This window comes from Haliotis cracherodii, unplaced genomic scaffold, assembly GCF_022045235.1.
Source record: "Haliotis cracherodii isolate W230 unplaced genomic scaffold, xgHalCrac1.p SCAF_15, whole genome shotgun sequence".
Taxonomy (NCBI): Eukaryota; Metazoa; Mollusca; class Gastropoda; order Lepetellida; family Haliotidae; genus Haliotis; species Haliotis cracherodii.
In genome coordinates, this window is record NW_027266270.1 from 29,974,097 (window position 1) to 30,046,185 (window position 72,089).

The 72,089-nt window shown below is 41.7% G+C and overlaps 1 protein-coding gene across 1 annotated transcript; it reads right to left on the reverse strand.

Annotated features, from left to right (window-relative positions):
• Positions 1–25,257: 25,257 nt before the first annotated feature.
• LOC139462499 (uncharacterized) lies at positions 25,258–38,175 on the reverse strand. The gene is made up of 3 exons (XM_071244258.1): positions 38,069–38,175; positions 36,653–37,233; positions 25,258–27,459 (listed from the first exon to the last, which is right to left on the reverse strand). The coding sequence occupies exons 2-3, from the start codon at positions 37,224–37,226 to the stop codon at positions 27,158–27,160; spliced, it is 876 nt and encodes a 291-aa protein (XP_071100359.1). The 5' UTR covers positions 37,227–37,233; positions 38,069–38,175; the 3' UTR covers positions 25,258–27,157.
• Positions 38,176–72,089: the final 33,914 nt, after the last annotated feature.

Here is a 72,089-nt window from a genome sequence, read left to right on the forward strand (position 1 = left end):
TTCAGGTCGACGAACTTTTGTTTTAAATAAAACAACATTTCTCCGGAAGTTATACAGAAAGCGATGGTGGTACTCAATTATACCCGCCGTTCTTCTGATCCAACCAATAACAGTCCGGCGGTACCATCTAAGAATTATTACCTTATTATATTCTATCTTATTTGGTTTACCTTTCAATTTCGCCATTCAGGCGTTTTATTGAAAATCAGATTAATGGGTAAGTTTTATAATGTATCCATTCCACCATATAAACTAGCACTTGTTTGAAAACCACCACCCTTGATTCAACCAAATCAGTCTCTCGTCGAAAAAAATGAGAAATTGTGTATGCGATTTGCTGACTTTGCGCCATTGTTCCCCAAATCCCCAAACCACATGCTGCCGAGGTCAGTGAAAGGCGACAGTACGAAAGATTAAATCCCCATTAAACGCAAATCCAATCAAGAGAATTACAAGCCTGGATTACTAGGCTCAACCGCGTCTTAATTCCTATACAAGTGACCTCTGAACCAAGGGGGGTTAATCCACTTGCTCTAATGACCCGTGCTTGAGCACATGGGTAGCAGGATTTGAATTGTGGGCGGGTTCGAGTCTGGGGTATTGTCCAATGGGGTGGAAATCGCCACCTCGGATGACCACAAAACAAGGTATTGTGTCCTCATCTCAAGTGGTCATTGCTACAAGGGGCTGGACGGGGCGAGAGGGGACATGCAGGGGTCACAGATTCGCAATTTAAAAGAAACTGGTTCAGCTAAGAGAGGTTTTTCAACTGCTGAACTCCAAAGTGATTTGGGTTTAGAAAGTCACCTCTTTATATTTCATGAACTTTTTTTTCTTGAACATATGTGCTGAAGTGTTCCTGTGGTATTCGTTCAGTTCCGGCCTTTTGTGGAGAGTTTTTCAAGTTCAAACAAAATCGAATACTTTCAACACATTTGATTTGAATTTCATTTTTGAAAAGGTAGGAGTTATATTTATTTTCTATGTTTTTATATCATTTTCTTGATAACATTTCTATTTTTATCTTGATCCTTTTTTGGTATAGCTTCGAAATAAACGTGCAGTAATATTTGTCTTCTTAAATACCAATCTATCAGAGACCCGGATTTGAATAGCTCCACTTATAAAAGGCAACTAGGGCATGGAACGTTGCTCAAACTATCAATCATCGGTTTGTCTGAACCAGACTCAGTTATATACGGTGCACAGTGAATTAGCTAACTTCGGCGTAAAAATCTAAATAAACAAAAAATATATTTTAATCCTTTGCAGTACCATGACACAAGACCTTGAAGTCTGATCACGTAATCTACCTGGGTGCCGTGGTACAAAGCGATCTCAGCGCTAAAGTGATCGTGACTCCTATACCTGAACATAGATTTACGACAGTCGTAGCGCTGAGGTTGGTTTGTACAACGACACCCTGTTCTGTCACCGTGAAGATCCGGGTTGGAATTGGTCTTCAGCAACCCATGCTTGTCGTAACAGGCGATTGTTACGGGATTGGGTGGTCAGCCCGCTGACCAATTGCGTGGATCGATGCTCATGGTGTCTGTCACTGGATTGTCTTGTCCAGACTCGATTATTTACAGACCGCCGTCATTCAGCTGGAATATTTCTGATGGCGTTGTTAACAAACAAACTAACTAATATGTTTTGTAAGTTCTGCAAGATATACCGTATAAAGAGGTTATATTTCTCTCCTATGCCAGGATGTGTCGGGTATAACATAAACATCATGTCACTTTTGAAGTTAACACCCAAGCCTGGCTACAGCTGTTTTAAAAAAAGAGGGTTGGATTTTGTGACCACAAGTCTGGCAGTCCTGTTGGTGGTAGGAATTATGTCAAGAGATGCGATTGTGTGTTGTAATTAATTATCTTTACACATAACTACAAGAGCGACTATACAATGTCCAAATGTACAAGTATGGTGCAAAAACGGGGGTGCGCACCATTGCAAACAAACAAACACACACACACACACACACACACATACACACACACACACACACACACACACACACACACTGGTTTGCATGGGGTGTTTTTTTAATACATTATACCTTTTGTACAATTTATGCTTATGTAAATTTGTGTCTCTTGAAACATAAGTAGATAATGTTTTGTTTATTCCATCAAAAATTAAAGAATGAAGTTTTAGTGCCAAATTTAATATTAATATTAATTTTATACAATTTAAATCACTGCAAGAACTGGCTGCATTCCATATGCACGTGGGAATTAAACTAGGGTCCTTAGCTTCATTTACAACTATACATGCCCAGCACTACACCATCTGTGCAAATTAGAACAATATAATAAAAGGGACATGTATCAATATTGGCCGTGACATGAAATGAAGATGTTTTTAACACTAGAATTTACATTCATGATGCACACACACACACATTCAACACCACCCCACCTCCACACAACCCTCACCACTACCACCACTATCACCGCCTCCCCCTCCTGTTCTGGGCATGGCATCTGGCATTTTAACAACAATCAAGTTCAAACAGAGAACTTCCCCCTAAACAACACATTAGAAGTGTGAGATGACACTATGGCAATATCGTCCTTACTGTGGTATACAGTTCTAATAACGACTGGCACTAATCTAACTAACCGCCCAACAATAGATACAATTAACCCAGACAAATTTCATCTCAACATCTACAAAGACCCCAATACAATAAATACCAAGCGTTTATTTATCAACTTAACCATCTACCGCTCCTTAAGAACACATGAACATGATATTGGCCATACCCGTCAATATGGCGAGTTTGACACGAACGTGATACGGCTATTCAGACTGACCATCAAGAGCTTGGTTTTTATGGAGTTGTACTCTGTGGCTTGCGATGCTAACACCCGATATGTGTGTATGAACACCCGTTTAATTCACCCTGTCATGTGTCCATTGAAACAAACCCTGTACGCTACCCCGGGTGGTTGTTGTCCGTGATGTCCAGTCTACAGACACACGTCCATCAAATATGTACTCCAGAAGCGGGTAGCGTCCTCAATATGGTTAAACATATTGCGGGCGTAATGGACCCGGTGCGCTACCTGGTCCTGGATTAACATAGGTCAATTCAGTATGTATCTGTTCTTATCTTCAACGGAATCTATTTTATCCGGTTTGATTTGATGACAATCGTTTCCGGAAATGTTTGAAACTAATACAGAATTTTTATTTTAACTGTTGAAGTTGCTTAGCGCGATCCAAAGAGATTTAAAGCAGTCATTCAAGATTTTAAAATTACAATAAACGTTGAGTGAATGAGTGTATGGTTTTACGCCGCTCTTGTTCCAGCAATATCACGGCGGGGGACACCAGAAATGGGCTTCACACATTGTACCCATGTGAGGAATCGAACCCGGGTCTTCGGCGTGACGAGTGAACGCTTTGACCACTAGGCTACCCGACCGCCCGAAGTTTTAATCTAACATAAGGACATTTTACAGATTACCTTATCTCCATTTACGTCAGGACCACCTCCGTGGTCTAGTTGTTGAGCGATCGCCCAGAGAGCGGAAGGCCTGGGGTTCGATCCCCGGCCGCGTCATACCAAAAGACGTTAAAAGATGGTACTTGTTGTTACCCTGTCTGGCGCTCGGCATTAAGAGGCTAAAACAAGGACTGGTCGGCTCGGAGTCAGTATACTGTGTCTGAGTGGGGTATTCATGTTAAACTGCGGCATGGTATCTCAGTGAACTAGCACTATAAATCGGCATCAATCCGGACTAGTACAAGCAGCCACACACACATAAACGTACATGCACGTCGCTATATAAGTGCAATAATCTTGGGCGCGACGTTAAACCCCATTTCACCTCACCTCACCATTTACGTCAGCCCTAACGACAAGTATAAGATACTGGGGACTATTCCCCATACAACTCACGCACCCCCTTTCCCCACCCCAAACACCCAACACAGCACCGACATGCAACAAAGCGGGCCTTCAACAAAACGACATTCAACGGAGCGCCTGACTTTTAACAGACTACTTATTGGTAAACATCAAGACAATTCGTTTTCTTTAGTGTGTCATTAAGTGTTTGCCACTGTCACAAGACAAGTCATGTATCATGGCGATATATGAGGTCACGTTCCGTCAGTGAAAGTAGAGAGACATAAATTTGCGGATGGGGAATTCTATTCAAGGGCGCCGTTCCACAAAGTGATCGGAGCGCTACGACAAATACATCCAATAAAGCCCATGCAAGTCTAGATTACTGCAATATCGGAAATTCTGAAAATGGAGAGAGGCTCTGAGCTCCTTTTCATTATATTTTTATTAAGATAATGTATAAACCGTTTTTTTTCTGTAAGATATGTTCATTTCAGAGACTAGATGTTAAACTGCTTCCAATCTTTGACACAGACGTACGGCGGTCGTAGCGCTTTGTGGCACAGGACCAAGGTTCTTTGCCAACAGACACTTTGTAAATATTTTTGTCGTAAAACGGAAAATAACGTAAGACGTATGATGACGAAGTGTGAAAAAAGAACAGGTCCGGGAATATTCACTCTGAATGATCTCTCGTTTCCCCAACCTTGCTCTAAAATGCCCGAAACTTTGACCATGGGGTTTGGTTACTGTGGGGGACAGGCAATGAATGGCCCGGGGTGGGGCATGGCATGGGATGATGGCAGGGACAATGTCTTCGGGGTAGGATAATTCCTGGGTTTGGTATCCCGAGGCTATGTGGCACTGGGGTAGGGGATCACTGACCATTATCCAGCGCCTCGTGTACCAGGGGTCAGGTAACGCCAGGAGTGTGGGCAGGGGTTACTGGACGGCTGTGGGGCATCCAGGGCTACAAATGATTCCTGGGTAGTATATCCCCAGGGTACAGGCCACGAGGGGATTACCACTGGCCTTTGTCAGGGGGTTGGCCAAACGGCGGGTCACCCTGCTGAGGGGGACACCCGATCCCCCGACGCTGTTCCTGGGGTAGGGGGAGATTGATGAACTGTCAGTCGGGTGTTTTCAGGGATTAATGTGACAAGTGTTAGAATGACTGAAAAATACGCTAATCTACCCAGAGATGTAATTATAATGAAATTATCGGTGATTTTGAAAATTACAGGTTCTAAATTTTGAAATGAGTTGAAATCAGTTTATTTTGTTGCCCGAAGCAAATGACATGGAACTTCATTAAAGTGTGGATCAGGGAGGGCTGGGTGTGTTGTTATACAGATGGTGGGGGCTCGGAGCTGTGACCTCAGCCTCTGTCTGTGGGGGCTCGGAGCCTTGACCTCAGCCTCTGTCTGTGGAGGCTCCGGGTCGGAAAGGTCATCAGTACCCGGTGTTGAGGAGCCAAGATCGGGGATCAGGTGGTTACTCATATAGACGATGGGTTATCAGCTGACATTTTAGCATAAAAAATATTTTTATAATTTCAGAGACTAAATGTTGTCCAATTCACCGTTAACGCGCGTCTATGTTTGATATTATTGATCCTGTCTATAGTTGTCGGGGAAAAAATCAATTTACTTTGATCCACAATGTCTTATTTCAAACATTCGTCATGAGTGAGTGAGTATGGTTTTACGCCTATTTTAGCAATATTCCAGCAATATCACGGCGGGGTACACTTGAAATGGGCTTCACACATTGTTCCCATGTCGGGAATCGAACCCGGGTCTTCGGCGTGGCGAGCGTACGCTTTAACCACTAGGCTACCCGACCGCCCCTCGTCATGAGTGAATACCGATATGGTTGTAAAACACAAGTAATCCATTTAATCGAGACTGTTTCCAATGACATTCGGGGTCACGGGTGGCCCAGTCGGCTAAGGCTCCGCAAATGATTGTGCAGAGTTGCGTCCCTTGGACACGCCAGAAACCTATGATCGTGGGTTCGAAACCCGATTATGTTTCTAGGTTTGTCAGCATCATACCTATGCTGGTGTGGCACACCAAAGTGGTAAACGTCTAGAACCTGACTAGGATCCTGTCTACAGTTGTCTGTCAAATCGAAGCATTTCCATCCACAATGTCTCTCAATCAAGAGTAAACAAGGATGTAATTAAAATACACAAAGAACCCCGTTAATTAAGACTTTACTGTTTCCAATGACATTCTTTTAAACGAATCGTCCGGAAAGTTGTTTTCCAGACTCACGGCTCCCAGACTAATGTTGTTTTCATGTGTTGTTTTAGCAATATTCATGCAATATCACGACTTGGACACGTGAAATGGGCTTTGCGCATGGTAGCAATGAGGGGAATTAAACCAGGGACTTCGCAATGATGAGCGAACGTTTAACCACTAGGCTACCCCGCCGCTCCCATGGGCCCCTTGAGGGTGTTCCAAACGTATATTTAGTAGCATCACACAATACATGTACGACATGACTGCAATATATGCAATGAAAGAATCGGGGTTTTTTCCTCCAATTTCATTATAATTGTGCATACAAATGTGAGAAACATGCTATTTGTAAACAAAATCTATTTTTATAGGCTTTTGTTAAACAATTCAAGGTTAGATTTACCTTTCTTTGGATTTGTTTTAGTGAGTGAGTGAGTGAGTATGGTTTTACGACGCTTTTAGCAATATTCCAGCAATATCACGGCGGGGGACACCAGAAATGGGCTTCACACATTGTACCCATGTCGGGAATCGAACCCGGGTCTTCGGCGTGACGAGCGAACGCTTTAACCACTAGGCTACCCGACCGCCCTGGATTTGTTATAACTGGAGAGGACCTGAATACCCGCTCCATATGTACAAGTGTACTCATTTATCTTATTTCCGAACCACTTAGTACGTGCATCCCAATGGTCGGACCATACACGGGCTCTAGGGTTTCACAAAGTGAGTGAGTGAGTGAGTGAGTGAGTTGGGTTTAACGCCGCTTTTAACAGTATTCGAGTCATATCACGGCGTGTCAGCTTAATGTGGGATGAAAGCCCCAAGTGACGTTTACCACTTCGGTGAAAGCCACGAGAACGGGTATGGTACTGACAAACCAAGAAACATAATCGGGTGAACCGGGATTCGAACCCACAATCATAGGTTTCTGGCGTGCCCAAGGGACGCAACTGTGCACAGCGAATTGCGGCGCCTTAGCCGACCGGGCCACCGGGCCATCCGTGCCCCCTGGTTTCACAATGTCCCTCGCCATTATGTAACTGAAATACTGTTCAACGCTGTGTTAAACCCAGCCCACTCACTCACACAAGTATCAGAAAAGATGTAGAAGCAGCCTCTTCGCTCAAATCGGAATGAAGTTATTTAATAAATTTTGATTAAGAGTTACACTGCTATTGCGTATAATTTCAATACCTAGTGAAGAATTAAATCGGCGTCAAACTCAATTCGTTCTCACACACTCACACACACACATTCCCACCGTCCTCACACTCGTAAACACACACACACACGCACGCACGCACGCACGCACGCACGCACGCACACACACACACACACACGCACGCACGCACACACACACACACACACACACACGCTCTCGCTCTTCCATACAGAATCCTAGACGATGATATTTCAGGGTCCGGGGCAGCAAGTACTATGACCTTGTCGAGGGTTACAATCCACCCCGAACAACAAATAAATCCGTTATTAAAGGGATCTAACTTGACAAGAAGGGATAATAACAGATGTAAAGGGACACCGGTTGATTGTGTGAACGCCAGGTAGACAGTGCCAGGTAGACAGCCCAGGGAGGCACAGCCTAGGTAGACAGAGCACAACGGTTAACAGAGCCCTGATCTCCGTCCCATAGCCAACCCGCCGGATATGTCACACAGCACATTAATTGTCCCTTAATACCGTCCCCTTGATGCTAGGGGTACACGCGATCCCAAATATAGGGGAATTCACCACCGTAAGTTGAAACCTCTTGCTCCCCATACATCCAGGTGACCTAACTCTCAAGGCGTAGCAACCCTTTGAAGTATTTATGCAACCAGGTGAGACTTTTAACGCTCGGGTATGAGTCTCGTCTCTGTGATCAGGTGAAACTTATATATGACAGGCCACTTTTATTTCGTTGTGCATCCTGTGTGAAAATTTAAACCATGAATTTTAAATAAGGACAGACATAGGAGTCGGGTAACTGGAGTCCATAGACAATTTGTTGCTCTTTACGGGGTATTATTGCGAGATTTGTTTATTAATGACTGATAGATTTAGTCCTTAAAAAGGGATTGCCTCTTTCAAATTACTTGTTCACGTTCTGGGACAGGTGTGAAATAAAACTTCCAACGTAATTGTAAGAGTTGTAAATTATCATCACTGTTTCCAATCCCTAACCAAATGGGATATCGCCAGTTCAGAACAGTGAGTGAGTTGGGTTTAACGTCTCTTTTAACAGTATTCCAGTTATATCGCGGCGTGTCAGCTTAATGTGGGATGAAAGCCCGAAGTGATGCAGGTCTCAGAAGTTGGCCACTTCGGTGAAATCCACGAGCACGGGTATGGTGCTGACAAACCTGGAAACATAATCGGGGCGAACCGGGATCCGAACCCACAATCATAGATTTCTGGCGTGCCCAAGGTCCACCCGTACTAACAGGGTCATTTGGGGATGTTGGGGAATATTAGGGAATATCAGGGAGTACGAGAGAAACTGAGGGAATAAGATGGAATGTGGGGAAATGGCTGGGGATACTGAGTAATAATTGGGGAATAATGATGAAAATGGGAGAAGATGAGGGAATAAGGGATATTGGTAAATTGGAATATGTGAGGGAATCTAGGGGAATAAAGGGGTCATTGGGAGGACGTGGGACCCAGCACTGAGGAGGGTGACGAGGCGATGTCGAGCACTAGTCGGTACAACATCCTCATGGCGTGTAGCACTAAGGATAGTGCAACGCATAGCCTCAAATGCACCATGTTCTTAGCATAGAAGAGTTTATCACTTGCTTTTTCCAAACTATTCTTTGCAAAAGTTGAAAATCATTTGGACCAAGAGTGTGTGAGTGAGTGAGTGAGTGAGTTTTACGCTGATTTTAACAAAATTCTATCAATATCATGGCTGAAATGAACCGGAAGTGAACTTCACACAGTGTATACCAATGTGGGAAATCGAACCCAGAACTTCGTCGTGATGTGCGAACACTTTAACCAAAAGACTATCTCACCGCCACGCCGAGTCTGGTCAGTAAACACAAATACCATTCATTTGAAACCAGTCAACAATTTCCACTCATACACCACACACAAAATAAACATTTTATTTCGAACGATAAATTTAAAAGTTGATGTTAATATGTTTCTATTGATCAATATTTCATTCTCTCTTGACCGAGGGTCAAGCGCCATGATGCCAAGAGCAGATAATCCGGTCTACTTCTTGACACCCGCTAAGTAGAACATGATTATTAATGTCAGTATATTCAGCTTAAAGCTGGAAGCGTGTCGCGACATTGTTTGTGGTGTGTCACGGAGTGATCTATGACTGCTTATTTTGTCTCAGTGTTTACTTTGACCTGTTTGTTAATCAATAAATGAGCGCTGTGCGAGCGTACACAGACATCTCAGTAAACCTCAGGAAAGTGTCTACTTGATATTTTTGTATGCTAAGCTGTTAATATTCTGTAATGGTGTCCCCTCATTAAATTTGGTCGGTTTATGGCTTTATAAGCAAACACACATTGGAAGGGGACAAGATGTTTATAAACAATTCCATATTTACGACAAGGAAGTTCTTGTTGAGGATTAAAATACGTTGATTGTTTCTGTATCTCCGAAATACCAGTTAGTGAGTTAGTGAATGAGTGAGTGAGTGAGCGAGTCGTGGCCAAGGTTTCAGCAATAATCACACAACGGGTAGTTTTCGCATATTATTCCAATGTTGGGGATCAAACAGTTGCCTTCGGCGTTAGGAGCCAACACTTCTACCACTGGGCTACCCAACCGCTCCCAGAACAATTATTAGTCAAGTTTGGGCAACCAGTGGTCGATAGTGTGAACACATTACATGAGTACGATGTCACACTGACACAACCAGATGACTATTAACTAGTTAACTATTTTATTAACCGAACCTCGCTTTCAACGACACGTTTTAAGCACTTAACGTACAGAACTAGTACCTAGGCTGGGACTTCTCACTTGCAAGGTTATATATACACACGGGAGTCCACGGGAAACGTGACTGTGACGAATCTCTGACTGGCATTCGTGACCACTCGTGTCATCTTGGACAAGCCGAATGTCGAGAAGGGCTCCTCTGAACGACCCACATTCACCTATATTCTCTCTTTATTCCCTAATAGTCCCTTATTGTTTTCGAATTACCCGATATCCCCCAATATCCCCGAGTATTCCTAAATAGTCCCTCATATTCATCAAAGTTCCTGCATCTTCATCAATATTTCATCATTTCCATCAAAATGTTCTGATATAAAATACGTTTATTAAAAAATTATTCATTGCCAGGTTTATCTCTCTACGGCCAGTCTCAACCAACAGCGGTACGTCACGTACAGTCTGCGCTACGTCCAGTCTTAACCAACAGCGATGCGTCACGTAGTCTGCGCTACGTCCAGTCTTAACCAACAGCGATACGTTACGTACATTTTGCGGTACCTCCAGTCTCAACCAAAAGCGATGTGTCACGTACACTCTTTGCTACGTTCAGTCACAGCCAACAGCGGTACGTCACGTACAGTCTTTAGTACGTTCAGTCACAGCCAACAGCGATACGTCAAGTACTGTTTTTGCTACGTTCAGTCACAGCCAACAGCGATACCTCACGTACAGCCTTGCTACGTTAAGTCACATCCAACAGCGATACGTCAAGTACAGTCTTTGCTACGTTCACTCACAACCAACAGCGATACGTCAAGTACTGTTTTTGCTACGTTCACTCACAACCAACAGTGATACGTCACGTACAGCCTTGCTACGTTAAGTCACAACCAACAGTGACACGTCACGTACAGTCTGTGCTACTTCCAGTCTCAACCAACAGCAATGCGTCACGTACACAGCCTTGCTGCGTTCAGTCACAACCCACAGTGATGCGTCACGTACAGTCTGTGCTACGTCCAGTCAATCAACCACGATTGTGACTGAACAAGGTAGACAAAAGGTTAATGGATAACAACTTCTTTATTATAATGTAATAACGACGTTTGGGTATAGATCTTTACATTGTTGTCAGTGAAGACTGATGATCGGCGTGACATAACAATAACACATAGACGCATATATATATAAATACACACAGAGTTTAAAACCAAACAAATTCAACTCAATTCAACAATTCGCTTTTAAAACCTCGCCTAATCATCTTAAACGTGACCTCATACATAACAGGACCGATACCTACTGCAATCTGCGATCGCCCATTCCAACAGCGAAACCAGTTAAAATCCCATAAAGCATTTGTTTGAGCGCCATCTACAACCTCGCTCTGACATTCTTTGCGGGTTCCACTACTTGTACGAGAACCCATCAAAGTTTATCAGATGTCGATCTACCCCCATATATCAAACACATAAACCCCGGGGTAATCCCCGTCTGTCTCCGACCCCCTTCCACACAACCCCGCAAAGGACGCGCGTGCCTTCTGCATGAAACCCCCATCGACCCGGTAGATAAATCCCCATCGTCATGGCGTAATAACCAATAACATACCATTTTCTCCGTATCCCCTTAAGTCTATTGCTTTGGTATCAAAGCATTATCATGTTTTATAGCGGAGGCTGTTTACATAGTATGGATGTCTGTGTTAGGTCGACGGCGCTGATAGGAAATAGGTAAACATGCAGCCGAGTTTAACAATCATAGGTTTGTGGAAGCACCTGTGATCATTATTTGTCTGGTAATCTTAAATCCGTTTCCTTTGTTTGTATATGTGAAATATTTGTTTATTTTAAGATCAAAGCTACTATGAAATACAGTTTGTAGGAAGCTCATTTTACTGTTACTGATAACGGGGTAACTCAGAAAACAGGCCATAGAAGCCGCAGGAGTTATGCTAGTATTAGTGAGTGAGTGAGGTTTTACACCGCTTTTAGCTCTATTCCCGCAATATCACGACGGGAGTCACCAGAAATGGGCTTCGAACATTGCACCTATGTGGGGAATCGAACCCGGACCTTCGGCTTAACAAGCGAACGCTTTATCATAAGGCTATCCCAATGCCGCTGTTAGTTTAAAGTTGTTAGGGTAACTGTTTTAAAGCCTAGAAATATTTTGCAACAAAACATGATTGATTATAATGATTTTGTGTATGAGATTTTGGCTAAAAAGACAAAAGGAATAGGCTTCCTTGTTTGTTTTGTTGTTGTTTAATTATATTTAGTCGAAAAAAGTGTCAACGTTGACAGACAATTGCCTCATAAAGAAATAATTAATGTTGTTTGTTTGTTTGTTTATAACGCCGCAGTCAGCAATATTCCAGCTATATTGCGGCGGCCTGGGGTCTGGAGGATATAAGCAAGTAGCTGTGTTAACCGTATTTCCGTGCTGCTCCCTATAAATGATTTTGATATTGGCTTGTATACAGAGCTACAGACTGTTCCATCGTGTTAGATCCCCGAACCAAATCTGCATCGCACGACACATGCTTCAGTAATGTACATGGTTTGTGATCTAACGACAAATACGACATGATTCACGCCCAAAGACACATGCCTTTAAACGAGAACATATATTTTAGATCGTGCAATAATATAAACTTATCGAGACCGGGAAAGTTTTTTTTCCAATTTTGCATTCAAAAAATCCGTACCCTCTCAATGATTCAAATCGGTAAGTACACAGAAATTTGCATGATCGAAATAAAAGCACACATATTTGAAGGCAAGTGTTTCAGGAAGCGAGTCGTGTTGCAGTTTTCATGGAATTCCGATTCATGTGCATTATGGCAGTGTGTTCAGTGAGTGAGTTGGATTTAACGCCGCTATTCACAGTATTCCAGTTATGTGACTCGGTTTCAGTTTAACGTGGGAGGAAAGCCCGAAGTGATGTAGATCTCAAACGTGCCAACTTCGGTAAAACCCACGAGCATGGGTGTGGTGCTGACAAACCTAGAAACATAATCGGGGCGAACCGGGATTTGAACCCACAATCATAAGTTTCTGGCGTGCCCAAGGGACGCAACTCTGCACAGCGAATCGCGGAAATTCTATGGGAGAGTCCGCACCTCTGTTAAGCCATCAGTGAACATGAACATCGTAACAGGGAGCAGCACAGGGGCGCTGTTGCCGCAGCTAACAAAGCTGTGATTGATATTATGTGAAACGCTATCATGCTGTCGGGGTAAAATATCACACAATCAACCAAGTCATCGATCCCCCGACGTTTCGTTTACCACTTTAAGTGGCCAAACAGCAAGGTTTTTCAATCAAGGTGTCTAACGGGATCGGGTGTTCAGGCTCACTGACTTGGTTGATGCATGTCATCGTATTCCAATTGCGTGGGTCGATGCTCCTGATGTCAGTCACGTGATTGTCTGGTCCAGAATATATAGCTTTAATATTGCTGAGTGCGGCGTTAAACAACAAACAAACTAGCTGAACTGAACTACAATCAATGTGGCCAGTATTTTCATCATGTCAGCTGTCTGTAGCAGGGAAGCCCAACGCTTTGACAGTCTTGGAAGTTCACCACCTTCGTGAACCCACAAGAAGCATATGGGGCAGACAAACCAGTGATCATAATCAGGTAGAACCTGGGATTCGAACCCACGACCAACAATTCATAGCATGAATTACGGACGCAACTCTGTAGAGCGATTTGTGCCTCTTACCATTGGGCCACCTGTTCCAGTCAAGGATTTTTTTGTGTCCAGGGTTTTAAGGAACTGGAGGAAGCGGTAATTCTGACACATGTTCAGCTACACAAGGAAATGTATAAGTTCAACACAGTCTTCAATCAACATATTGTTTGGTTTCGTCACTTCATTTATTCTCAGAAAATAAACACCGACAGTAAATGTCTCGTCCTTATCCGGAACAACAAATGAGGAACACCGCCTTTACCACATCCCCTGGGAGCAAGAATGTCATTTGCAGACAGATTTGAAACTTGGTTTCGTGTTGAAATGCGCAACCAGCACACTTCCATAGGTATCTGTAGACGGGAGCACAGTCCGGCATTCTCGCACATACTCCTGTAGGTTGGTGGCTTATCGTTAAATACCTGCGTTAATCCCCACGCGCAACGCCGTCGCGCGGGCTTGTATACACTGCCATAATCATGTTAATCTCGCCAGGATAAACTGATAAATCACACTGTTTACCTGTCGTTTGTATTTGTATTGCAGCGTCTCTTCGATTAGGGTTATTTGTGTAAAGAAATTTACTTTTTAACATTGTGTATTCTATAAAGAATGTGTTTGTGGTATGCTTAGTGTATCCACTGCTACATTCACAGAAAGTTTGTCTTCCTTTTTTTATATTTACTTTACTATTTGTCTTTTTTTCTTCCATACGTTCAAATTTGATATTTGGCGTGGTAGAAACACCTACACCTACACCTTCACCTACACCTACACCTACACCTACACCTACACCTACACCTACACCTACACCTTCGTTCGTTCGTTCGTTCGTTCATTCATTCATTCGCAGACAAGACTGTTGTGTGGTCGATGTTAGTGTCTCACATAACTCCGTACAGATGTGCCCATACATTATACAACAAGAAAAGACGAAATAAGTACAGGACGAAAAAAGGAGCGGAATCAGTAATGTAAAAATTACATCGTATACAAACTCCTTCATTCATGACATGATAATATGCGCATGCTTATAACAAACAAACAAAAGCCTAAAGCGGAACTACAAATAATGCGTAAACGAAAACAACCATTTTATGACATCATTTATTTTCCAAAGGAACAATGTTCCTTTGTGACAATATGTTCTTTTATACCACTGTCAAATCTCATGATAAATGTATGCAATATCTGGTCGCAATCCTCAGATTAAACCTCGAACCACGCGCACGCCGGACATGATGCATCTCCTAACGCCATATGTGTCTTATTTGTCCCATATGTCAACATTCCGTCAATCTTGACATGATGTATAAACCTTATGGCATCCTCCGCAATAGACAATAGATGCCACCTCTGTAACAACCCCGTAACGAGCTCACGTGCCACTGACAGCCAAATCTCGTCACGTACAAATGAGAGATTGCGAGATTTTGCGTAATTGACCACGTGATCTTGCTGTGTTAATGGCGGCCTTTGCCAACGTTAGCTAAGCGTGGGCGTGATTTGTTAGATAGATTGTTGTGAATGTAAGCGTCTAATAGTTCCGAGTGTGATTGTAGCTGGATGGGGGTGTTGTACTGACTGTTTCCAGCTGTGACGTCAGGAGTTGTATACTTTCACAGATGTTGTATGTCGAGCATCTGTTACCATTGTATCTAGATTAGACACGGAAAATCTTAATTTTGTTATTAACATAAATAAACATATAAATAATTAGGATAATGCTTTAAACAATCAAACGCACAAAGCACAGCAAGATATTTGTTTAATTGTTATTTCAGTGTTTTTTAATATAATCTGAATACGCCAGTGACAAGAAGTTGCATGTAACTGGGACATAAAAATTCTTTTCATTAATTTATTTTGGAAGCCAGTACATTTTGTGATTAATCCCCTGAGCAGCCTAGCCGGAATTCAGCGTTTTATATAAACCGATCATCATCGTCGTCGTCGACTTTCATTGAAAGCGCTCGTAAATCAAGGAATAGAATCGATTTTCGTAAATATTTTTCAACATCCTTTACTAATTTTAGATATTTGATATTTTTTGGCATTATTTCCAGCAACGTGAATTAAGCATTGTGGTACAAATCGCACACATATTCGTTTCATTTTGACAAGTAACAGCAGATAAATTGTGATTTTTCAGTACATGTATACCGTCCTAGCGAATATGTCCCGAGCAACCAATGATGGGGGCAATAACCGGACAGATGGATCGGATGGTCACGCCCGGTGACTTGGTTGATTGCGTGATTGATTTTACCCTAACGACGTGAGACGTTGTTCAAACCACCAATCACTGGTTTGTCTGCCCCGGCTCTGTTACACATAGGCTCCCTACATAGATCTTGAATATTACTGGGTCAGGCGTTCAGCAACAGCAATATAGAGTAAAACACGCGTTATTAAGTGATAAATAACCACACCCGGTGTTCCGTGAAATCTTGCTGCGATATCGAGGAAACGACGTGTAGGGCGGGCTTATATATCTGTACATACAGAGAATAAGGTTAAGGTAGGAAGTAGGAATTATCTGTCCTCAGTTAAATGCTTTGTAAGGTTCCAGATTTGACAGATAATCCGTACTTCCGAGTTGCGAGGAGGTTATTCTTTTTAGTGAACTCAGCATTTTTTCTCAGAAAATGTCGACAGCTCCTGCTCTCACGCTGAGACAGCGGCTTAGCTGGCTAGTTGTTGAACGACGTCACTGAACATGATTTTGCCTCATCTAACTAACATCTAGTCTCTGAAATGCAGAAAGAAACAGTTGTTCAGTTATCTTAATAAAAATATAATAAAAGGGAACCCAGTGTCTCTCTTCATTTTCAGATACTGATACTGCAGTAATCTAGACTTGCCAAACATTATAGACTTGCATGAGCTGTATTTGATATATATTTGTATCAGGGTTTGTAAAACAGACTACCTCTATCCGTGCTCCTATGGATAATATAAAGCAATAATACCTGACATAACTGTGGTCCAGGTAATGTTATTATTTTACATACGACATCAGGATCTACGGAGTGGTTTCCCACTTTACACAAGGAGGGAACTCAGCCGCTCCCATATCTGTGGTCATCCCTACAGTCAGTACCAATCCCACTATGTCGACGGTGGTGGTACATTCTTAAGGGTTGAAAGTTTCCGATGTAAATCGAAAGTTGACAATAGACCTTACAAAACAGTGAATGCGTGATATTGCCTTGGTATAGGTAACCGAGACGCGTCTCTGTTTGAGATGGTCGGAAGAGAGTCCAGCGTTGTCTTCCCACACTCCTCGCACCCGCCAGATATGGATGACATTCCTGTATCCACCCCCTCGTACAACTCCTCTCCTTTAATTCCTCCCCACCCTACCCAACCCGTACATCACCCACCCTACCCGAATTCCCCCCTTCTGCCTCCCTGGTATAACAACCCCTTCCTGAATCCCTTCCCTCGTAGTACAACCCCTTCCCCTCACTACAACCCCCCCCCCCCCTCCCCCTCCACTCTCCCGTACACCCCCTCCTTGAATCTCTTCCAGCATAGGACAACCCCACCTTGAACCTCACCGCCACCGCCCCCGCACCCTCCCCAAAAGCTCAACGCCTACCCTGGTACAACAACTCCTCACAGAATCCCCTCCCTTGTACGACATCCCAACCTTGATCCCACCCCACCCCTCTCCATCACAACATCCCCAACTGTTCTCCAACCCAGCCAGTATAATGAAGCACGACAAGCGTCAACTCCCTGGGTTTTAATCAAGTGTGATTCGATGCCAAACACATGTGTAGCCCGAACCTACGGATCTGTTGACATAACTTGAATACTGTTCAAGGCGGCGTTAAACCCAACTCACTCACTCACTTACTATAGCTGATATAATATTCAAAGCGATTTACCCATTTTTAAAATATTATTATAAGTGTTTTCTGAGGCCACCTCAAAACAATCCTTTGAGTAACAGAATATCAGCGAGTAAATAATAAATTGGCTCATAATTGACGTAAATATATAGCGGCGTCAATCGTTGTTCGTAATATCACTCACTGGACTTACAAACAAAAAATAGTTTTTTGGACCAACAAATATCCATTTAAAAAGCGTGGGAGAATCGGTTTTCATATTATACCTGAGAAATATTTCCCACCAAGAACACCATAGACCTATTTTCTGTTACATGCTTTTATCAAATGTATACTATTTATTGCAGAGCTAGGCGGCCCGAAGATATGTGCTATGCTATTGGTGGGCGGATGGAGCGAGCGGGAGTGGGTGGGATAGGCAAGGAGTCCAGACATCTTCATCCGACTTGTGTTTTAATCGCCACTGTATCAAGACCTGCAAATGTGTTATCTGCACAATCAAAATAAACAGACCCTTTTGAAAGTTTCTTTTGAGGAAAAAACTATTTTTGTCCCTCAGCACCCATTCTTAGAGTTGTGCGCCAAGTCTTTGGGAAGCGTGTAACGTGGGACTTGTTTCTTATCACTCAGTCACCTGTTTTTAAACACTGAGGTAGGCAGAGCGTTTTCAATATAACAAAACATTGTGTATTATTTGTGTCTATACCATACGGTATCGACATTCTGTCTTTCCCCTACCGCTAAATGTATATAATTTCGCATGGGAACACACTAAGAACTATGAAAAATGATATTTGAAACAATATAATCATGCAAGCAGTATATGTACAATGGACGAGGAATGATAAGGGCTATTTTCAGTAAACGTTTTACCAATTCTCAAACGTTTGAAAAATATGAAATTTACAGAAAGTGTTCACATGGCTGATAAATGGCATCTTGTCGTTTATATAGTTGAAAATTTGGTCATTTAGACTTACAACAGCATCATAGAACAGTAAATATTCTACTGTAGGGGAGGGGGAGCGTTATTTTGCGGCATCTTTCTTCAAAGAGTGAGTGACGCGCAACACCATTGTCAGAAATATTCCAGCTACATCACGGCTCCCTGTCACTGACCAAGTCGGAACCAGGCGAACTAGTGAGTAATAACGTGAGCATCCACGCTACCGAGGTACGATGACACGCAATCCTCCTTCTCAGTGCGTGACCACACAATCCACCGTAGTCGCTTCTTGCGACCAACAACCTTCTGTGACCCGTGACCCAAGATAAAGAAATTTCACCAAAACCTTCACTCACTCAATGACTTTACAATTGCTATAAACATAAACAAAAATGAATAATGGAGAGAAAAATATTTTCGAATATATTTTGTCATCAGTTTCAAAATGTGCATTTGAGGGTCTAAGTTTTAGATTCGGTCGATGATGAGATTCTGAGAGACATATAGGAATCCTGTGTTTGACCTTCCAGTAAATGTGCTGGTTTTCAAGCACTTCATCACACAGAACAATAAACCTTTCATCTCGAATTCTGATCCCCTAAAAACAATAGTAGTTAAATGTGAATTGAATATTCAAAAATACTTTTTTGGGCTTTGTTGAATTATGAATGCTCCAGCGTTTATAATTATTTCATTGCACGTCCTCCCTTAGTCTGTCTTACATACCCTGATACAAATATATATATCAAATACAGCCCATGCAAGTCTATAATGTTTGGTAAGTCTAGATTACTGCAGTATCATGAAAATGAAGAGAGTCACTGGGCTCCCTTTTATCATATTTTGTTTATAACTGAACGACTGCTTTTTTCTGTACGATATGTTCATTTCAGAGACTAGATGTTAGTCTAGTCCTCCCTCCTCTGTGGAGCCAGTGAATCATTTTCTGTAGCGATTCCTGATGAAGTATTGCCATTGGCTTTCAAGCCCATTATTTGTTGTTGCTGTTACATTAATCTTCCCTTACGTGTGTGTTCGTTGTTCCGCAAGCTTAACCACGTCTAATAACATATTACCCATACTCCACCACGTCACCGCTTTGTTCATTATGTCACACTGCGCATGTCACACCATATATCATAGCCTTGCTCCAATTAATTAAGGCTGCACCGAAAGATATGTCCATGGATGGGTAGTAATGGATAATAGGCAAGTCTAGATATGTGGACAGTAAGGACTCCAGTCTCTTATAGGGGCAGCTTGTTCTTATCATTTACATAATCTAGAAATTATGATTTAAACTAATAATAATTCTCTTAGAGACTTGAGAAAGTCTACATGTATCACTACGTAGTGATTTACATTTATACATTCATCATTTTTCATAATGAATCAGGACCGGTGAGAGAGTGAGTTTTGTTTTATGCCGCTTTTATATATTCAAGACATACAGCGGATAGAACCAGGAATGGCGTTAATAATTGTAGTGGTTACGGGTGGCCCAGTCGTCTAAGGAATAAAATTCGCTGTTCGTTTGTTCAGTGTAGTGAGGTCTGCATCACTTCAGGTTTTCCTTCCACATCAAACAGAAACTCCGTGATTATTATGTCTCTGAACCACATGCAGCACATGTGGTGTCTCCTTAGGCAAGTGACTGCCTCTGTTCACCCAGCAGTGAACGGGTACCCGGTAGGATGAAATGGTAATTTGGCTGTCAACCTTCTAGCGCCTCACAGGCAGCTTGCGTTGTATACTCCCTAGGGAGCTGAGAATGAAAATCGAGTGCCCATTGATTTATTGACAGGGGTAATAATGTAGCGCTTTGAGCATGCTTTAGGGCGTGGATTTGTCGCATTATACATATGGATATTATAATCATCAACATCATCATCACTATCATCATCATTATTGTTAAGTTATTTTATATTTTGTATATTCAAAAATCCTTTTCATAAAATTAATAAACCTTCGACAATATTATTCTCGACAAAGACATTTTTCTATTCTCTGTAATAATCATGAACTCATTATTTCTACGAACACAAACAGACCAATTGTATTGAAAATGTTCTTAGACTTTAATTTAATGCAATAGTTATACTTCGAAGATCGACCTAAAAATGTCACGATGACCTCACATAAATTGTCGACTAGACAGAAATACAAAGATGGTAGATATCTTTTTCCAGAACGTCACTTTAATGTGCGCTAAAACAACTTATAGGGACATTTGCTGGCGTGACAGAATTTCTACAAAAACATTTTTTGCCGAGTTTGTCATGTTTAGAAGGCGTATCCATGGTAACTCAATATTATCTGCATATGCAATGTTTAACCGAACACACATCTCGGAACCGCCGGGGTCGAGAATGTCACCCTCAAATGCCTGCGCTTTTCTTTTAAATGTCATCCCCCTGTCGTACATTTATTCCCATTTTTTGTTCCTGAGAGTTTGGAATAAAAGGATAAACCACAATGTCTGAGACTAAGGAATGTCCCTCCATGCACAGTGAACAAACATAATCGTAAATGTCAAGAAAACGCACGCCACATTTCTTGAAAACTAACATAAACTGACATGTATCTTTAAAACAAACATTCTTTGACAGTGAAGAACAAAAATAGCGGCATGTCAGGGTGCATTAGTGAAAATATTTAATAAAAAAGTACACAAAACTGAGAAATCAACATGCTTTATCTTACTTATTCCCCCACTGAACTCCCGTGGTGAGATTTAGTTACTGTATGTATAACGTACTGTGATTGCAAGCAAAGACGTTAGTTTCTAATTTTGAAGATAATAACTGTTTGGAAACGTTATCTGTCAAATTAATACTGTGTGAAAATGCATAAAACCGCGTGTGTTTGCAATACACGATTACAAATGGGTGTCTGTTAGCTATAGGAGTAGGCAGGTGACCATGCAAGTACCATGAATGTATAATGAGAGAGGTGTGTGTGTGTGTGTGTGGGCGGGGGGGGGGGGGGTCGAGAGAGAGCGAGACATGAAAGAGAGAGTGAGAAAAAAAAGAGAAAATGTGTGAGAGAGCATGAGAGAAAGAGAGAGTGGAGATAAAGGGAGAAAGCGTGAAAGCGAGAGAAAGAAAGAGACTGAGCGAGGGAGAGAGAGGGAGAGGGAGAAAAAGAGAGAAAGAGAGCGAGAGAAAATGAGAGAAAGTGAGAGGAAGAGAGAGAAAAGTGCGATTGTCATACAAAACAGTGTGTATTATGCAAATAAAACCCAACCTTTGTTAAAGTACACAATTCTGTATGCTACCTATCGTCCTTAACATCAATGTTATGCAATAGGTAATTTCTTACGCGGGATTTTCAAGCCTTACCGGAATTTCTGCCGACTTTAACCGACGTCACCTGCCCCCCCTTCAAAATGGGACTCAAATTAGATTAAATGTCACCTTGTATTTAAAGATTGGAAAACACTTGGTATGAAACTGTTCTGTCTCATACATACAGCTGTAAAGACATACTGACCTACCCGTCCACCTGTTTAACTATGCAATCCGCCATTATTGAATAGCATGCATGGCTTATTAGTAAGGTAGAACAACGCACGCATGGTTTACATCGATATTCCAGAGGGTGCTGCTTATTTGAAATAATATATCCTGTATGTATTTGCATATTCCGCACGATCTCGACTTCGTCAATACAATGAAAGAATTATTATACGTAACATCTGTCTTAGTTTGAAGGAAATTAACGTTAGCCACGAGACATTAATATGAGATAGTCCGACATCGTGTGACGTCATGCACGCTGCAGGCAGTTTAGAACGCCGTTGTGTGTTTATTCGCCCATCATATTTCATAGACGTTATGAATTATCTTGACAGTAAGACGCTCGTCTATTGATATCTCATGAAAAAACGGAATACATTTTGTTTGTTTGTTTGTTGTTTAACGCAATTGCGTGGATGCTCATGATGTCAATCACTGGATTTTCTGGTCCAGACTCGATAATGTACAAACCGCAGTCATATAGCTGGAAGATTGCTGAGTGCGGCGTTAAACAACATTCAAACAAAGAAACACATCAAATGGACACGACGTGATAGAAATTAAACTAATTTCATTCACTCACTCCTTTCACAGACAAAATGTGTTTTGAAGCCGACATATTCTGTCTCTTACACAAAAACACAGATTTTATTTAAATTTTGTAGATACATATTTTTAAATAAGATAACTTTATTTCCGGGACTTAATGTTAGTCTACGTTTGAATGGACTGTACTCATTATGTTTACAAATCGTGTAACGTTGTGAGGTGAGGTGAGGTTTAACGTCGCGTTCAAGATTATTACACTTATATAGCGACATACATCACGCGCGCCTGCGTGCGTGCGTGTGCGCGTGTTTGTGTGTGTGGCTGATTGTACTAGTCCGGACTAAAGCTGACTTTATAGTGCTAGCCCACTGAGATTCCATGCCACAATTTAACATGAATGCCCCAGTCAGACGTAGTATACTGACTCCGAGCCGACCAGTCCTTGTTTTAACCTTTTTTAGTACCATCTTTTAACGTCTTTTGGCATGACGCTCTATCCACTGGACCACGTAGGCGTTCTTGTAATGTTGTGACGAAGACTTAACAGAAAGTCTACACGTTTTACACTCTCTGACGCTCCTATAATATCTCAACTTGTTTCTCTCTATACTGATGCTGTAGAGTGGCTCAGTGGATAAAGCGAGTTCGATTCCCAACAAGATACATTGTGTGCCAATTCTTGGCATTTCTTCACGCTTTTAGCAATTTCAATCACGGCAGGGGACACCAGAAATGGACTTCACACAGTACATCAATGTGGGAATCTAACCCAGACCTTTAGTGTTGCGAGCGAACGGTTTAACGACTTGACTACCCACAGTCCCCAAACATATAAGTAGACTATACTTTGTTCCATCGTTTCGTAATCCTTCAGACTGTTAGTTGTTGATACCACATTTTGAATACACTTTATTCAATGCTACAGATATTTTCGGATATAACGAACTTCACTGTACCCTTAAGATAAAAATATAAAATAAATAAATAAAAGCGATATAATGCCTTTTCCATTTATAAGCATAATAAATCTCTGTTATATTGTAACATTGTACGATTCTGACTATAATGAGCATGTGTTTTATGCATCCGAGTCAGACAAACACGCAGATCCGGGTGGGAATAGGCATTCAGCAACCCGTAAAAGGAGACTAACCGAATCGGGTGATCAGGCTCGCTGACTTGGTTGATGCATGTCATCATATCCTAATTGCGTAGATCGATGCGCATGATGTAAAATCACTGGATTGCCTGGTCCAGACTCGATTGTTTACAGACAGGTACCATATAGCTGGAACATTGCTGAGTACGGCGTTAAACAACAAATAAACAAACAAACACAGTAACACTATTAAATTGTGATGATGCCATGCTTTACCTATTCAATATAGCTATGTGTTCAATGCTGTGGATGTAGCTGGCTCAACGTGTTCAATTTAAAACATAAAACAATGGCAGGGTTGACATTGTACCGGATCACTGAGTTCAGTCATGGACAACAGCTTCGTTTGTAGCCATGGAGGCTCCGCCTGTGACGTGACAGTGCTTGTGATGGAACACCCCGCTTTGTCTCGCGTGACAGGGGGAGTGTCCCATCCAAAGTCTGCATAAAGACCCCCGGGCGGGCCAGCCAGGGGAGGCAGGGGCGGCACACAACTGGGGCGTCGCGGTTCGTCACGAACACATATTTCATACACCTTTCGTATGTGGGGTTAAGTCTCATTAAGTAATCTTCATCGTGATGCATTCCTGTGCCGCAATGTTGTGCAGTGGTTCGGCTTGTCGGGTGAAATTCAAATTTCGATTTAATTTTTAGGTGAGCTTAAATGGGGTTTAACGTTGCGGCTCAGATTATTGCACTTATATAACGACATGCATGCAGGTGCGTGTGTGGCTGTTTGTACTAGCTCGGAGTAATGCCGGTTTTATAGTGCTAGCCCACCGAGATACCATGCTGTCGTTTAACATAGATCTCACACTCAGATACAGTACACATGACTCCGAGCCGACTAGTCCTTGTCCGAGCGCCATGCATGGTAACTACAAGTACCATATTTTAACGTCCCCGGACAGACGCTCTTTCCACTAGAGGCTGACAACAGGTTAAGCTGTAACACATACATATATGTTGGAAACATTAATGGGAAGTTTCCAGTAAGTGGATGGGTGTTGGTTTTAAGAGTCGAACATTGTGCAGATATACTATGACAGCCTCTCATGGAACGAGTCTTAATGGACAAACCAGCGTTTATAAGAGTGAACACTTGTTGCATACATTGTGACCATACGATCCCCAATAAAGTTGACTCTACCGGAAAACTTGAATCAATTGTCCTTCCGGGGTGGGGGATTCACATACTGTGAAACCTTGTTAACCAATCCAGGGGATTTCTATTGGGGTGAGTGAGTATGGTTTTACGCCGCTTTTAGCAATATTCCAGCAATATCACGGCGGGGGACACCAGAAATGGGCTTCACACATTGTACCCATGTCGGGAATCGATCCCGGGTCTTCGGCGTGACGAGCGAACGCTTTAACCACTAGGCAACCTGACCGCCCCTGACTTCTATTGGGAACGTATTACTGCGATGTTATTAGGTATCCCGGACACACACCATTGTTGTTTAAACAGCAACAGATAAAGAAGCACAAACAAAATCAAATACTTTTTGAATTTTTAATTCAAATTCGTCATTTTTACACCTTTTGTACAAAATATATAATCAACATATATACAATCTTGAACAACCTTGAGAAGGAAACCTCCATTCAGCTTCCGGTTTTCCCGGATCTGACGTCATAATGGTACCATGCATACGTCACTCTCGCTCTAGCCTCAACACGCACTCAATGGTGCTTGTACCACCATCTCTTATCAACAAAACATCGTACAGATAAAGCAATAGAAAAATAGGCTTTGTTTTGGCAGTGAAGGCACCGTTTTCTGGCAAAAACGTTCATGCTGCCGATCCCTTCAGCAGAAAATGCATAGTTTAAATATTCAAACAATAATGCATGTTTGAAATCGTCTTTGAGACGAGAACAACCGGAGTTCAGTTTGCAGCACAGATTAAAGTGACAGCGAGAGAGTCTTGATCTGAGATCAGGTGACCGAAAGAGGGGTGAGTATTTGCCAAGACTTCTAAATATTGACGTTATGGGTTGCTGGTTTGTCGCTTTGGTGAAAAGCACTGCAAGCAGGCCTTCACCATGACCTTTGACACTGGATGTCCACAACACTGTGGGCACCCAATCGTAATACATGAGATACGTGTATTATATAGACATGTTAATATTCAAAGTTTCCAAATGGAGAAAAAAGGCTTCAGCAAAATAAATCAAGTTACAATTTAAGTAATTTGGACAACAAAGTATGCCTTACTAATATGCAAAAAGTAATCTGAAATGTGTGATAAATTAGGGAAAAAAACTTGAAATGGGCTGGTTTCGGTCTAATATTTCCGTCTGCCATCAGAAACTGTTGTGTAGTCAACTAAGATGTTGGCTCCACACGAGACGGGGACAAACAACTTCCCCAATCTAACGCCGCGTCCCCCAGACAGGAAGCCCTGTGCTGTAACTGTGGGAACCAGCTACAAGCGCAGGCCGACTCCAACACTGGGCCCATTCACACACGGAGAGATTATCCCCAGTAATATCTAAATACACTCTAAGCTCAATTTTGTCTGAGTTTCAACAATGGCTTTTTCTGTAATTCCCGGCCGTGTTTGCAATGAGAGACATCTAGCCTTTGTCCCTTATCGGCGTTATGGAAATTAATATTTATTGATGATGATTATCCGGATTTTTTGTTTACAGTAGAGGCTATAACGTAAATTAAATTCGGATTTTGGTGTCTTTTTAGATGACTTTCTGAAAAGAGGGCGGATTTGATATGAAAAGGAGACACATCAAAAAGAAATATTGAATCAAACAAACACGAGTCTCTATGCCAAACAACTGAAGAACAAGGACCTGATTTTGGAAACAGGCCGAGACGCCCTTCATCCCATTGTTCAAATTTGGAGGATCTGTATTTTGAACATTCCATGTTCAGACGGAACAGTACGGTCAAGCGAGTGAATGTTGCTTGATGCTGCGTCAGCATTGTTGCATCTGTTTGCAGCGAATGAGGGGCCAAGAGAGGTTTAGGTCAAATATTCTTTTATTGGACGGGCTCAGGTCAATAACTGAGATATCTTGGCAAATAGCAACTTATCGGACTGAGATTTCACACAGGACATTGAGAACACAAGGGTAGCATGTGCAGCACATGAGTCTTCAAGAGACTTCAGACACGAGAAAATGTTATTTAAGTACGCCCTGCAAGTTAAATAAATTATGCTAATTTATGCAAATGATTCCATGAGCAAGAATGATGATGTATGGCCTTCGCAGCCAACCAGCACTGGGTGAGCCCCATATACCAGATGAGCACACTAATATCACAAATAGTTCACTTACACACTCAAGCACTGTATGCACGTGCTCTTGCATCAATCACGTGACTCGGAATCATGTCAGTCACTCTACAGTCTGAATAATGTCTGGAATAATTGAAGCTCACGGCTCCCCGTTTGCATTTTGGGGGCTGTTGAAATAAACATAGTCTGATGATTTTGTTGTTGTAATTGTTTGTCCGCTGTTGTCTGCATCGTAATCATCAACGATTGGTCCAATAATAAGTTGCCCTAGCAACTGGCTTGATGGCGGATGTGGGTTTCCACAACTGTCGTCACTTCCGGAATCATACGCGTTTTGCTGGAACTCGCGAACAGCCCGGATATTGCTCTTCGACTTTAGGCGATCACGTGCTGGTTCATACGGCTGCACTTGAACATATGCACTTTCACATTCCATCATTTCTGAAAAATGAAGAACAATTGATTAGTTTTTGGCAATTTCACAAACTAACAACATTAGAATGAAGCAAGATTTGCACCAAACAATTGTTCACAATTACACGAATCTAAACACGTCCGATTTATGTAAAATCTGTTTCTATATTGGTCACAGTCTAAGACGGAACACGTGAAGATAAAAGATCTAATTATTCCAAAAATTACGTGACTTATCGCATTATTTATTACCCCTCCTTGCGACAAATTACACATTAAACCAACTACCAGCGGCACCGGTCCCTGTAATCCTCAATAATGAGGTAACCCTTATCGTTGAATTACGGACAACTAGTCATCTTCTCGAGACTTAATTTGAGAGGACCTGTTAACCAAACAAGTGATCACAGAGTTGGCAAGAGGTAAGTACAGAGGTCAACTGGACAGGTATGGTTTGTAAGTGGGTGTTAGATAGCCGGGGGATATGATCTGGACGAAGGAGGCCGTCCACTCCGCCTTGTCTCATCAACATGATGTAACCTTGTATAGCTGACCTATGGTAAGTGACTTGGATAAACCGATGTGTGTTATTATCTCAACCCGCGATGAATGAGAGCTGGTTTGGTTATGTGTAATTTTGTCTTTAACGATTATAATAGTACTACAATTTAACGAGAGGTTAAAAATGTGACATGGCCGTTAACAAAAATCCGAAATTCAAGAATTATTAGGTTTGTCCGTTAGACACTGTTATCAAATTTATCGAATGCCAAATATTGCCCAAATGCAATTATTTACTAAAGAACTACTTGTATTGAATAGTTCAGTGGTTATAACTGTGGGAAAAACTACAAAATTCAACGAATGATTTTTTGCACGCGATCAAGGCAACCAGGGGTAGCTCACAAAGCAGACCACCTGTACTTGAACTGTGTACTCGGTAACCTTAGCAATTAGGTGGCAAACAGTGAAGGGGGGAATAAGGGTATCTGCTCTTCACCCTCTGTCCACACTCAACGTGCATATGGATACGCTCTACCCGCTAATGACGTCTGCTTCCGTGGACATGGAAGCCATTTTGGTTTTTTTATTTAGACTCATTAAACATTCAATTTGTTCATCATTTGATTTTTTTACGGAGAGGTTTGCTGAGCTAAAGGGCACAAATATAATTTGTTTTTCAAGTTTCGTTTAAAAGTAAAAAGCAAATATATTCAATTTTCTGTCGATAGTGAAATGTTTACGTCGGCATGTAAATGAGTGACGAATTTAACCTTTAAATTTTAATTCACAAAATCGTTACGCACTTTTCTGGTCTTTTCAAAGCAACTTCTGCGCAAGAGTCAATATGTATTGGTCTAAACACACAGAAAAACCTTGCCAGTTGAAAGAGCATTAACGATTTACGTTTGTCGTCCAAGGTGAAAATAAACATGTCTCCGATCAATGCTGTTCTGTCATTCTCCCATCGTCTCCAACTGGCAAAGTTTCACGGTCAAGTTCATAACACGTTGTGTACCTGGCGGGAGTTGGCAGACACGCAGTATGTTTCCGTCAATTTGAATTTGTGAAAAAGATTACATGCAGATTTTTTAAGACTTGCAATTGTTTGAAGGTTGCTGTGCTTTTTTTGGCCTCGGCACAATGTTGGCAAGTTATCCAATAATCAGCCGAACAAACACGGACTGAAGAGTGTTGCCGAATCATAACATGGCGCAACAGGCCGAGCTTCGCATGAAACATGCATGGTCTCTAACATTATGGAAATGCATAGATTATTTGTTGTCAAATATCCAGTATGTATTTAAACGACAATAAATCAAGGGTTTGGTTGATCACTTCGAAATTCCATGGGATGCATTTTCCTTGACATGGGAGGAATATGCAGGATTCTGCTGTAAGAACGAGTTTTTTCCACTTTACAAACGGTTTACTCAAAAACTAGGAAAGATTATCACCTTGGCGATGTAAACTTAAACACTTTTTCACACATTCTGGAGTCGAGACTACGTCACATGGCACCATAGCAAATGCGGATCGAATTGGCACTACGGGTTTAACTCTGAAATAAACATACTAATTTCCTAACTACGTGTATTAGCCATAGTTCGACCTTGACCCCTTAAAGTCAACATACGTCTTTCCCGGGATTTGCCTCAAAAGCAATCTGGTTGAACTGGCGAAGAAAAAAACACTACCGGCTTATCGTCGGTTACGAGTCAACACTGGATTTCCTTTCCCACTCACGAGTTTTTAATATTTGTCATTCTTTGTAATTTCCTCTCGACATTAAAATAACAAACTCCACTAAACAATCTACACGTCGAATGAAGGGTTTGACTTTATTTCCCCCACGATGCCTGATGACAGATTTCAGCTAGCCCAATATCACACCACGGCAAAACGTAATCCCCTTGTCCGTGGATGTTATCAACTGCTACCCCTCAATTAGGCTGCAGCGCGATGTTTATGGGAGTTTTCACGATTCTCCCCATCTGTCCTCCAAAGTGAAACAACTCGGATCACAAACTCGACATTTTCCCACAAACTGAGAGAGCCGGAGCTCCTTACAAGCGACACGTAATTTACAAGATGGCTGTTAAGATGAAACATATGGGGCTTATATTATTCAACACAATTTATCATTTACGCCGTTGACAAGCACGAAGCACCAAAATGAAGGAGAAATAGATGTCGTCAAGATACTGTAGTCCTTCAACTGGCGTTCGTGCACACTACCATCTTACCGATAACAAAGCATATCATATGACATTATAATTAACGAGTTATTAATATCACATTTCACGATACTAGATGTCAACATACTATATTCTTCGAATGTTTTTAGAAACTTCACCTTCTTTACCGATAATCAGTCGTATCAAATGACGTTTTAAGTAATGTGTCATTAATATCACATTTCATACATTCTGAAAATAATTAGGTCTAAACATCGAACAAATTACAAAAATACCCTACAACAGGCCTCCGTTGTTGAATCAATGTTAATCTTGTTTACTTTCCTTTGCTCGCTTCCTAAGACGCCATGAAATGAAAATGTTCTCTTGATAAATCCCTATTACCAGGACACATTAAGTCACGGACAAACTACCCTTACTACAACGCTCGCGGTCACAGGGTATATAAGGTCCAGCATGGGGTTGGGGTGATTTGGTAATCCTTGGAAGATGGAATTCCTACACGTTCGTATTTCACCCATCGGCACAGATTGGTCACCCATGGGACACTCTCGAACCTTAGTTTGAAAACTTGATAAAAGGATCGTCCAGAAATGAATAAATACATATTTATCTAAGGTGATAAAACCAGTCAGCCCGGATATACGTTTATTGACATATTCTCAGAACTGTGTATCTCATAGAATACAAGACAATTTACACCTAGAACTCGAAACTTGTTCGACCTTATTCATAATGTTGAATAGAGAGGAAGAGGGGAACATTAGCTAAACCAATTTAGACATCAACTATCCTGTCTTGCCCTAGGGGCTGAAGAGGTTTCAATCCCAGTCGCTCCGTCACCATATCTAACAAACTCGTCTGTAAACTTCTCGCCTTACACCATTCATAAATCCAGTCGACTTGTTTCGATACAATAGAAGGCCGCAACGCACAGACAGGCCCGCAACAAAGCTATCGCCACGCCTGGGTGAAAACCATCCCTGGATCTGCTGCGGTTTTTTTAATGACGATGTACCTCGAGAGATTCGAAATCCTCAAAAGGTAGTTTTGTCAGGTCAATTGTGGTGTGGTGATGGTTGTGGTGGAAAAGGGATGATGCAGCCAGACACGTAACGGGAGGTTCTGGGACAACGGGCAGTGTGGGGATCGGGGAGGGAGAGACTAAAATGTAGGGGGCACTTGTTGGGGAGACTTAATGGGTCGGAACAAGAATATGTGACAATGGAGACTGCTTGAAACCTGAAACCTTATGTCTCAGTAGTTGATGTATAGTATGCTAATTCAAACCAACGGAAGTGCACATTTATCAACTTTAGTCGATTTGAAGTGTGGGTGTGTTTTTTTGTTCTGGAAATTATCATACAATTGGGTTTGAATTAAGATTTAGGGAAAACGAAGATCTCGACGGACTTGAGCCATGCGAGATACATCAACACATGACACGCTCCATGCGGACAACTTCAAGTACGCGACACTTCCATTCTGATAAAAGTGTAGAAAAAGATGGAAAAGGGGAGATTGGTAATAAATCCACACTCGAACCTAATGGGCAGTGGGAAAGAGAATGTCATTGTTGACCACCTGTTGACTTTAAAACGTGGTCAACAATTGCAACTTCAACACGACGAGCATCCTCTTGCCCTGAAACAATTCAATCTCTCCGAGTGAGACCTGCAATTGTTCTGCATCGGATGACACCCGTGGAGGTCCATCAAGTTTATTCTTGTCTCAACACGATAAGAGAGACCCTCGCCCACATCGTTCGACCCCATAAATGACGTGAAATCCCTCCCACATCCCACCCCCAACTTCTCAACAGAAGGGGGCATTGTTCTCCTCCACAAGACAATGACTGTAACGGGGTACAGGGCGTCGCGTCGAAGCTAATCACTGACCCTAAGCTACAGGTGCCCGCTTGCCCACCAGGCTTCCTTTCCCAACGTTTAAATTGTAACTGAATCAAAAATTGACCAAACTCAAACAAACTAACATGGCTTTAAGGGACGTACAGGAAGTTAGACAATGCTGCGTTTTTGTGACAATGGCCCTCGAATACTTAAGAACTTTAGAGGCATTGTCAATTATAAAACGCAAACGCTGTTCAATACCGGAGACTCATGTTCGAAAGACACCTTAGTTTCCGTTTGTGCTCGCCTGGCTCTGCACATAACAAATATTAGCAGAGACGATTCGCTGTGACAAACTGATGAGAAAATCTATAGCTGGTCTAATTATGTTTTTGGTCCCTATAACAGTCCGGGCTCTGAGCATCGCGGTTGTTTGCCCAAGTTTGTTTGGGATGACCCCCCGTGCCCGAGTGGACGTAAAGTGTTGTGGACATTGCGCCCACCTCAGAGTTTCAACCAACTGAAGAACATAACTATCAACGTTTGATGTTGCTACAGACAAAGCCTCATATTCTTGCTGTGTTTGCAAGTTCAAATTTTCACAGAATAATAAAAGAAAGAGGATTATTTTGGTGACAAACGTCTAATCCAATTGCTTGTCTTGACCACTGAAACTGACCGGATGGAAACAGGGAAGAATGTGTCGGATTGAAGCACAAATGTCCAAATACAGACACCGTCCTAACACGTTATTTCAGCCCGCCTTGAGAAGAAAATGTACACATGTATGCTATTAAGAACTAGATGTCTATGTTTTGTGCTATTGTTTTTTAATAAAACGTGATACTGCAACTGCTCCTAAATGAAATATAACTGCAGCAAATTGTATCTTATCTTATCTTTTCTTATCTAGCCAAACTGACATACCGCGATGAACGTTATAAAGCTAATTCTTATGAGTGCTTCGTCTCACAAAGACGATGAGCACAAAGAAATATTTTGGCAAGCCGAGAAGATTCTTGCAAGAGCTGCAGCCAAGCCATGGTCCCATAACCTTTAGCGTATTGGCAACAAGTGGCAACAATGAGGCAGAGGAATGCAGCCAGTAATTCTACACCGAAGTCACCATCGATGATCAGACTGATAAATACGGACAGATTAGTGGGTGGGAACCTAGCTTACGAATAAATTAGGGTTCAACGTCGTCCTGTAGAATTTTGGTTCCCATCCTAAAGAGGATGTGCCTGCATTAGCTGGCGGGAATCTGTCGATTAATGCAAAATATATACTTGAGGAAATGCCGGCTGTGTAGCCCGGAAATATAGCTCATATTACATGAGTATGGACTACGAGTCTTAACCCATGGCAATGAGAATGTATTATGCAATCTTGATGGCTATCGTAAAAGGACATAATTTAATAAGATTGACAATTACCAATGAAATAAAACATGACTTTTTAGGGCTTGTTGTTTATAGGATTTCTCGAAAAAGATAAATAAGCTCAAATAGTGACATGTCTCGTGATGCTGATGGTGCAGAATGGGAGTAAAGGACCACACCCGACAACCGCCTGGGGCGAGAGAGAGGTGAGCTTAGGTCGGGACAGAATAAGGAGGAACGGGATTCCACTTTCATTAATTTAGCTCTTGAGCCTCGCCAAACTTTCCACATGCCTCACCACTAGGCCCTAGGAACCAGAGCAATGACTCATTCTTAAAGATTGCTCTCATTTCTGCCACTGGCTCTAAGTTTCCCATGCTCCGATGCAGACGTTCGATGCAGCCGTTTCCGGAAAAGGGAACCTGTCTTACTTTTATATACTCCAGGCTCAGTCGCATCTTTGATGTTGAAACACATGCGCTCATAAAGGGGCGGTAGAGTCCCAGGAAAATTTAGCAAGTTATGAAACGAAATAAACATTTATAGGATTCCGTGATATATTTTATGACTTGCATTACGGGGTAAAACATCAAACTTTGAAATAAAGTGCACCGCCGTATTGAAACACTTCTTGTATGAATAATATATCTTAAACCACTGCAAATGCAACGCGGACTAAAATATTGGCTAAACAAACATCAACGCGGATGTTAACGTTATGTTTTCAAGGCAAAGTCCATAATTGAACCCAACACGTAGGGGATATTTTTAGTTACTTCGCATACTTCCAAATATTGTCGGTCCTCACTGTAGCCGTCATTCACATGCGTGGGTGCACAGGCGTGTACTCGGTAAGTTTATTTACAGGGCAGTTAACACACTAGGGAGATACTCGGCGTTAACACACTGGGGAGATATCCAAGTGTAAGAAACCGGGGCATGAAGTCCCACCCAGAATCATCAGTGGGCATGGTATATAATACCTGAATCATAGAAATTACTAAAACTTGGAATGAGTGAGTGGTCAATATGAACACTGATTCAAATTTTGGCGGGTTACACTATTTACATGATAATGACATCTACCTACATGGAAACTGTTTCAAACGGTTTCATTTTTTTTTAGAAATATTGCTTAAATGTGTTTTTATTCTAAGATTGATCCAACATAAATGTCTTTAACGGGTAACATATATACTGCAACCGCCAGCCACAATTTCTATTTCAAGAAAAAAAATACCAGTAATCATGAACCTTATTATAGGAATATAAGCACGTACGTATCTTCATACACATTTAAACAGTTGGCTAGATAACCTCACGACTATGTAACTGCACACATTACTGCCATGACTGAAAGTTGTCCACATCAAACTGTCATACATAATCCCACAAAAACGTCAGCTTCAATCACAAAGTATGTTTGCCTTCAAGTCGGCATCAGACAAAACAAACCCAACCACAAGTACGAAAATGCACACAACATTCCTTGCAAAACTATCTCGACATGTTGAACAGGAGATGATTAACTGCTTGTCGAGGGGACCAGAGTTTCCTCCTTGTTTCAAGCACTGTAGGCAAAACATGTAATTATCCCGATAAAAACATCTCACAACATAGTGATGTTAAACTCGAGTTGACGCTGTGGCCACGCCTCATTAGGGCATAAGGGTACATCCCAAGTATGTTAATTAGACCTTTCTGCCCTGAGCAGATAAAACCCGGGAACGCGCATGTGATTGTTTTATTTCTCACAAAGGGTTAATTTAAATGTTGACGACAATTACCCGTGGCATAGACGTTATCTTGCTTCAATAAAACTATCAGGGTGGGGAAATAGTTACATAAACCATTACAATCATAAATGATTCAATAAACGCGTCCCCTGAAATTGTTTTATGACAGTAATTAAACACGTTCAGTGATTCTTAATTGTAATGTGTCATGGGAAATTGTTTCATATAATTGCATAACGTTCCGAGATACGATCACCCATTTCCCTGTCAACTTATTACAGATCTGAATTCGAATCCTTCTTAACCTGCGCTGTCACATTTGATTTGGGGACTGGAAGAAAACCATTACGTCACAAAGTGAATTAACGGTCACTTTCTGAATCAAATTGAAAAGAAATAAAGATAAGTTCACTTTTAGTAAAATTTAATAAAATTAGAATAGTTATAATTACTATCATCATACCGTTATTATCTGTTAAACAAAGCCTAACAAAAAATTGGTAATGTTATCACAACCAAATAATATATCCATTAACTGTTCTAATAGGCATAGAATGATGACAATAAAAAACCTAATAACAATATCATGAAAAATGATTCACAAAGAACTCGAAGAGCTCCTACTATTTATAAACCCGACACCAAACCAAATCTTGCCCTGCTGCAAGTTCATGGTCAGTGTATGTTTTTTCTCGAACGAGCGATTCCACTCCCCCGCCCTGTCCGTCCCTGGGGTCAAGAGGGGCCACCGAGGCAACATGTGGCAACCATTACCCCAGAAGCGACCAATTACTCTCTCGGGCTCACAAATATTTTTGATAACGCTTATCGTAAAGCGGGGATCTCAAGAGTGTGGGAATTTAATTGACACAGTATATACGGCGTATCAAATACCTAACCTTCGCATGCCGAGTTGGATTGCGCGACGAGGTCATACAGAGTTGCGTCCCCTTGACCATGTGAATGACAGCGATTACGCTGCAAGTCCTAACATGTTTGGCGAGACGTTTGTTTAGTGTGTGCTTTGTAGGGGATACGGGGGATATATGGCCCGCAATGAGATAACACCGAAACAGCTTTCCGACATGTTGAAACTTGTCAGAAACTTGCCAAGGACACGCCACATTAAATTTATACTATTTTCTTCTTTGATCATTTCACATGCAAGAGCAGAGTATTTTTTAGAACACTTTCACAAAACTTTTTACATTAATTTCATAACTTTTGTTACCATAATATTAAGGGTGGAACAAAACATTCAGTTCGAACAGTACTCTTTATACGCATCCGTAACTGTATTAAACATCTAGATCTAACCTGTTGATACAAAACTAGACTTTTTTGACTTGTAATTTATCGGTAAACTATCAAACGCTTCTTACATAAATTAGCTATTCCACACCACAACCAGGTAAATATCAACAATATCCGCACCGCTGACAAACAACCTATATCCCCTTTGTCATCACAGAAAAAAAGACGTTTGATTATAAATGGAATGTAAAAAAAAATAAATTCAAATGAAGTTGAATTTTAGAATAAAAGATTCTTACCTGGATCATAAATCATTTCTTTCTCAAGCGCCTGTCTCTTGCTTTTGATGTAGCAGGCAGCGAATACAAACAGGACAAGGGATACAGAAACTATGCACAGTATTCCAATCAACGCCATGGCTAAGGTCTTCCATTGGTGTTCGCTGGACGATACAGCAGACGTCAAATCAAGAACGCTCCCTTGACTTTTCTGAGGCTCGGTTGTGTCTTCAATAGATACGATGGTCAATTCGGATGTGGGGTCCGTGGATTTACGGTGGTTTTTCTTTCCTTGGTGATGTCCTTTATGATGTTTGCCGTGCTTGTGGTGGTCGGGATGGGCATGCTTCTCGTCAGCCAAACCACCTTCGTCAGGTCTCTGGTTAAAGTCTATGAACTCCCGGAATGGCCCGCAGATAGTGTCGCCGTGGGAGTGACAAGGTTTTCTGATAATCTGGTTCTTTGGACATGTAGAACAATTTTTACAAATGTCCAGTTGCACATCTAGGAATTGGCCATTTGGACACTGTGCTACTCCGCTCTCCGTCGGGATTGCAATGTACAGCAGTACCACACATACAAACATAACCTTCATCTTGTGTCTGCAATAGTAACACAAAGTTTCAAATTAATCTTTTTGAAATATAACATAACATTGAGATTGTGACAATGTTGACATTAAGTACATTTAGTTGTCTTCCAAATAGTTGCCTGTATTGTTACACACGATGCATGAAAAGGCGAATACTTAAATTCAAATCCAAAATCCAAGCGTGTACGGAAGAAAGCACATGTCAGGTAACATATTTAAGTCATCAATACAAAACAGCCTATCAACTGACTATGGATATCATTTAATTAATTTTCAATATTTAATATTTCAAAACGATCAAGGTAAGATTCAGGTCGTTACATCCGGTCCCATGTCAGGTTTATAAATAGCCAATGGATCGTGATTTGGCAACCAATTTTCCACCTTCTATTTATAACCAAAATTGATATCGATTCAAATACGGATTACAACGTTTAATATTTCAAGTAATCTGAAAATCAAAACAACTTTACTGTTACCCGTTTCTGCTATTGCACAAAATTGAATCATCGATATAAATACATATTCGACAGTGTCTCGTCTTAGACACGAAAGTTTGAAACAGGCAACCTAAAATATCCGCTTGTGAAAATATCCAAAGTCATGCTCAGAGTCGAAACTATCGAAGCGTCAACAAAAACTCATTCATGTAAGCATAAGGTAAGTAAACCTCGCTAGCCGCTAGAGTGCCTCGCTCGAGTTAGCATGGCCCGTTCATAACCAGACCTTGTCTCACGGCTTTCATTGCGGAAGACAAAACACGTGAAAATATATCAGATACAGTGAAACGACTTGCCTGTGACCGTAGACAAATATCACTATCACGCAACTCCAGATCGACTTACCTTATGTCGCAGCGATTAACCAAGAGAATGATTAAAATCCACACAATCCTCGATCTATATTCACGTATCCTTTCTCGCTCCCGTCTGTTACTTGTATGAACGCAGACGGCAATGTGTTCGGACTTGCACACTCAGCATTCACAAAACGTCAGCTCGCCGTCCGCGTCAGCCAATCAAAATCAAGATCCTCCATAAGGGGCGTGGCTTAAATGGGTCAATGGCGAGGTCATGTTCATTCAATGGTTTTGACAAGTTCTCAAGTCGTGCGCATGTCTGGATTGGCCACGACAGGCGATAACTTGATGTTTTGACGGATTTTCATCAACCAGCTGAGCGCGGATAAGGAGAGTCTAGCTTGGAAGCCTTACTGTCGCATCTACCAGATTTCACGGACATAGTTTTTGAAGAAACATGACTTTGCTCGCTCTCAAACTGCTCCTGTGGCTTTACGTGTCCGCCATGTCTGTCGGGCTCAAACCTGCGTACACCTGTCATGCTTCGTATAAGATCTACAAGAAAAGACAATAATTACATATGCAGTGTTAATAATCAATAGAACACATTACGTAAGGTTTAATGAGCGTGTGTGTGTATGTATATATATTGAATGTGTTTATATGTGTATTTGCTAATGTATCTCTATATACAAGTATGTGTGCATCCATATGGATGGGTGTATATGGATGAATGAATGTGTCATGCTATATAAGTTGGATAGCAATGTTTTGTTTATTTTTATGGTCTCTCATAAACAGGTGCTTTCTGTACGAATCAGTTTAATATATGCGTTATGCGTACAGAAAAGTGATACTAAATTTTAAAAATGATAAATAATCTGAAACTGTTATTAAAAATTTAACAAAGTTCTGTTTGTATTATTAGATCTAAATTTAGTATGAATTAGGTTTGTGATATTCATATAAGTCATACCCTCCCCTCCATACATGATACACTCCCGCCATGCAACTCTCTAACTATTCTCCCTGACACACCCTCTGTTCCCTCGCCCCTTTAACTGAACTTTCGACCCCATTCCCTCCTTATTATCTCCCCTTACCTGTACCCGGTTCCCACCCGCTACCCGCCTCCCATCGCATTACGTACCACAGCGATATGAAACGCACCTTTTTTTATTATTCTCATTACATAATCTAAATGATTATGAACATTAAATTTTGAAATAGTTATAACATCAAATGGTATTTCTTTCTGCACGGACTTAGAAACACACGTTCAAGCAACCTAATGATATTCGTTTCAGTTTTCTTGATTTATAACAGACATATACACATTTGTTCTCGTTTATTACATCAATATGAAACGAAATCAGTTGCTTATTCAACAGTCAATATTCCTATATGTTAAACGTTTCATACACTATTAAAGAGACTATAAATATCGTATTTTCCGGCGTGAATGCTGGCATAGACTAACACTTAGTCTATGAAAACATTTCTTTATTATAATTGGGGGTGGGGGGGGGCTTCCCTCTTCTGCTGGTTTCAGGAAATTAGACTTGTTTTAGTTTGATCTAGACTTGCCTGGGCTTTAAGTAATTTTATATATTCCACAGTAATGGCGCAGGACCAATACTCGCAGTAATATGGTGGCATCATTGGTTTCACAAATACTGGATTCATTGGAATCTATAATACTTACATATGCAATATGAATAAGAACTTACATTTGGCATATAAAACATTAAGAAATATGAACGTGTGGAATACGAGTAACATTTTTCCTCAAATGTTATAGTTGATGTTTGGTAGGTTAAACTTTTGTATGTGTCAAGGACGGGTCAAATTTATGTTTTGTATTTTATGTGTTTAAAGTGTATTTATGCATAACTATAATTGTAACGAAATGGTGTCTGTCATGATGTTACAACAAGATCCCTCCATCAGACTGAATTATTTTAGCAGTACTTTTAAAACACAGACATACCCCGACAATAACTCAATTCCCTGTCAAAATACAGCGGATCTGTATGTCAAAATAAGCGTTGTTTACATTGCCGTAATTGACATATTGAAGCATCAACATCACCTAATCACTTACACAATTCAATACACATGCCTCGCTCTCCCATTTAAATGTCAGTAAAACTCACAATGCGGATCTAAACACAAAACACAACGCATTACTACTACTAAACGAGCAATCTCTTTCAATCAACACCAGAGCATTAAGCTACTGTTGTCCGAAATTACAAACAAACCCACCGTCGAGGTTACTAGTCGCGGACAATGGTGGCCGTGATCGTGGAACAGAAGCTTGTGAGCGTTCGCATCAGACACTAATAAAACAACCCGCTGTCATCGGTCACCCTGTTAAAACACTGGCGTGAGAAGGTTTTTACACCTTACTGTGAATGAAGGGTATTTTCACCTGATTACTTCCAGCGTTAATTGGTATTACGATGTGACATAATCACCTGTGCCTAACAGTACTTTGACGTGTCATTTGATTGACATTCATGTAATCAATTCTGATTGGGTTTGTACGATGTTTTCTTAAGCTACTGGGGGAGCCAGGTAGAAAATGGCGATTTAGTCAGATAGACCCCACATTCACTATCTTACAAAATTACACCTGGAAATATGTTGAAACACCGCTTACTATATATTATCATATGTCACTTTTTGAAACTGTATCGTTTAGTGTTATGACAAAACATTTATATTTGTTTAAAAAGTGACTTACACATATTGAAGTACCGAAAGTCAAGTCACTACGTAATGTATCCATGACGACATGTTGTGTCATTAAAGGTACATGACTACCCTTTCCCTCACTTCCAGGGGTGGTCGGGTAGCCTAGTGGTGAAACCGTTCGCTCGTCACGCCGGGTTCGATTTCTGACATGAGTACAATGTGTGAAGCCCATTTCTGGTGTCCCCCGCCGTGATATTGCTGGAATATTGCTAAAAGCGGCGTAAAACCAACGTAACTCACTCCCCCATTGCTTCCTCAGCTTCTTTGTATCATATGATACTATATAACACATGAGCCCAAATTGGATAGGTCTGCATCTGCCATTAAATGTGTGCAAAAAGCAAAATCAGATACCTTTATCTCCCAAATATACCCTGATGAACCTTGCCAATAACTTCAAAACTTATAAAATAATATATATGGATAGGGTTCTATCGCCTGTATTTTGACTTCCATCACGCTTTCATGCATTTAATATACCATGTTGCCATCATTGAGCCATATGAATGCTCTATTTTTGTACCAGGTCCCAAGTAGGCGTTTTTGCACACTACAAATGCTTGATTCTGTATCCTGTGATAGGACCGAGTACTCTCGGCAATCTATAGAGGAACAAGTGTTCTGGTACGAACTGCCATGAAGAGGCACTGGTGGTGACTTTGACATTTGTGAAAATGATATCCGTGTCTAATGTAGACATTTCCACACGATACAAGTTCGAGATCATGTTGTACATTATACAGATTGTCAATAACCATGTGTTCTGACTTCATCTTAACAAAACAATTTCCTTGTGTCTAAAATGCAAAACAAAACCGGTAATTGTTTGACTACCCTTCCATCCCCCCCCCCCCCCCCCCTCCTCTTCCTTTGTATTTGTATTGTGATGTCCCCCAGTACTTGCAGCCGCCTCGAGAACAAACGGTACTGTTCTTGTACCAACTACCCAAGATTTATTGGTGGTGTCCTGTACATTTATCGAAATGAGACCAATGTCACATGTCACAAGACACAGAAAAGATGCGGTGCTTAAGTTGTTTCTATGTGTATATATAAGGTGTCCCCTTTATACTGATATATCGTGGGTACATAAAGATGGATGCTTTAAAGCGAGGGACATTGCATATTGCTCGGTGTGGTAGGAAACTCAAAGTAATGTAGATCTCAGACGTTTACCGCTTTGTTGAAAACAACGAACACGGTGTAGTGTTGACAAACTAAGAAACATAATCACAGGATTCTGGCGTGCCCTCAGGGAGGCAACTCTGCACAGTAAACCGTTGGCTGTGCCATCGGCTCCCCTAATTGTCTCCTTAGTACAATATTAATGTACCTGTATGTAGATCATATGAAAACCATATTACGATGTTGAATTGTATGTATTTAGCCTTTCAAAAGTACTCGCAGTGAAATTATTCAAAGGAGGTGAGGTGAAATTGGTTGAACGTCTCTTTCATGTCTGTTGCAATTACATAGCGACGTGCATGCACGTGTGTGTGGCTGCTTGTACTAGCTGTTCTGGTGAGCACATACATATGCACGCACATATGTATCCTGTGTAACATTCTATTATCATAAATACCCATACCCTTATAAATACCTATTCGCCACCAAAGTGTATTGTATTGCATTGTTTGATGTTTAACGCCGCACTCAGCAATATTCCAGCTATATGACGGCGGTCTGTAAATAATCGAGTCTGGACCAGACAATCCAGTGATTGACATCATAAGCATCGATCCACGCAATTGAGATACGATGACATGCATCAACCAAGTCAGCGAGTCTGGCCACCCGATCCGGTTAGTCGCCTCTCACCACAAGCATAGTCGCCTTTTACGGCATGCATGGGTTGCTGAAGACCTATTCTACCACGGATCTTCACGGGGCCGTTCCGGAAGTGACGTCACCAACTCCATCTTTCTACACTCGCTTACGAGGCACTTAATGTATCATAATAGAATGAATATATAATACACTTTACATATGACAGGTCCAACGTAACTAAGACTGTAACGGCAAGTTCTAAAACAGATCTGTTTGGCGTAAAATCCATTAAAACCGCCAGTCATTAGGACACTGACGCCACAGTACGAAGAATCCCGAGTGTCCCCAGATCGACACAAGGGGTCATGTCAATTTTTTGGGACACAAATATGTAGGCCCTCGAAACGTCGCCAGCTGTTGAAAAGGGCTGCACCATATGTCAACTGTATCGCACTCTTAGCATCCCAAATCTGTTACACACTGTAGTGGCAGAGCGTATCACACAAACTTGCGGTTCAGTCGGAGTACGAGTCGCTAATTGGCTTGTTCGTTTGACTGTTGTGTGTGTCATGTGTTTGCTTGAAGCGCACGGCTTGTAGGTAAACTCTGTGAATGGGTCGCGCATTGACACACTGTTGGAAGAGCAAATAGTCCTTACACGGAGCTTCCCTTTTCACAAAATGTGCGTTGATTGAAGTTACGGGTTGTTCAAAGTGTAGCAGAAAGTTAATTGCGACACTTTTCGGGGGATTCATAATGGTATATTGGCTAAACACTTCCCCATACTTGTGCAAATTTTCAACATGAACCATATAACCTTTGACCTTATTAGGCACCCCTGTGACCTTTGTGGACCGGTAATTATCTAACGCAATATTATCGTGTAACTCAAACCCATTACCTTCCATCTGCAACAGGGGCGGTAAGTAGTCCAGCGGTTAAAGCGTTCGCTCTTCACGCCGAAGTCTCGGGTTCGATTCCCAACATGGATATAATGTCTGAGACCCATGTGTGGTGCACCCCGCCGTGAGTTTGCTTGAATACTGCTAAGAGCACCGCACAATTAAGCAGTTAATTCAAAGGTTCATAGCGAAACTCGGCTCAGGCGTCAGACAATCATTTATCATCAGTCTTGCTTGAAAACCATATAAGGATCTATACCGAAACGCCGCTATTACATTATATGTAAATGTGAGGTGAGGTGAAATTGGATTTAACGTCGCGTCCAAGATTATTGCACTTATATAGCGACGTGCATGCACGTGTGTGTGTGTGTGTGTGTGTGTGTGTGTGTGTGTGTGTGTGTGTGTGTGTGTGTGTGTGTGTGTGTGTGTGGCTGCTTGTACTTGACCGGACTGATGCCGATTTATAGTGCTAGCCCACAGAGATACCACAGAGATACCATGCCGCAGTTTAACATGAATACCCCACTCAGACACAGTATACTGACTCCGAGCTGACCAGTCCTTGCTTTAACCCCTTAACAACAAGTGCCATCTTTAAACGTCTTTTGGTATGACGTATATGTAAAGGAGTTGTTATCTATAAACTTTCCCCTACTTTGTCATCCGTCAACTTCTTAGAAATGCCTGTCAAACAATTCATCAGTTAAAGAGTTAATGCATTGGTTTTGGGATACGTTTATTCTTTAAAAGTATTTTAAAATGCATTCCATCTTAAACAAGATCAAGAATAAATCGAGACACAGTGCCCCTTGATACAAGGTGTACACCATGTTTAGCTTTTTGTTTATTGCATAATACTCCATTGATTAGCTGCAACAAATGGCCGTGTTTTTTCACAATCACAATTCTCTGTTGTACATTTTGTCACGCCACAGGCGATGTTACAACTGTAGTCGTTGTACAGTATACACCTGTGTAGGTGTGAAGCAGGGTTGTTCTCTTGATCCCTCATCATTAACACATTAGCACAACAATGCGATTTAATTGAGGTCTTTCGTTTCATTCACGACCAGTTTGCCTAATTAACCCCCTTGCAGTGTTAAAACCCAGGTAAATATCCACGTGCGTCTATTATCACTTGATTACACATCAAAGAGACCGCCGTACAGGTGCAAGTTAGGTGTGATATTGTTTCACATTTATCTACGACTTACTGGTATACATGCCTTTGTAGTTGCCGCTGACGACTTAATTTAATCGCGACTTCGTAACATCAAGGGAATAATGCTGATAAAGCAAAAATTACAAGAAAAGTTGACATATAGACTTAAATAAATGTGTTTGGGTAACCTTTGGTAACTGTGGGCTATCTAGTATGTATCTAAAGTAGGTAGTCTATTTATTGTGTTGACACGGAATTAATTAACCCCGCTGTTGTCTTAGATCTAAAGTACGAGGATCTCTTATCGGGTTGTGTGCTTTTGTAGCTTGTGCTAGATCGCCGCATGATTGTGAACTATCTGTGGTTGTTCAGCTGCAGTTATATCGCACGCTGCAAACATGAAGATATGCCATGCAAAGGGTTGATTCCTATCTGTGATTCAGCAATAAGGGACCGACCAGTGTGTGTGTGCGTGCGTGCGTGCGTGCGCGTGTGTGTGCGTGTATGTGTCGGGGGTAGCGGTAGTTTTGGACTACATCGAGAGAAAAAAATGTCCCCAAAAATCTTGAAGAAACATAATTATGCTTCAGACTGTTTAAAAAGAAAGAAATTGCCTGCCACAAAAGAGACATTGCTGCAAGGTGGTTGAGGTGTTATTGATTTTAAGAAATCAGACTGAAAGGTTTAAATGTAAAAAAAATAAACATATCTATTCTTGATAATCCCCCACCCCACCTCACCCCACCCCACCCCACCCCACACACACATCCCCTCACGTACACCCCACCTCTCCACACACACACACACACACACACACACACACACACACACACACACACACACACACACACACACACACACACGCAGAATATCAACTGGTCGGTCCCTAATGGCATTTTTTGAGTATGCGGACTTCTAAATCAGGATGTCGTGATATGGGTTTAACTCTGCATTAATTTGAACAGTGTCTCGGTTACATCACGGTGTGTCAGATTGAGGTGAAAGGAAATCCCAACGTCATGCTGTTGGGGTCGTGGTCGGTGCAGCTACAACAAGAATGTTCCCAACGGAAACTGTGTATGCAATTATGTGCCTTTAGAATGGTCTCGATGCGTATCGTATAGTGCCAGACCCTACATCGCTGTGTTTGTGTTGTCTCACGAGTTGTAATTTTTTGTTTTGTAGTGGTATAGTCTTTCAAACAGACTCTGAAACAAATATATCCTATTTATCCCAAGCAAGTCTATAATAGTCGAGCAAGTCGAGATTAATGCAGTTTCAAAAAAAAAAAAAAATTAAGAGATTCTGGGACTCTTTTTATTATATTTTATGAAGATAATGTTTTTCCCGTAAAATAGTTTCATTTCAGAGACTACATGTTAGTCTAGCAGTTGTACTACGAATTGCGTTATTCTTTCCGAAAGTATCAAAACTTTTACCGTTAAGTTCTTTACGCCGTGAGTGGTGTGTGCGTACGTGTATGAGTGCGTGCGTGCTTGTCTGCGTATGTCTTGGTGGGATTGAGGGGTCTCAAACGTAAGGAATTAAGTTTATTTTCCGACATCGAACTGTTGAACAGCTCTCTTATATTTTTCTTAAGCAATATTTTCAGGTCTAACGGATTTATTGCCATTGAAATAGCACTCGTTTACAACACATCAAGCACAGCCAACTGGATCCCAGCCGTAGTTACCGAGTTTAATAAGCACCGACCGTGTTGTCCGGAATATTGCCACGCATCGCATGGGGTCGTAACAATACCCAGTTTGTTTCCTGGCATAATATAGCCCCACGCGTGTATTGAAGTTTGAATGTTTATTTACCCAACAAAGTTTACGAGAGATACAAGCGAAGGGGTAGGTTTACACTGATTACAAGCAAAGATCTCTCTTATCTCATCCCAACAGATCTGCACACGGCGCTAGATTTGACACGGTTTCCGCAAACGTAACAAATCACTCCGCGGTCCGCCATATTGGTTGCGCAATAATTTAGCGTGACGCGTCTTTATCTCGAGGGGTAACATCTGCTAAAACACGGGAAAGTCGCGGCAATTGGAGAAACAAACAAAGCAGACACTTCCAGACACTTCTTTGCAGCGATGCGGATCTGTTCTCTTTAATCATTGGTCAAGTTGTCAGTGATTGGAATGCTTTGAAAGTTGCCCGGATAAGAAACGAGATTTCCTGGATGACAACTGCAGCCATGTTGGAATTTTATTCACGAACAGGGGATTTGCGCACTCGCAGATAAGATTTAATGCACAGTATTCTAAGATTGATTATTACCTAGCCCTTTCTTTGACGTGGATTTACAAGGATATCTATAGAGGTTAAAGGCCGAGCACGAGCGTCCTGGAACGGCTAAAGTTACCCCCTAGTCATAAGTCAGTTCCTGAACAATATTATTTGCCCTTCCACCAAGCCCCCACTGTTCAGCTAAAGTCCTAAATGAAGCAAGTCTAGATTTTCCACAGTTTTGAATCTCTCATCTCGCTTGGTTCCCTTTCAATTTAAGAAGTTGCTGGTTTCTATCGAAATAAAATATATTCAGATACTAAGCGTTATTCTAGTAGTCTTGGTTTGGGTGAACGCTTGCTCGAAATGGCAACCTAATTCTGTGTTTGACAATGTGCAGTCATGGTGTTTCTATCAACATTATATATTTTCAGAGACTAAGAGTAAGTCTAGTTACCCACCCCCTCTCTGCTAACTGTTACCAGTACATGCAAACTGAGAGTGGAATATACTCTAACACTCCAGCAGCAAAAAAGAATGTGTACCTACCAACTATCGAAAGAAAAGATGAAGAACACTTTCTATTGAGATGCCCTCTTTACAAAGATATATTACTGTAATAACTATAACCACCCGCCTTATCCATGCATCCAATATCACATAACATACTTCTAAATCCACCATCGCCTTTCAAACAAAATCTCCTCTTTCATTTACAAAATGTTCTTGCTAAGAAAATCTGCATCTCCTCTCTAGGCCTTAGACATTTCTATTGTATCACAGCGTGCCGGCTTGGGATGAAATCCCGAAGTTGATGCAGGTCTTAGATGTTTACCACTTTAGTGAAACTCACGAGCACGGGTATGGTGCAGACACACCTAGACACACGATCAGGGCGAATCTGGGATACGAACCTGCGATCACAGGTTTCAGGCGCGCCTAAAAGGGATGCAACTCTGCACAGCGAATCGCAGCGCTGAGACTACTGAGCCAACCGTACCCCCTGTTTTTAATATATCCATTTTCTTTTCGTAACAGCAATAAAGTTGTCTGAGTAGAGTCCGGCCTGTAGAATATATTTCAAAAACAAATTCGTTGTGTTTTGTTTGTTTGTTGTTTAACGCCGCATTCACCAATATTTCAGCTGCATGTATATGACAGCGGTCTGTATATAATCGAGCCTGGACCAGACAATCCAGTGATTGACATCTTGAGCATCGATCTACGTAATTGGGATACGATGGTATGCATCAACCAAGTCAGCGAGCCTGACCACCCGATCCCGTTAGTCGCCTTTTACGACAAGCATGGGTTGCTGAAGATCAATTCTAAACCTGAATCTTTACGAGACAATATCGTGGTGTGAATACAAAAGTCAGCGTGCCTGACCACCCGATCCCATTAGTCGCCTCTTACGACAAGCATGGTTTGCTGAAGATCAATTCTAACCCTGAATCTTTACGGGACAATATCGTGGTGCGAATACAAAAGAGAAAATGTACCAAGTCCTCGCTGAACTCACCAAGGACACCACCCAGTTCTGTTTTGAAACACTGCATCGGTTGTTAACTAGAATCTAACATTTTCCTAATTTAATATACCTGCTGTCACGTTATGGTTGAAATTATTCACCCCGTAATCATTTACTAGCATATGGGGATTCCAGTTCAGAAAAGGGCTACATGATTTCACATTGACGTTTGAACCATCTCGTTACTTTTTACCGCCAAGATGCTGTTGCATTCAAAGTGAGCTGAATGTCAGTTGAAATCTTTAGCCATCAAGCCAGGGACATTTTGCTTTATTTGACTGTATATTGTGATTTGATTTGAGAAGGGATTCCAGTTCAGAAAAGGTCCACATGATTTCACATTGACGTTTGAACCATGGCGTTATTTTTTACCGCCGAGACGCTGTTGCTCATCCCGTGCATTCCAAGTGAGCTGAGTGTCATTTGAAATCTTTCACCATTAAGCGAGGGACGTTTAGCTTTATTTGACTGTTGTGATTTGACATGAGAAGTAGGATCTTGAATGATATAGCTTTTACAATTAAAGAAAGAACATTTTATCATTTTAATGCCACCCCCTCCCACACCCCTATACACACCGTGATGCTGATGCAACGTTGACAAGGATGACTTTAAACCACATTCACCACCTACGCCGCCACTACGAAATAAAGTCAATGATCCTGACAGTGTTATCAAACTGTTAGATTGACGATTAAAAGAAAAAAATACGTACAGGAGCAATGGAGTTCATGTACTTTCAGATAAGTATGGCCATTCGTCAATGAATTTGATTTTTATTTTTAAAATGTCAACCTGTAGCATGCTCTTTACGCCGTTCTTCAATGTCATTCCGTGAATAAGACGCGCACCCAGTCAAGTATAAGGCAGTGCATCCCGCTAGGTGGCCACTTTGCCTCTGAAGGCGCTTTGTGTCGCCACAGCAGCTGATGAGTTCCCACGTGGTAGCAAAAGAGTTTCCCATGCTTAACAGTTATGTGATAATTTTCTCATGCATAACGTTCTTAGCCTTTAGATAACTAATAAATAGAGGCCTTTTTGATGGGAGGACTCCAGAAAAAGAGGCGTTCTGTTCTACTTTCTACCCATGGAGTTTCTCTAATATATTTCGTTGCTATTCAACGCATGATGAATCACGATTTCAACCATTTATGAACACATAACGATGATTTGAATATTTTCTGAAAACGTAAGCAGGGTTAAAATTTAACGTTTCAATCATGAATAAATAGTTCTGTATGCAATATCATTAAACTTGGATTTTCAAACATGATATTTTTGGAAATAATTCAGAACTGGTTACGCCTTTTTGGTATCGCCAACGTCCATTTGTACCAACAGCGAAGTGCAGCGAATGCACTAATCTGTATGCATGCATACACCCTATGATGAGTGGCCAGTTGGTGTCTCCTTGCCACAAGTACTGCAGCCAAGCAATCGCCACCCTCAATTACCCAGTGACTGAAACCAATACAGCGGATAAACGAGGATGGGAAAGACGAGGGCCGCAAACAACACCTATGGGTTCAACAATCCTCCATTCAGCTCTATGGGGATTCCAGTTCAGAAAAGGTCCACATAATCCCATATTGATGTTTGAACCATGGCGCTATTTTGTACCGCCAAGACGCTGTTGCTTACTCGGTGCATTCAAAGTGAGCTGAATGTCAGTTGAAACCTTTAGCCATCAAGCCAGAGACATTTGGCTTTATTTTACTGTGTATTGTGATTTGATTTGAGAACTAGGATCTCATATGATATACCTTTTTACAATGAGCGAAATAGCATATACATGTTACAGTAACCTCGATCTTGTGATTTTCATATTCATTGAAAAGACCTTGTGAAATGTTGCTTTCAACGCCATCAATAACGTATGTCAAACTATTAGATGCTAGACCAAACATAGACACACACAAACACGCACGAAGATCCGGGTTAGAATTGGTATTTAGCGACCCATACTTGCTGTGAAAGGCGACTATGTTTGTAGTAAGAGGCGACTAACGGGATCGGGTGGTCAGGCTAGCTGACTTGGTTGATGCATATCATCGCATCCCCATTGCGTAGATCGATGCTCATGATTTTAAATCACTGGAATGTCTGGTCCAGACACAATTATTTACAGACCGTCGTCATACTGCAGAGTGGGGCGTTCAACATCATCACACAAACAAACAAAATGTTAGACAGGTGAGGGGAAATAGGTTAACATCATGTTTAAGATTATTGCACTTATATGGCGACGCGCACGCACGTGTGTGCTTGTACTTATCCAGACTAATGCCAGTGTTATATTGCTAACCCACTAAAATGCCATGCTGAAGTTTAACATGGATACCAACAAAGTATACCGTCCTTCTTTTATCTCCTTAATGCTGAGCGCAAGTCAGGGTAACAACAAGTACCATCTTGTAACGTCGCTTGGTATGACGTTACCGGGGATTGAACCACCCACCTTCCACTCTCCCGACAGAGAGGCTCCATCCACTCTTATTCAATGGGACCCAAAGGCGCAAACCTAAGAGATCCCGCTATTGTCCAGTTCGCTGTCTATGTTGAAACATAGTAATTGCATATTGTTATTGATTGATTATTTTAGTGGTACATGCAACGAAGTACATTCGAAGTCATTGATAAACCGACTGGTCACTCAGGAAAATCAGAATTATATTAACTTTCGAGCGGATACAGACAATCGTATGTATAGACATGCATTTGCAGTAATATACCTATGTACATACAGACATAGGCTCACACACACACACACACACACACACGCACACATTCATAATCACTCACTCGAATTGTTTGATAGGCATCACTCACTCACTCACTCACTCATCACCTTCACTGAACACTCCAAGGACGAGGTCCAGTTCTGGTTATTTTTCACGGTAGATGGCGCTAATGTAAGATATAGATGGCGCTGCAGAGATAGGGTCTTCAGTACAGGTGGTAAACAGTCACCCTAGTCGAGTCTCTCATCACGTGAAATGGATTTGCACTGACAAGATGGGGTAGAGACGCATCGAAGCGAGACACTTTGACAGTTAACATTAGTGCGGCAATTTTATTCAAACGCTCTGACAAGTTAAGCTGTAATAGGTTTGAGGACGACCGAGGAGACACGCCATGTTTACAATGACACATCAGAAACTCTTGAGAAGGCGATGTACATCACTGACTTGCTACAATATGCTTTATTGTCGTTGATTCGGTGTAGTCTGGCACGTGTGTCCCGTAACATGACGTTGAATGGCCAAGTGGCGTTCTGGTATGTCGTGAGTCCACCCTCGCTGATGTGATTTGACGTTAGGTAGTTTGTAACCTTCATCTGCCATTCATCTGTCATTCATGCTTGATTTCTATCACGTGACGTATTTTTCTAAAAAGGTGTCAACAGCTAAATACATAAAACCTTTCAATAATGATATTTTTTGTAAAGTTTTGTTCGTATTGAATATTTATTTGTATCAGAATAGGTGATCTGACCTGAAGCAAAATCGAGGCAACTTAACGCGTAAGTAGAAGTGTAATACACTTAGATTAATTCGGGTTAGAATTGTCGTCGGAGGCGAGTAATGGGATCGGGTGGTCAGGCTTGCTGATTTGGATGATGCGTGTCATGTCATTGTTTGTTGTTTAACGCCGACTCAACAATATTCCAGCTAATGACGGCTTTCTGGAAATAATAGTCTGGACCAGACTCGTCGCCCATGTGCATAGATTGATGCTCATGATGTCAATCACTTGATTGTCTTGTCCAGACTCGATTATTAACAGGCCGCTGTCATATAGATGGAATATGCAGAGTGCGGCGTTAAACAACAAGCAAACGAAACTTTAAAACAAATTAGTTAGCTGAATTTATATAATTTAAGCAATTACCCTTGTATAAAAAAGCCATCCTCGTTAATACAGTGTATGAAACTTCCATGGAGATGGCGCGGATTGAGGAGAAAGAGAAGGGTGGCGAAACATCCAAGAATGGGTTCAAGCCTCCAGCGACCAGTATGGGGATTTCTGTTTGGAAATGTGAGGCGATGTGAAATAAGGTTTGACGTATTCACTTTTTTAGCGACGTGCATGTGCGTGCGTGCGTGCGCGCGTGCGTGCGTGTGTCGGGTGCGTGCCGACCAGTCCTTGTTTTAGCCCCTTAATGCCAATCGCCATAAAGCTGGAATATTGCTGAGTGCGGCGTAAAACAACAAACCAAACAAACCTTAATGCCGAGCGCCAGACAGGGTAACAACATGCACCATTTTTTAACGTCTTTTGGTGTGACGCGGGATCGAACCTCCGACCTTCCGCTTTCTGATCAAACGCTCTATCCACTCGACCACGGAGGCGGTATGATAGCAAAAGGTCCCCATGACCCAATGGTGCCGTAGCATGATGCCCACAAGGTACACACACAAAGTAAGCTGAATGTCAAATGAAATGTTTTGCCATCGAGTAAGGAAAGTTACCCGTGAATTATCGAGATTATCAGTCAGCCTGTCCTGGCCAAAGGGTGAGTGAGTGAAATGGGTTTAACGCTTCTTTGAAAAGTATATCACTGAGTTTCAGCTTGTGGGAAGAAAGACCGAAGTGATTCGAGCCTTAGATCTTGGCCACTATGTCAATGTTTTGTATGACAAATGTTTGTTTGTTTATTTACGCCGCCACCAGCAATACTCACGGAGGCCTATCAATTACCGAGTGGCGACTAACGGGATCGAGTGGTTAGGCTCGGTGTCTTGGTTGGTGCATGTCATTGTATCCCATCGATGCTCATGATGTCAATCACTGGATAGTCTGGTCCAGACTCGATTATTTACAGACCGCCGAAATATAGCTTGAATATTTCTGAGTGCGGCGTTAAACAACAAACAAACAAACAAACCAATTCTAACCCGGCCTCCCACTAGACTCCCATATGAGTTATCAATGGGGTGCCGAGTTTGAAAGTGAAAACATGTTGGTGTGAGTAAGCAAAGTGTTCATCATTTTGCTCTCAGTTGCGGATGCTGTACAATTAATGCATCGATTACGATGCAACGTGCATGTGTGTAACATAGTGACTTTGTGTTCGAAGCGTTTCATTTGTTGTGTTGTGGTATCGTATGCTTTATAATAATAAACTTCACATGACGTCCTACAATTAACGGATCAAAGACACGCCAATACACAACAATGCATATAAGAACAAACAAACAAACAACAGCCGAGTGCGTTCTAAGTTCGACTCCTTTAACCCAACCTGTTTTACTACTGTGAGTAAGAGACGTTTAAAACAAACAGTAATCGAGTCTGGACCAGACAAGCCAATGGCTGATGGCACAAAGAACGTCTGGTGAAGTCGAGGTACGATGACACGCAATCAGCCAAGCCTTACCGCCAAATCCACTCAGAGTCTGACCACCCAGTCTACACAAAGCCTAACCAACCAAGCCACACACAGAACTTAACCAACCAATCCACACCCTCAGAATGACCAACCAATCCACCAAGATCTATCGATGCCACTGGTTCCAACTAAATCAGGGGTACATACTGTAGTTGAATTGGCGCTCGTACCACACTGCCCAGCTTTGACCCACTCATCCCTGCCTACTGTTAAATCTATGCGCTGCCTTGACTAGGCTTCGTCTTCAAGTATCTGCTACCTGCTGCGCTAGGGGAACCAGTACATACACCCAGTCAAGTATCATTAGTGCTTGAAGTGTACACATTCCTCAACCCGGCTCCAACCGACAATACTTATTGAAATAATCTAAAATGTCAAAAATGTCAAACAAATCTCTCTCTGGCTATCTCGGTGCCAGTGATACAAGGCCCCCGTCGTCTCTCTTCCCCAGTCATGGCGTGTCCCTCTTCACGGCCCTTTCATAACGATGACAGAAATTCTTCCTATCAGCGCACCGACAATGATGGTTCCACCTGCTCCTATGTTCTCACTGAGCTAAATGCTGTTTGGATCACTAATCCCCCGAGTACCCCCCCCCCCCCCCCCCCCCCCCACTTTAGATTCACATCGGAGGAGGAGTCGTCAAAACTGATAATCGTCTTCTGGAGATTTCTACAGTGGAACCTCATTAATCTGGACGTCACGCTTCTTGAAATCGTCCGGTATAAATTCCGCAAATGCTAAATGGGGTTTAACCTGGCGTTCAAAATTATTCCAATTATCGACGTTCATTTATGTGTGTGAGTCTGTGTGTGTGAAAAAGAGTAAAATTAATTATCCCTATTTACAAACGGTAAAGTTCATAAATGACAAAAGGTGGAAACTTAACAAGGGAAGCCAACAGACACATTATCGCTACCTTATTATTTCTGTTGTTCTAACAGGTACATATATATTTTCTCTGCCTCATAGCAATCATTTACCTGATGAAGGAGTAAGCATTTATTTCGAAACGTTCTGTTGCTCATCATAAAGAAGTTGAAATCCATACATTCTCTTCCTTATGTGTATCACTTCTAAATGCCTTTCAAAGACTTGGTATAAGTAATAGTCCTAAACCATTGAGAAACAGTGGCTGGGTTTAATGGAATCCCGGGTATGTGATTGATCTTCAGTTAGAAACAATAAACAGCTTATACCGTATTCGATGTAATAAGCGCCCAGGGCGCTCTGAAAATTAGAAATAGGGGGCTCTTATTAGAATATTATTTTGGTGAAAACAAAACAGAGTTGAAAGATATATTTCGTGGATTATGGTGACAGCCTGAAATGTTTATGTACGACAGATATATATTTCCAGAATTTAATTGCTCATAACTAAGGGTGCCTATAATACACGAGTGTTTATTATACGCGAATAAATAAGTCTTGTGTACATTGATAAATCGGAAGGGGTGCTAATTGGGATTGTTCACTAGCCAATATATCAGCAAATATCGTCGTGGGCGCTTATTACGTCGAATACGGTAATCATTAGCCCAAAGAGTGCCGTGAATAAACACAAGCCGAATATGTATATGATAGACTCCGGGTTTCCAATAAACGTCGTCGCAAAGTAATATCCGAAAAAATAACATAAAAATACACACCTGGGCGTCAATTAGGAGAAATTCGGTAGTCCTTTTAAGTCAAAAGCTCAGGTGAACGACCTTCTGCGAAAAAGATACCATCACTTATCTGTACATATTCACAGTGTGCTTAAAGTACTGTGTCTGCTGGTGGATTGTAGAATTTACATGTTTTTCACCTCCTTTTACCACTTCTTTTCTTAAAGGTAAATTACAGGTAATTTCTTCAAGTAAAAGACAACAATGCTGCTATACATTTTGCAAGGTGGCAAGGTAATAACTCACAAAAAAATGTTACAAACATAAACCCAGATTTCATGTCAAACGGTCTCCCAATAAAAAACATATTTTGACGTCACAAATTAAAAACCCTTTAGTGAAAGAAGCGTGTTGATGTTATACGAGCGCGGGTATCCAGTTCAAGTTTCAAACCGTGGGAATACGAGAATATACATTCACCAACCACTGTCTTCATGAATGGGAATGTTTGACATACAAGAACTACCTGAGCAATCAGCCCGAGACTTACCTGTAATCACGTAGCATGACCTGAAAGTGATGACCGGATTTCAGGTATATGGGCGGTGAATATGATGGAGATACGTTAATGTCGGTTATTACTTTTTTATGCTTCATATATGGGCTATGTGGGTTTTATTACGGGAATATTTACAGTGAATGGTTTATGAGCTAGCTTTGTGCTTTTCACCAGGAAGGTTTCCGGGATGTTAAATATTTTTGAAAGTGAAAATAATCCTTCAGATTAAAGCTTGAATGAATCTGAATTAACACCTGAAACATACAATTTTATTGCCCATTTGCAGGCTGCGACAAGCGACACTGTATCCTGCGGAACACCTCGTTAATCCCGATGGTACCTGTGCTATATCGCCCACGCACAATGTTAGAGTTATCGTATACAGCGAAACACCGTTAATGCGGACAGACTTATACTTAAAGCGGACTGAAACCCCGCTAATCCGGACAGTATATACTCTTCTTCCTTCACACGCAATGAAGTGTTAGTTATCTGTATACGGCGAAACAACCTTTGTTTAATCCGGACTGTGTTTATAATAAAAGCGCAACGAAACCTCGTTAATCCGGACAATAGAGATGCTTCACAGTTATCGATATACAAAGAATCCCTATATTCCGGACAGTTTATATACTACACTTCCTCCACGCTCAATGAAATATTTTAGATATCGGTATACAGCGAAACTCGTTTATCCGGACGGTACACTTACTAACTCTCCTTCACTCAATGATGTTATAGTGGAATGGAGTGAAACCCGTTCATCCGGACGGTACCTGTGTAACACTCGCACCATAAATATATGTGACTACACAGTAGTCAAAACGTACTTCTTGTTCTTCAACGAGGAGGAATTAGCGAAGTGTTTGCACCCGGTGCACTGGGGAACATCGCTACCTGGTAATCCCATACCCCTGTCTGATAATGAAGACGTTTCTTGTCTACGTCAACAGCAGCAGCACAAACACAGCGCGGCAAGCCCTTCTTCCGAGACAATTAATGTCAGTTTAGAGGGCCCCGGTAATTAATATTGCAGGAGCGCATTCAGAACACCGTTAGAAAACCAGTCATACTTAGTTAGTCACAGGGTTTTCAAATATACCGGTTCACCTTACCTTCCTGTGTCCCTATAACAAATGAACGCATTGCAATGTCTCATAGTACTGTGTTCGTATTGTTCACAAAGCTCAAAATGCCAAAAAAAGAAAAAAAGAAGAAAAGGATTATGTTCGAAAGAAGGATACTCTTAATGAAATGTCCTAAGGGAGGGTCCACATGAATTAATTTGAATGTCCATTACAAATCCTATCTAAATGAGCTTTGACCCGTCAACATAGACAAACATTAGTCCCAGAAATGGAGTTTTTCTTATTTAAAAAAACATTCGTCAAAATAAAAAGAAACATCCAAATCAAATGGAGACCAGAACAATGTTTAATGTCTGTAGCCGAGGAAATCTAGACTTGCCAAATCATTCTTATCACGAGTAGACTACTGTCAATGCTTCAGCCATATCTGAAAATTAAACCCGGTCTTCGGCGTGACGAGTGTGCGCTTGAACCACAAGACTACCCCCATAGCCTCCATTGCAATACGGTTTGCATACGGAGTTGTCTTCCCTTGCCAGACTGACTGGAGAATGAGCGAGTGCGAAGCGTACATCAGGTGGTGTGAGTAACGACTCGCGCCATCTTCAAGGTGAGTTGATGCTAGAGTCAGTATATCCTGTAGCCTGTTAATAATCAGTTTTAGGGCCTGGTAAACCAATGACTGATAACATGAGCACCGATCTACGTCATCGGGACGAGGCGATGTTAGAGCTACGCACGACTCACAAGTCCGCGATAGAGAGAGTTACGTATAGAGAAGTTAAGTATAGAGAGTTACGATCATATTAGTACTTAGACAGTTTTGTGGCACAGGGTCTGTGTCTACTTTGTCCACCCGATTCTCATTCTGATCATCTCTTACGACTCACATGAGGTACTGGGGATACGATATACCTCGGAATTCAACGGGACACGCCTTCCGTGTACGATTGCATACTAAAACAGCCAGGGCTCCGTTCCTCAAAGCCATCTTAACGCTAAGCTGAAAATATACTTATTATTCCTGGGTGTTATGTAGGAGGTGTATTAAAAAGAGTTCTGTAAAGGGCCCTTATGTTAAAAGAACCCATAAGACATCTCTCTTGATGAGAATGGAAATGGGGAGGGGGGGCGTGTAGGGGCTGTCGTATGTCGACGGGTCTGTATCAGAGACTAAACTGAATGAGTGAGTGAGTTGGGTTTAACACCACTTTTAACAGTATTCCAGTGATATCACGGCGTGTCAGCTTGATGTGGAGGGAAAGCCCGAAGTGATGCAGGTCTAAGACGTTTACCACTTCAGTGAAACCCACGAGCACGGGTATGGTGCTGACAAACCTAGAAACATAATCGGGGCGAACCGGGATTCGAACCAACATTCATAGGTTTCTGCCATGCCCAAGGGACGTAACTCTGCACAGCGAATCGCGGCACCTTAGACGACTGGGCCACCCGTGCCCCCAGAGAGACTAAACTGAGCGCAACACCCATACTTAAACATAGACTATGGCAGTCGTAACGCTAAGAACCCTTTACTGGCTCCTGTAAGGTGGCGATCATACAAATAGGTCACACTCGTCATTAAGGGTCGCCATCTCTCTGAGCTGCTCGTTTCTTACGACTGAGCACCTGTCTAGTCTTACCGTGATCCCCGGTATTACAGTATTGTGGAATGACAACGAGTTCAGACAATCGTGACGCTACTGATGTACAGTACCATTATTCCATATTCACAACAGTCTACATGACTTACCGTCAATAAATGTCTTTTCTTCAAATGTGTCAAACCTACAACCTCATTATGAAAGATTTTGAGGTTCAATTCCCAGAGCGAGGGGACAAAGGCGAGTATTTGTAACAGATCATTAGGCAGCGGAGACAAGCAGCACGTGTAGGCGTCAACAGCTAAAAAAACCAGTTATCTCCATATTCGTTAAAAACGTCCCTATTTAATGAACTGTTTTATTGATGCTTGAGATAAGTTCAAACATTATTTCTTTCTGGTGTACCTTGGAGATAAGATCACCACGAGTGATATTTGGAATGAAAGAGGTGTTATATTTTTTATCACGCAAGAACGTCGTTTCAAACGGGAGCTTTATCTGCCATGGTTTGATCCAAAGCTTTTCATCCTATCTCGGGGTTCGCATATCTACATTGGCGCTGTGAGGAGGAAGGGGGTGTAAGGAGTTTGGGAGGTTGCCAAGTCGACATAGCCCGAATACTCCGGCTTTAGACAAGGAGCGTTCTCGATGTGAGGAGTCAACTAAATTTTATAGTGGTACGCAAATCTGGGGAGTGTTAAACCTGGCCAATCAGAATGCAGGATTCTGATATATCATGATGTCATTGGAACTTGATGTCGAAGATGTCTCTAGAATTAACTACAACACAAACGTACTCCCCACTCTTCAACAACCCATGCTTGCCGTATAAAGCATATATGCTAACGGGGGGTGGGGGTGTTGGTGGGGGGGTCGGGGTCAAACTGCTTGTCACTGATCCCAATTGTGTAGATCGATGCTCATTATATCAATCGCTGGGTTGTCAAAATGAGAGCATTGTGTGGAGCTAATTCCTGATGTCCCACGCGATATTGCTGGAATATGGCCGACTTATACAAGATTCACTCACTAACTCACTCATCAGCAACTGTGATACTATACAATACTTAAAGGATACTTAATGTAATGTGGGGGGCACGGGTGGCCCAATCGTCTAAGGCGCCGCGATTCGCCGTGCAGAGTTGCATCCCTTGGGCACGGCAGAAACCTATGATTGTGGGTTCGAATCCCGATTCGCCCCGATTATGTTTCTAGGTTTGTCAGCACCATACCCGTGCTCCTGGGTTTCACCGAAGTGGTAAACACCTGAGACCTGCCTCACTTCGGGCTTTCCTCCCACATTAAGCTGACACGCCGTGATATCACTGGAATACTGTTAAAAGTGGTGTTAAACCCAACTCACTCACTCACTCATGTAATGTGAGTCCCACATGTCATGACCTCCCTTGTATACTGAACAGAAAAAGTTACATCATCAATAGTTTTGGGTGTATTTTCTATTGTCGTGAAGACTGTGTACACACTGTCATAAACGTATCCCCGAAATGTATTCGTGATCCCAAACTTTTTTCGGTAAACAACTTCAGTGTGTAGAATTTCTGTACGGGTTGATACACCGCCATTGACTACCGTGTCAAGCATGTGTCAATAGCTTCATCCGAGCGCTCAGCCAACAGACACGAATAGTATTTATCTCTGACATACACGATTTGAAAACACATTTTAAATTTCATGCTGTCACGCTGGACCGTCACAAGTGAGTGCCTGCCACTTTTTGTAACGCTTTGAAGTGTTGTTTGGGGGAAGGTAGCGCCTTTTAGGAAAGTTGATGATACTCGTAGCTCTTTTGAATACCGGTTAATGGTAGAAAGTTAGTAGGTGTGAAACCGTAGGTTAGGTCAGGGGAGGATATTAGCTGCGGCGGAAATGTTTTGATCAGCGATTGAAATATTAGAAATAGATCAAATTTGCTTTTATTTGTTTGTTTGTTTGTTTAACGCTGCACTCTACAATATTCCAGCTATATGACGGCGGTGTCCAAATAATCGAATCTGGACAAGGCAATCCAGTGATTGAGCATCGATCCACGCAATTGGAATACGATGACATGCATGAACCAAGTCAGCGAGCCTGACCACCCGATCCCGTTAGTCGCCTCTTACGCCAAGCATGATTTGCTGAAGATCAATTCTAAACCGTATCTACACGGGTTAAAAATGATCTTATTTGTAGCATAAAGAATTTTAAGGGAAGATTACAATATTGGAAGCGGGGAGAATGTCGAGGTGGGGACGTCAGGGCTAGGGGAGAATGTTGGGGTTGGGTAGAATGTTGCGAAGATATGTAGTTCCGGAAGTGATGTATGCTGAATACTGTTGAGGAACACACCACTCCGTTCCCGACACCCACCTCCGTGCCATAATACGACACAGCAGCAGCAGAATCAATAGTGACGTCATCCCACCGCCTCAGAGATATACACACAAGGTAGACCGTCAAATGGCACTGTGATATTATACGCATACAACATAACAGGGACACTTCCCCAAAGCGGTCTTTGCGCTACTACTATTGAAAGCCAATGTTAAAGTATGGGAGTTACGATCGTCTTAACACTAAAATAGCTTTGTGGAACGGGCCCATAACTGTATTCATGGCCTGTTACAGAGGAGCGTCTGTACGTGACACACAGTTTAATAAGCGGAAAGGTTATAAGAAAAGTTGAATTGTAACAAATATAGATAAGCATAGTTCACAAAATAAGGTATGGATCGGGTAAAATACAATAACCCCGTAAAGGAACCCTCAAGTATTAAGGAACCTCATTTATAAAGGAACCCTCAAGTATTGAGTAACCCTCAAATATTAAGGAACCCTAAAGTATTGAGTAACCCTCAAGTATTAAGGAAGCCTCAAGTATTAAGGAACCCTCAAGTATTAAGGAACCCTCAAGTATTAAGTAACTCTCAAGTATTAAGTAACCCTCAAGTATTAAGGAACCCTCAAATATTAAGGAACCCTCAAGTATTAAGTAACCCTCAAGTATTAAGGAACCCTCAAGTATTAAGTAACTCTCAAGTATTAAGTAACCCTCAAGTATTAAGGAACCCTCAAATATTAAGGAACCCTCAAGTATTTAGTAATCCTCAAGTATTAAGGAATCCTCAAGTATTAAGTAACCCTCAAATATTAAGGAACCCTAAAGTATTGAGTAACCCTGAAGTATTAAGTAACTCTCAAGTATTAAGTAACCCTCAGGTATTAAGGAAAGCTCAAGTATTAAGGAACCCTCAAGTATTAAGGAACCCCCAAGTATTAAGGAACCCTCAAGTATTAAGGAACTCTCAAGTATTAAGTAACCCTCAAGTATTAAGGAACCCTCAAGTATTAAGGAACCCTCAAGTATTAAGGAACCCTCAAATAGTAAGGAACCAGGTAACATGGAAACACTCTGCTATCATGTATACAACTTAAATCTGAAAGGCTTATTACAGGTAAAAGTATTGGTACTTTGTATTGTTATACTGACTTATGATATATCTGTGTATATAGGTTTTAGAATATTGTCACTGTTTCTACACGTTTGCGCACTGACACATCTTGTATCTTGTCTCCGGCACACTTTGTAATGGGACATATCCTTTCCCGTATCTAGACTCGTGTCACAAATATACACATGATGAAACCTCCTGAATCCGGACGGTACAGATATGGGGATTTTGTCCGGATTAAAAAAACTGTATTAATGAATCATGATGTAACAGGATCGGCCGGAGAGTGGGGTTTCTTGATTAACGCGGTGCGGAATAAAGAGGTTTCGCTGAACTCAAATTACTGACCAAATGACAGTGTGTTGTTTATTTTTGTTTTGAACATTTTTTAAATCGACTTGGTGAATTGACACGGGCATCTGTTCCGCACATTGATGATATTGAAATAATATGCAGCATGCAGAGTGGAGTGCACTTCATATTGGGAAAACATTGGGAGTGTTTATTTTTCCTGTACAAATACGAGACACGTGGATATTGTTGGCTTGGAGTTGCGGAATGCCACTGTTTTTATTTATTCACCCATTCGTGAACCAAACCTACTTGAAGAATCAAAATGGATTTTCAAATATTCCGGAATTTTACCATCTCTTCAGAGTTTTCGATATATGGGACATTGCATGAAACACTCCCGGGTACCCGTTTACATAACGCAGACGTAGATAGAAAATATACTACATGTATTTTGGACTCATCAGAGTTTTTCATTATAGAAAGATCAACTAAGACATGATGAGTGAGTGAGTGAGTGAGTTGGGTTTAACGCCGCTTTTAACAGTATTCCAGTTATATCACGGCGTGTCAGCTAATGTGGGAGGAAAGCCCGAAGTGATGCAGGTCTCAGACGTTTACCACTTCGGTGAAACCCAGGAGCACGGGTATGGTGCCGACAAACCTAGAAACATAATCGGGGCGAACTGGGATTCGAACCAACAATCATAGGTTTCTGGCGTGCCCAAGGGACGCAACTCTGCACAGCGAATCGCGGCGCCTTAGACGACTGGGCCACCCGTGCCCCCTAAGACATGATAAATTATATCAGCGTGAAACACAACCAGGTACCCATTTACACAACGGAGGCGGAGATAGTAGATATACTAATGTGGACTCATCAGAAGTTTTCATTAAAGAAAGACCGGCTCTGCAATATGCCGAAATATGTGTAGGCTGCGGTAGAGATCAGCGTGACACCCTGCCGGGTACCCATCTACACATCACAGTTGGGAATGGCAGTAAAGTGTTTGTTCACTCTCTTTATAATGCCCGATCCCTTACAATGCCACTTCGCAGATGGAACAAGTGGTTACATAGACGGTATTTTTACCTTTAGCTTTTTGAAACCTTTTTGTTTCCCTGGCGCCCAGGCAACTACACTGGGGATCGGGTGGGCACAATGTTGTACCAGTTAAAGGACACTATCCTCGGAACTGTCCGCATCAATGAAGTGCCACTGTAGGTATTCTTGTCTCCTAGACAATACACCGTTTCACCTCAATGATCACTGGTGTAAATGTATGACATAGGTGTTATTTCAAGGTAATATGTTAAAATCAGCTTGTATTTCAATGAGAAAACGAATTAAATCGTCGATTATACTATCACAGCATGAACTTATCTTTACTAATATGTCTTTTTTCAAAATGGTGTTCCTAGATGCCGTGTTCAAGAATCCATGATGACGTCATAAACATATTTGTGTTTAATAGAAAAGAGGCAAAGAATTTCATTCCGATTCCTCTGTACAAGATACTATTTTCTTTCACACTGTACTCAATCACAATTCAATGACTCATCCCCAAGGCCACCACCAATACTCTGACCATTGAAGCAGGCCATAATATTTTCCATTCTGTCTGTTTGGCCCTTGCTGGTCCCCCTGGGTGGTTGCAAACGGCAGACTAAAACCATCCTCTTCCACTCCGTATGGGGGTCTTGTCGGTCAGTTTGGGGGAATCACCGTCTATATTACACATTGAACCAGAAACAGAGAGCCTAAAAGGGAAAGGTCAACAAAAAGGTCAACAGAAGCCTATGCTGAGATCTATGGTGATTGGAGTAAGGAGTTAGGAAGGTAGTATTTACGAGCGTACTCTGGAATCCGAAGCTTTCCGGGCCACGTCTGTTGGTGGTTTACTGTGTTTAGGTCTGTGGTCAAGCAGGGGATGGAATGTTGGCTGCACATGGGGGTAATAAACTGGAAATAATTATTTAAATTCCGGAACATGTCCGGCGTTCGTTGTCTCGGAATGGCGATTGTGTTGTCTGCAATAAACGTACTGCGTGCGGTTGAAGATGTAAGACCGCCGTGCCATGAGTTCTTCAAGGTCAAGTGAGCGTGTTGGTCTTGTCCGGTCTGGTAATGCTTTGGAAGAGCTTACTTTATTGACGCCACATTTTAAATGCCTATGTCATGGAAGACATTGACGTGTCAGACAGGTTCATATACAAGAACCCGCGATTAAAACGAATACAAAGTCTATATCCTCCACTCCGTGGACTAGTGGTACAACGTCCGCCCGCAGAGCGGAAGGTCCGGGGTTCGATCCCCGGCCGCGTCATACCAAAAGACGTTAAAAGATGGTACTTGTGCTACCCTGTCTGGCGCTCGGTAAAGGGGCTAAAACAAGGACCGGTCGGCTCGGAGTCAGTATACTGTGTCTGAGTGGTACTGTATTCATGTTAAACTGCGGCATGGTATCTCAGTGAGCTAGCACTATAAATCGGCATCAGCCCGGACTAGTACAAGCAGCCACACAAACACGTGCATGCACGTGTCTATATAAGTGCAATAATCTTGGACGCGATGTTAAACACCATGTAACCTCACCTCCCTTAATGAGGAGCAGGGTGAGAGTAATTCCTCACAGTGACAAAGCTGCACATGTCAAAGCACATTTCCCTTGCCGATTTATCTTTACAGTTTTACCTTCATCAAAACCAAACAGCCATGAAAATGATAAATTCTTTTAAAACCAAAATTTTATCGAAAGAAAATTAATTCTCCCAGACTTCCCTCACTTGAAAATTAAATAGTCTCTCTCGAAGTCCGACATTTTGGTTCAATGGTAATGTATATTTGTCCTGATGTAATGCTGTATTGACGCTAAACGACGTACCGACGTCGTTCCCACGGTATAAGACGACGCTGTCCACTCGAGTAGAACCACCGCACAAGTCAAAACTGCAACAACACAATGGGCTCAGTATTAGCTCCGCCATATAACCATTATTCACAATACAAACAAGCCTCCCTCGCCATACCACTTTCATAAATCCACTCAAGCAGAATCCAAACCACCATTCTGGGTTACATGTCGAAAATAAGCATATATACCTTGTCATTAATTTGTTGTCATTTCTGTCCCGCCCTCTATTCACGGTGTGCCGTGACGGAGGTACTACCTGTACATTAACATACGTCTTTTTTACCAACACTATGCCTGCCATAGCTGTAATAGGTGGACGGCGTCAATATGCATGTTCTTATAACTGGTTTGGTTTCGTGTATATGTTGACAGGCAGATATATGGGTGCTTAGCGTTTGTTATGTTTCCAGATCATTGCCCAGTGACAACAGGGATTTGGGGCATTTGGGGTTCCAAAAAGTTCGCACGCCAAGCCAGCAGCTGTTTGTGTTGTGACGAGGCAGGGACAACGTCGTTCCATCAAGGAGAAAATATCGGTCTTAAATGAATTTGTCATTGTCATTGTTGTTTGGTTTGATAAAGGTAAAACCGTAAAGAAATATCGGCAAGGATAATGTGCTTTGACATGTACAGTTTTGTCACTTTTAGAGGAATTACCCCCACCCACCTCTTCGTTGAGGGAATACTATGAATGTATAATATTATTTAATTGGTGTTGGACGTTAATACAGAAAATTACTTTACCATGATGAAAGGATACGGGCATGCATCATATATACTTGCTTTTAAATGCTAATTACTACGTTCATGACTACTTGAAAAGATTTTGAATACTCACTTCATTTTTTGTAATAGTTTGGATTTCATTCATTCATGCATACTTACTTCATTCATGCATACTTACTTCATTCATGCATATTTAATTTACTGAAGCATGCTTACTTTATTTATACATACTTTCTTCAATCATGCATATTTACTTCATTCATGTATACTTAATTTACTCATGCATACTGCTTTATTTATTCATACTTGCTTCATTCATGCATATTTACTTCATTCATGCATACGTAATTTACTCATGCATACTTACTTTATTTATGCATACTTACTTCATTCACGTATATTTATCGTATTCAAACATACTTACAAGGCTTTTGATTACTTATTTAAGTTTCGTTACTCACTACGTTCTTGAATTGTTACTTCATGCGTGCTTACTTACAACGTCCTTGAATAATTATTCCATTCATAAGTAATTACTCCTGTCGTGATAACGTACTTCTCCGTTCTTAATTATTTATTACTTTCTGAAAATGTATATTACATCCTTATATTTGAATCTGGCCAATGGCTGACCTTTAGTACGTCCACATGAAAATCCCCTTGAGCAGTGTATTCAGTGTTGTTCCTGTAGGTATCAAATTTCAATGCATGCAATATGGCTTCACTGGTTAATATGTCTAAAGAGTGCACTAGGTGCTATATATCAATAGTGCACTGATTACAATGTCTCAATAGTGCACTAGATGTCACATCTCAACAGTACACTGATAATCAGATCTCAATCGTGCACTTGTTATTATGTCTCAATAGTGCACTGGTGACTCTATCTCAATAGTGCACTGGATGTCACATCTCATCAGTACACTGATAATAAGATCTCAATCGTGCACTTGTTATTATATCTCAATAGTGCACTGGTTACAATATACCAATAGTGCACTGGTTACAATATACCAATAGTGCACTGGTGACTCGATCTCAGTTGTGCACTGGATTTAGAACTACATCTCAGTAATTTACTGGATACTGTGTCCGATGTTACAATGGTACATTTGTGTCAATAGTTTTAGGTTTCTAATTCTTATGGATAATTAAAGTCCCTTATACTAAATATTAATCCACCCCTGGCGACACGTACTGGTGTGGCAATATCTAGTCTTCGCCCAGTACAGCAAAGTTCACGTCCTTAAACTGCTTAATTGAAATCATTTCTCATGCATTATAATTTGATCTCTGACACCAATAACGCGGACTTGGATCATCTGGATTTACCCAATTTGTGAATGTTGACATCCCATTTCACGAACGTTCAAAGGGCTCTATCTAGTTTGTTGTCGAACGTCAGTGCAGCGGATAGGTCACACAGTTTCAACATGGCTGACGCTACGCCAAAATAATAAAAACAAACGTTGCGTGACATTCGAGCTGTAGCAATATTGCGCGTTCCCACGTTCAGATGACTGCGCTCGAATACAGGGAGGATTGTATTTGCCAAGATCAGCTGTTGGGGGGAGGGTGCACGCGCTAATGTCAGCTGATGAGAAGAGCAAGGATAATGACTAAAGGGCAGAGGTCAAACGCTGGATAAAAAAAATGCTGATAGGGAAATAGTATATTCTGATACGAAGACAGATAAATGGTGTTTGGTCTGTGGGAATTAGGATATGATGTTTAGCGACAAATAGGACTGGATATCATTGTGTACAGGGTCAGGGTTGTGAGGTGGTTGTGTACAGGTATCGTATCTAAGCGTAATATGACGTTGGGATCAGCCCCTGAAATAGATTTAGGTTAGCGATAAGTTAATCAAGGTGATCTTTGTGTGAAACAAATCATCTGAAAATATCACACATGCTGGGGAAGAGCTTTATTTGCAATGAAAAATGATACATCAATTCTGTATTAAACATGATCAACTGAGAGACACATGAGACACAAGAGACCCGCAGCTGATGGCTGAAGGTGGGTTAGGGTGGAGCTGGGAGTGTCAGAGGTAAAGGTGCGTTAGGGTGGAGCTGGGGTGTCAGTGGTAAAGGTGGGTTAGGGTGGAGGGGTGTCAGTGGTAAAGGTGGGTTAGGGTGGAGCTGGGGGTGTCAGTGGTAAAGGTGGGTTAGGGTGGAGGGGTGTCAGTAGTAAAGGTGCGTTAGGGTGGAGCTGGGGGTGTCAGTGGTAAAGGTGGGTTAGGGTGGAGGGGTGTCAGTGGTAAAGGTGGGTTAGGATGGAGGGGTGTCAGTGGTAAAGGTGGGTTAGGATGGAGGGGTGTCAGTGGTAAAGGTGGAGGGGTGTCAGTGGTACAGGTGGGTTATGGTGGAGGGGTGTCAGTGGTAAAGGTGGAGGGGTGTCAGTGGTACAGGTGGGTTATGGTGGAGGGGTGTCAGTGGTAAAGGTGGGTTAGGATGGAGGGGTGTCGGTGGTAAAGGTGGAGGGGTGTCAGTGGTAAAGGTGGGTTAGGGTGGAGCTGGGGGCGTCAACAGTAAAGGTGAGTTAGGGTGGAGGGGTGTCAGTAGTAAAGGTGGGTTAGGGTGGAGCTGGGGGCGTCAACAGTAAAGGTGGGTTAGGGTGGAGGGGTGTCAACAGTAAAGGTGGGTTAGGGTGGAGCTGGGGGCGTCAACAGTAAAGGTGGGTTAGGGTGGTGCTGGGGGCGTCAACAGTAAAGGTGGGTTAGGGTGGAGCTGGGGGCGTCAACAGTAAAGGTGGGTTAGGATGGAGCTGGGGGCGTCAACAGTAAAGGTGGGTTAGGATGGAGGGGTGTCAACAGTGAAGGTGGGTTAGGTGGAGCTGAGGGCGTCAACAGTAAAGGTGGGTTAGGGTGGAGCTGGGGGTGTCAGTAGTAAAGGTGGGTTAGGGTGGAGCTGGGGGCGTCAACAGTAAATGTGGGTTAGGGTGGAGGGGCGTCAACAGTAAAGGTAGGTTAGGGTGGAGCTGGGGGTGTCAGTAGTAAAGGTGGGTTAGGGTGGAGGTGGGGCTGTCGGTAGTAATGGGGGGTTAAGGTGGAGGTGTCGCTACCAAAGGAGAGGAAACCATTACTAGGTATAACCTGCTGGCCATAATCTCTGCTGTATGGCTGGAGTGATGGGATACCCCAGCGGGCACAGCGTTTGCTCGTCGTGTCCATTTCCGGTATGCACAGATATGGTACAGGTATGTATGTCCTCTAACGCGACATATTGCTATTGCCCAAAATGGCGTAAAACATAGCCGTTTTCCCAGTTATCGCACGCTTACATATGGCCTTACAAAAGAATACTGTGTCCGAACACGGGTACAAGGATAATATTTAATGCGTGAAGCACATTATTCGATCTCCCCCGCTGTGATATACTGATATTGCCAAATGCGGTGTAAGACCATATTTACCCAGCCAACCATCACACTAATGACATGACCTAAGAACTATACAACAGACTAAGATATAGCACAAACAAGCTTACTCTATGCGATAAGAATCCTTCACCATATCCAGCACGATAGCTCTAACTCCAGTCTAAATACACTGTACCCTTACATGACGCAACCGAGAAGTGATAATTACAGACGATGCATTTTAGATTACTTCGATTAGTTTTGTGTGATCCGTTAATGCGTCTTTGATCCAGGAAATAACAATCGTATCAGATTCTACCTCCTGACAGTGTTACCATAATGAGACCTCCCTTATCACAATAAGCCAATGAAAAATAAATAAACGATCACGTGACAAGTCCAGTTCCGGCGTCGCCAAGTTTCAAACATTGGGGATTACTTTCACATTGTTCGTGTCTCGGTTTTCTGTTTAGATTATATAATCTGGCTAGCTTTGTTAACAACTGGTGGCGCTGGGAACGAGGTAATTTATCAAAGTAAACTATCGTGTTGTTATGAGATTGAAAGGGCGCAAGGCCATGAATATCCACGCACTGTTCGCTTTAATCATTGTTAGTTTCCGGTTTCTGCGGTTTTCTGATTATTCGAAAAGTAATCAGTGTCTGGAAATGTGAGCTCGAAAACTTGGAATGGAGTATTCAAAAATTGAAATTTTATTTTCCGATATGTGGGAATCCCATTTATTTAGTCACGATTTATTCCGCGTTTTCAAGGATGTTTAACCCATCGTTGAATTAGTTTGTTAAGGTTTAATTAAGTTTGTCACGATGTCAAGGGTCGTGATGGCTAACCCGTCGACTACAGTTCAAGAGATAATTTGAACAATTAAAACGTGACTTTGGTGTTTTAACGCGGTCATGATACCAGCGTGTTTTAGTTGTCATTTATAAATCAAACGTGGAAAACAGCGCGAAATTAGGTAGTGTCATCACTATTTTTTAGTGACATGCTTATGAAAACGTACAATAAACAATTCTTTTAGTAGATATTTTCTGAGTATGGAAATGTTTGTTGTTTTTATTAATTTTATTGATATTTAATAGTTGGACTCCAGACACCAGAAATGGGCTTCACACAGTTTACCTATGAGGGGAATCGAACCCGAGTCTTTGGCGTGACTAACAAACGCTTAACCCACTTGGCCACCGGGCCCTGGATTTCATAGACCATGTATCAGCCTCCGGTCTTATCAAGCAGTTCGTCATTCCGCCTGTCCATATGTTCTTGAACACGGTGGTCTATATTGGTCCAAAACTAACCAAACTTTAAATAAACTGTAAAACGAGGAGCTAGTTTGTTCAGTCTCGATAATCAATAAAACCAATGTTCTATCGTGTTAAATAGGCCTCCCTGCTTGAAATTACAAATAAACTGGTGCTGTGCTCCATGGCTCGTAGACTAACATCTAGTCTCTGAAAGGAACATATCGTACAGAAAGAAAAAACAGTTGTTCAGTTATGTTAATAAAAATATAATAAAAGGGAGCCCAGTGACTCTCCATTTTCAGATACTGATACTGCAGTAATCTAGACTTGCCAAACATTATAGACTTGCATTGGCTGTATTTGATATATATTTGTATCAGGATCTGTAAGACAGACTACATGGCTCGGTGTCCATTTCCAATCTCGATCAGCATGTAATCAGTCTCACGCATGAAAGGAGATGTTGTCGCTGTGTAATTACTCATCCCTAATTGTTGACTTGGTCTACAATCAAAATTTGAGTTAGCAGACCTAAAAAGATGGATTTTAAAAAGCTTGAACCAAACTTGTTAGGGTTGCCATTTTGCACGTGCCTGGTCTCCCTTATACTTGTAATCAACGTGCGGCAAGTGACCCCATATCTATGTCAGTGGGTCTTGAGCGCGAGGTAACAAATAAACAATTCGTAACACATAAAGCTTACTTGGTAATTTAATTAACTTATGATAAAATAATAAATTGACATGTAAGAAGCTTTAAAAAATAAATATTATATATCTTATCTTATCTTATCTTATCTTATCTTATCTTATCTTATCTTATCTTATCTTATCTTATCTTATCTTATCTTATCTTATCTTATCTTATCTTATCTTATCTTATCTTATCAACGTTGTTCTTCTTTTCGAGCAAAAGATGTTTTGGCAGCGATAGGGCAGTTGTTATTGGGCAAAAGAAATTCAATGTGTATGCATCATATATGCCTACAAACAAAAAACAAGACTAAAAATACGTATATTTGAAATAGAATTCTTCCATGCACCGCGTCAGAATGGCAATAAAACATAAAGCACATCCTCAAAATATCTGTTGCAGCTGCATGATGTGCATCACATTCCCAGGTTCATCATGGCATCACTCACTGCTCAGTGCTTTTGATGGAATAAGGGAAGTGGGGTCGCCTTAGTTTAAGGCTTTCGCTCATCACGCCGTAGTACCTTGTTCGATTCCCCTAATTGGCAAAATATTGACGCCAAAATCTTGTGTACACCACCGTGAAATGACTGGAACATTGGGCGAAGCCTACATGTTCACTTTCTATGTGATATTAAGTTGTTCTGGCTTACGAGGAGTGAGTGAGTTGGTTGTTGCGCCGCTTTTAGCTATATTCTAGCAATACCAAGACGGGGGGCACAAGAAAAGCACTTCACACGTCGTACCCAA

What these genes read in the sequence shown, in the direction of transcription:
- LOC139462499 (XM_071244258.1), bottom strand. Translation starts at nt 37,226, where the DNA reads ATGAAGGTTATGTTTGTATGTGTGGTACTGCTGTACATTGCAATCCCG. An exon ending in AGAAATGATTTATGATCCAG is followed by an intron (nt 27,460 to 36,652) that starts GTAAGAATCTTT and finishes TTCATTTTTCAG; the next exon opens with AAATGATGGAATGTGAAAGT.